Genomic DNA, 72,089 nt, shown 5'->3' with positions numbered 1-72,089 from the left:
CATTTTAAAAGGATCAATGATTCCTTCCTTTTTCTTGTAACTATTAAACTAATAGGAGATACGGGATATCGGATTAGCCCAAAGGCCATGGCTATCATTCGAGAGTGGGCATGTTGGTTTATCCAAAACCCACTCTCCACCTACATAAGGGTTAGTGGATCTATAGAAAACCCAATGTTGTTGCCAAGGTACTGTAATGACCAGATTATTTTCCTAGAATATGTCAGGTAGCTGCTAGGCCTCCAATCTCTCCTGTCATCCAAGCACAAAACAGGGATTGACATTTTAGTATCTATTGGGTATTTCTCTTGCTCAAAGATACAGGTGGAAAATTTGGTGGAGCTAGAGCTCCAAGATTTGAATCTTAAAGAATTTGATTATGCTAGGGAATTCTATGATCCCTAGGATAAGCTCAAGCAAACTATGCCTAAGGCATATGAGGGGCATAAGCCTAGACTAGAGGATTTTTGGGCAAACCTCCAAGACAATTTTGAAGTGAGAGAGAAAAACTACAACAGGTTATCAGTACCCCAAATAAGGGATTTTGAAATTGAAACCAATCTCCCTAAAGACTTGAGGGATGATGGAGACTTGCTTGATGTAGCATATAAAGAGCAAGAAATTGATAAAAGAGCTCTCTCCCAAATAAGATGGTCCACAAATGAGGATGTAAATATAGAAAAAGTCTCCCAAGTGGTTATCCATAGGACCAAGCAGTGGCTAAGTCAAAGGGTCAGGTCGAGTGCCTCAAAGGGGAAGCAAAAAGAGTCTACCTCAGGGGTACCCCAGTCAAGGGGTTATAAGGAGTATGCTTGGAAAACAAGGTCAAGTTCAAGAAGGAATACATCTACTGACCCCGATGAAGAAGTGGGGCCCCAAGATAGCACCAAGGATCTAATGAGAAATCTTAAGGAAAAGATGAGGACGTCTGAGTTGTTGAAGAAGGCTGGAGACCTAGGGATAACAAATGGATTAGGACTGGTTCCACTCGCTGAAGTCCTTCCACCAAGGACAACTATAGTGGAAACTATAGGAGAAGGTGCTCAAGAGAAAGAAGAAGGAATAGAAACAGATGAAGATCTGCCCACTCAACCTCCTCCAATAGCTACAACACAAGTTCTAGTTACCAACGCTCCCATACCACAATCAGTTGATACAACCATAAGGCAACCTGGGATACAAGGATTTAGGTCTACCACTAATGAGGTAATTATCAGGAATGTTGAATCAGACTCAGACCATGAAGAGGAACGACCCAAGGAACAACAATCACTTAGAGGGGAGAAAGAATGAGATGAGACGGAAGATTTTCCAAATGAAAGATTAATCTTAACCCCTCGGGATCAAGAAGACCTCCTTTAGGACATAGCTATCGGGCAAGGTGGGACAAAAGAAGATGAGGAAGAGAGGGCATTCAATGAAGAGGTCAGTGATAAGTTGGGAGAGTTGCACAAGCAATGACAACTAAATGCCAATATTTCTCTCCAAACTAATCTGGCTCGCCCAGTTGCTTCACCTCAAAATCTTAAACAGACAGATACAGAAGAGAGGGATGAGGCAGAGGAATAGGCGGATGTTCATATTATAATTGTTGGCATAGTGTCACATCAAGGTGACAAAGATAAAGATATGCCACAGTGGTTTGAATTTACTTTTGAGAAGAAGAAGAGAAAGGTAGAGCTTCCTAAGGTGACATTGCAATAGGTAATCACAGAGGAGCCCCAAAAGGTCAAGGAACCAAAGATTGTACATCATTTGTCAAGAATGGGTTCTAGTGAAGTAGTTGCAGATGTGGCAGTTCCACTCCAGACTAAAGGTCGGGCCTCTCCCAAATACCAAGTATCCCAAGTAAACTTAGGTAAGCAAACAAAGTGGGGAGAGTTAGAAACTTTAGAACTAGCCACCAGTGTTGTCAAGGGGTGTGTGGAAAAGGAGCATACCTCCAACATAGAGCTTAAATCATAGTTGGGGAAATATAAGCAATTTCTAGTAGAGATGAGTAAACCTCTAGACTCTTGTGGGACTCACAACCTACCTTCAACATCATCACTTCCAGAGGGATAAGTAAAATCATTAATGGAGGTGAGGCAGGTGGCTGCTGCAACTAAATCATGGACTCAGATAAATGTTGCCAAGATTTGGTTATTTTTTGTAGGATATCATGAGAGTATGCCGAGAGGTAGCATTGGCAGGTGGAACATTAGATTCTTGTTCTACGCAATGGGAATGGAAACTAAACATTTTTAATAAAAAGTTTCAAATTTTGAATAAAGTTTTGCATTTAGGAGAAGAGGTAATAATGGAGGAGGACCTCTTAGGAGGAGATAGTTGTAAGAACTTGCAATCTTATGCATACATTTTGGAACTGGAGATTGAAATGCTTCAGTAGTATGTGAAGGATGTGGCAGAGATCTGAGTCCCTCTCCTTAGGAAAATTTTGAAATATGAGAATTTTGTAAAGTATTTGCTTGGAGCTTTTGGGTTGGGGTTAACCAGTACAATGATCATGGAGGAAGAGAAAGTATTGAATCAATGGGATGCATATGAGGCCCAACATTTAGGACCTCCATCTCAGTTCGATGTCACACTAATGGTCAGATACACATACCTGATTACACAATGTCAAGAAGTGGCATAAACAATAGGGGAGTTAGAGAAGGAAAAGAAGCATGCAGAGGAAGTTTCAAAGAAGTATAAATTTAGAATTAAGCATGTAACTGACCCCCCTGTTCAAGAAGTTGCATGCATTATTAATAATTATAAATCTTATATTAAGAAGTGAAGAATAAACACATAGCTGCTAAAAATAGCGGGACTTCTTACATGACTACCAATTTTGTATTTTAGTTGCAGCTCCAACTCACGTTCCAGTTTTGAGCAAAATTTTGCATGAATACGAAAGCTTGGCTCACACAACATGGTCTTTGTAGTGCTCATGCAACTTCCTTTTCATAGTAGTTAACTGGAGTATAAAGGCAGAAACTTGCAAGTTAACTGCGACTCCTAGTTTTGAGTTCTTAACTTAGATTAGATTTATTTCCTAGATAGTAGGGTAGAAAACTCTATAAATTGAGAATTTGGATTCATTTGTAAGGGTCCCCAAATTGATGATTTGTGGCCCACTTAGAGACTTTAGAATATTTTGTAGATTGTTATGAATTTGAGTTATTTTTGTTACACATTCTTTGAAATAAATACAAGAAGCAGCTTGTAGATTGCTTGATCTACGAATATATTCTATGAAGTTATTTTGCGTGATCCAGTAACGTCTATTATTTGGAATTAGCAATGTGATTTGATCTTCTATTTATTGCTTTATGAATCATATTGCGCACGTAAGTGGTGTAAGAGAATTATTGTGATAGACGATATTATTGGTGATTTTATTTCCATAAGTCTATGAAGTTGATGATTTTGCAGGTTTACTGGAGGTCCGTTGTTGAATGCTAATTTGGATGATATCTGATAATTTTTGGATTGCACAAAATTAATTGAGTAGCTTGTTAAGTTGTTATTGAATTGGTTTCATTGTTGTTTTCTTGTTTCCTTTGCTCTTTGCAGTTTATTTTATAGAGAATCTTAAATCATAAAATACAAAAAAAGAGAGGAAGTTAAGCCATTAACAATCAACAAGATTTAGTTTCAACTAGCAAGCCCCTTAATAGGTACAACCACATCAACCATTGGGCTACCCATCACCGTTGTGACCTGACTGTAGAGACCTTGGAGTAGTGAGTTTTCCTAAACTTATTGGTTTTCAGGAGAGGTGGCGATTATTCACATTGGCTACCTAACTGTTGGCAGGTGTGTCAAAACAATCATCAACAAGTAGAAGCTAAGGTATAATGGTTGTTTATGTTATTTGAATTCTTTATTTATGCAACCAACCATTAGGCCTTCAATTTTTTCCCCTCTTCAAGAGATATTGACACCAAAGGTAGAATTGGTACATCTTGTTGTTAGGGTTTTGTTGTTGAGATATAGGCTAAAATCATTGCTAAAAGGAGAGATCTATGCCTTGACCAAGTGAATGTGCCACACATGGCAACCTTGACAGAGACCAAATCAATAAAGAAATTAGTAATATTAGTTTACCATAATCTATAATGTTGTTGTGTGCTATATTTGGATTACGATTATGTGTTTTTATTTGCATCAATGTTTCAGATCATGCTATGTGATCCATCATCAAGATTTTTCTACTCTTGAGCTCTCTATCACCCAAATCACAGAGTTTGATCTAAAATGTTGATGCAAATAATAACACACAATCCTAATCTAGAAATAGCACAGAACAATGAAGAATTTGCCTAAGAAAATTTGAGAGGCTATGTGGAAATGATGTACCATTTTGGAAATGTTAGACATTGTAGTCTATGGAGTGTGTGAAATAGGTTTGTGACCATGTGTGAAAAAAACGGGCAAAGACAATGATATGACAAATTTAAAATGATGACCATTGAAGTTTGCTAGTTCCTTCAGAGTCTATGGCACTATAAACATGTTGAGTACAAATTTAGATGTTGGAGACTTAGAAAATGACCTAGATGATGTGCCAAATAGCTCTAGCTCACCTCTAGAGTATGCCAAATTGTTGAGTTACCAACCAAAGCTTCTCTAAATAAGTAATCTCATAAACCTTGCAAATAGAGATGAAATCACAATGGGACCACATGAATGTTGGAAAAAATACTCATACAATATGTATGCCACAAAAAAATCCTCAGATGTAAACACTGAAGATCATGAACTAGCAACTTTAAACCACAAAATCATCAAAATAGGTCAGATAAATTAGAGAATTAAAAAGATTAACTACAAACCCCACACAAAAATACCACAAACTTTTCCAAGGACAAATAGGCTGAAATTTGGATAATTACCTGAAATGGGCAAATGGATAGAGGGTCAAATGGTCCTCTGCCATTTTTTTCCTTTTTTAACTTTTTCTATATAATAAAAATTACAAAAAACTAAAATAAAAAACACAAAAAAAATTGCACTCTTTTTGATAGGGTTATGTTGAATTCACATTGATACCATGTAGAGAAAGCTAGGAATCTAAAAGTACAAACTAAGTTCTTCACCTAGTGAAATAATGAACACAAAAGCACGTCTATCATATATAAAAATGAGTGTGAAAAATGTACATACTAGCATTGAGTATATGGGAAAGGATGAGAAGGTAGGAAGGTAGGACTCATCTATGACTAATCCTCCAATGATTGAACAATTGTGAGCTAACTAGACAAGTGTGTAAGAAAGTGTCATACAAGAATGGTCTCTCTAGGCGAGGACACATCTTTACCACAAGAAGTGTCAATGTGCTTTCTTCGGATTACACCATGTAGATTTTTGTTGCCAACATTTCAGATCAACACTATGATCCATCATCAAAGCATGAAAGCAAGAGAAGAGAATTGAAAAAATCTTAGCAAACCAAGCATAATAGAGAGATAAATAGAAGAGGCTTAGAAATAAATGCACAAGAACCTAAGAGTTAGGAGTTTGTGCCTTTAATCCTAAGCTTCTTCTATTCATCTGTATATTTTTCTTGGTTTGCTAACATTTTTTCAATTCTCTTCTCTTTCTTTTATGCCCTGATGATGGATCATAGTGTTTGATCCAAAATGTTAGTGACAAAATCTACATGGTCTAATCCATAAGAAAGCACATTCATTATTATGGACTATGGAAACTTCATGAATCTTATAAGAAGTGTGACAAAATAGTGAAACAACCTAAATAAACTTAAGCCAGGTGTGAATAGGTCTATCCTTTATAGGCGACTAGCTAACTAGGTGGATAATGACACTATTTACACTAACAAACAATATTTTAAAAAAGTGGCATTTATGTCATAACGCAAATTTCTTTATATAAAAGATAAAATTCTAATTTTTAAAATATATCTAATTGTAACTATAGTATCTAGTGCTTTCATTTTGTTTCAAACAATTTGTTTTTTATTCTTTTAAATCAAGTTTTGAAGTCAAAAAAATTATAATTTAGATATAGGTGTATGCTATAACACATAACTTGTTTTATATCTATTGAAATTCAATTTTTTCCTTGAAACAATAACATCACTACCTAATGCATAGATATTTCTAAAAAAAATCACTATTTTTCTATTTTTCCACATATGTAAAACATAGAACTTGATGTTTAGTGAAAAACCCATGTTCAATAAAATATAAAAAATAAATATTAAAATTATACTTTTTGGAAAACTGATTTCAAGGGCTACAATCCTACACATTAGTTTGTCAATATCATTCCATTTGTACGTCCAACCTAAGGTTTGAAATAAAATAGCAAGGAAAAATAATACTAGATGGTCATATTCAATGGAAAGGAAATTATGTGAAGAAAGAATGCAAAGATATTATAGACAAAGAGAAGGTATGTATTTTTTTATTTCTATAAAAATGTTTCAAAATATCAATTTGTAAATTCCAATTAATCTGACATAATTAAGCTCAGTAACTTTCTGAGAGATAGTCCTACTCACTATTTACATGTTGGTGTAAATAGTGACTTTATGAAATTGGTTAGCTTATAGCATGTCGAGAGATAGTCCTATTCACATTTCTTAAGTCTCCACTTAGGGAATTTTAGTCTTTTGTCTCACTTCATCTAGTTGAGACATGTGTACTCTGTGAGACGCCTAGTAGATACACATTAGCTACTTGCTCATGCACTTGTCAAGTGTTCTCATGAGTATCCTATGTTTGGAGGGGTTCTCAGTCAGTATTTCCTACCTTTTCACCTCATCATCCTTGCCTATATATGAAAATATCTCTATATGCATGACTCAAACTCTCATTGTAAATGATATATATTGTTATTTGTACTAATTTGGTTTCACTTGTAGAAGGTTTCCATGAATTCTGATTATGGAAAAATTCCATCTAATCTCTCTTAATTAAGTTCACTATCTTTCCTCTTTATATTTTGTGTTTATTTGCCCTCTTTCGTCAATTGTAGGGTTTTTTATTATTTTAGGTTATAGATTTACTTTTAATTTGTGTAATTAGACTCTTATGTATAATGTTCTACATTAACTTCTAACTTGTTTGGGTTAAATTCACTTAGAGATGAACCCTAGGTTATCTTGAGCATTTGTAACTCTTAATTGTACTTCCTCAACTTTAGGGAAATTGAACATAGTTTCTAATTAGATTCATGTACACATAGCATTCTATGTTCAAAAATTTAAATTTTTTTTTTCTATCAACTACCGCATTTATAGATATTTGAATCAAAGCTCGATTTAGTCCTAACTTTTCCAATTAATTGTCATTTAGAAACATTGCATGCTTTGCTTACATACAAATTCAATGTCAAAAATAATTAGCATATAATTTAATTGAACCTAATTTTTCAAATATTCAAATCATCTAAATTATAAAACATATTTTTTTTCAATTAAATCATCTTATATAAGAGACCATGAATAATAAGACCAAATACTTATTGATCCATGTAGTCATACACATGTATGTATTATAATTTGTACAACAAGCTCACCCATCCATATGAAAAGTGGATGAATAGGTCACACACCAAGAGCTCTAAATCAAGTTGATACATGTAGCGTCCTAAATTGTACTTGTCTACAATTTTGTCCTCACTTAGACCCCAATATGGCGCTTTATCTTTCAAGGCCTAATTGAAGTGTCGATTCTGCTCACACCACCTATCAAATCTGATTTTTCACTATCTCCATAGGGTAAAAGCACAAACCCGTGTCACACTTTTATAAAGGAACCAACCAACACAACTAAAATTGTTTAACTTCGACCACATAAAAGTGACATTTCTAAATTGAATTTTAAAATGATGTAAATTGATCAAATGTAGAAATATTAATGAAATTTAGGTTTGTTATTTTCAAAAAAAATGAAAACGGACTTAATTTTTTCTTATGTTTTTTCCAAATAGAGAACATATATATGCAATGTTAAAAAATAAATAAATAAATTTTGGTGTATATTTTTCTCATTATAATATTTTGAAGTCCAACATAGCTAAATTTGACAGTTTTCATTCAGTGTCACCTTTTGACTACTAAATTTATCATTAACCCAAAAAAAAAACCTTTTTGAGAAGATTCTCTCATCAGGTGAAAAATAGTTTTTAAATATTTTTTCTAATATCATTTAATATTTTTTTAAAATTTATAATCAATATCTTTTTTAACTTTAAAAAGCTACTCGCAATGTTTAATTAATAAAAAATATTAAAATTAATCAAAATACTTAAAAAATTATATGTCTAGATTCGTGACTTCGATCTCTACAAAAGGGTATTTTTTGGTTTTTGTAAAAAAATATTCTGTTTGAAGAAAAATTGAGCAGAAGTGAAAAGTTTCATAAATATAGAGTTTTCACCTTTTTTGTGCCACATCACATGACACATAGGCTAGTTCGGCTGAACTATCTGGTTGGACTAACCTTAGTTTTAACAATTAAACAAAAAATGATTTTTTTTTTTTAATGGAAGCATTTGAACTAAGGGAGTCCGACCAAACTAAATTAGGTCAAACTTCGGGTACCATTTCGGCACCACGCAGCCCGAGGGTAGTCTAGTCAGACAACCTCAGTTGGCCCAAAGTGTGATACAACTCCATGCTTTTGCCCCATTGTCTCCCCCCAATCTTGGATCCCTAATTTTCAGGACCATGACGCCCAATGCCATGGTCCTCTTAATTAGGACCCATCTTTGGGCCTCATAATGGTCACATAATTTGAGTGAGAACCTAAATCCTCTGTCAACCTACTCATATTATAAAAGGAGATTTAACCCTCTCATATTAAACCTAATCAATCAATTTATCATCCTACACTCCAGTAAATTCAAGTGAGTAAGTAATCAATCATTCATTTGAGCATTGAAGTAGAATCAAAGTCAAGTTCAAGTATTAAAGATGGCATTCATTATAAATGTTTTATGAAGACATCCTACATAAAACCCTAATTGCTTTATGTGAAGACAAATAAAACTTCATCATGGTAAACATTATGGTTTTTAGCATTACATTCCAGATTCAATCTTTCCCTCAAAAGGGAAGTACTTTACTTCAGTCTTTCATTACATTTATCAATTCAATTTCATTAATTCCAATACTAAGGTTTGACCTAAGGAACACCCCTATTCCTAACATATTTCCCTTTCTTTCTTTGTGCAATAAATAGTTGCAAAATTGTACTTCAAAAATTTGACAAAGTCAATAGTGACTAATAGGTGGACTTTTGACAACGAAAAATTCAGAGGACCAGGGCGAATCTGTGTTGCCTGGTCCTGAAAAATCAAGTCAAACTTTTGGGAGTTTGTAGCTAAACAGGATATTTGTAGCTTATTTTTTATGTCAGACTGCTTCAATAATTCATCTCTTTGCCCTAATTTCACAATCAATACAATTCAACTTAAGAAAGACGTGAAATCACAATCAACCCAATTGAATCCAATCAGAATCTCAGTCTCTTTTCCACTAGGATTGAGCCTAGCTCTATTGGGTTCAAACCTCTTTCAATGTCATTGGATTAATTAGGCTAGTTGATAGTTTTATTATTTTAAACCCTAATTCCTAATTTTCATACATTACATTTTGGTGAACTCGACATCTTGCATGCCTAATTTTGATTTATTGTCTTAGATCTAATTTTGTATGCATTTTAAAATTCAAATTGGCACTCGTAATTGTTATTTTACTTTAAATTTCATAAATTTAGAGGTTAAATTCACAAAAACCCTAATTTAGCATTCTAAAATTAACTTGTGGGTTTCATAATTTTTCAAGTGTATTTTTCAGATTTGATTATTATGACATGTTATGTTATGATCTAAAGGAATTTTCAAAACCACAATTCAAATTACTTAATTAATTAGTTAATCAATCATTATTACAACAACTTGCATTGTTTAATCATAGTTTTTAATTTGTGCATTCAAATTTACCTCCTTTGTGCATGAGTTTTGTTACCATTAGTCCTACATACAATATTCTCGTAGTGTGAGTATCTTGCCTACAAAAGGTAGTGTAAGTATATTGCCTACAAAAGGTACATTTTTCTTTCTTCTCTGCCCAACACTAATGCATAATGACCCATCTTTTCATAGGTGAAGTAGCTAGCGTTCTTTCTTCTCCTACTATTCTAGCCTCTTCCTTAATCTCCTCTATAGTTATATTGGTGGTTATCATCTTGGTAACCCTATTGATTGTTAACATAGCGCAAGCATTTTGGTTACCTTGCCAATGTGGGATCTAGTATCCAACATCATTCTTTTCATTAGCACTATAATTATGAATTTGACAAAATTTCTTTCTTTCATTCTGGACTAGAGATTTATCCTTTAGACAATCTTTTATAAGGTGCAAGTCCCACTCTTGATGGATATCATAATGCATAGAATCAAGTCTTACAAATTTTGTTGTTGTTAGTACCTTTTCTTCTCTATTCTTAAAGCATTCGTTCTAGATGTGGCATTCACTATTACAATATGGGCATTAGATTCTCTTAGGTTGTTTAGGTTCAATGCCTAGATTTATTGCTATACTACAAACTTTTATACTTTCAACTATAAATCTTCCAAAATTTCAATATTTCTATCCTTTTCAGTCTCCTCCATTGTTGAGCTTCAATATGGTAGGCTGTGAAAATAAGATCAACATATTTGTCAAAATATCACCTGCCTAATCCTACTCTAGTAGCCTTGTGTAATCTGGATATGAATCATTCTAATTTCTTCTTTTTAGTCAAAGGTTCCTCCAACTTCCTTCATACCTCCTTAAACTTTTTATTATAACTTTTGACATATTCATTTTCTCCTTGTGTTAAGTTTCTTATACAAGTGACACTCTCTATTGGAATTGTTGGGGTGCCAAAAAAATTTACGAATACTCCTTTTATGTCATCCCATATATTGGAGTGTTGAGGATAGTTCTTTATGTACCACTTCAATTCTTCCTTCCTCAAGGACCCTATGAAGTCCAATAGTTTTTCCTTGTCTACATATTTTCCTGATTTCTCCCATATGGATTCCAAGAGAATACATGTTCAATAGCTTCAGTGGTGTCAATTCTAAATGGAATGATCTTGATTACTATGTCCATGGTGTTTAAATTATGTCCCAAATTATGTATTGGATTAGGTTTGATTACTAGTTGTTTCGCTGATTTTGGTGTTGTTCGTTTTGTCTCATTTTTTTATACTACTATGGAACTTTGTCTCTCTACCCTTATCTCTTTCAATTTATCAAAATAATCTCTCCCTATTATCTCATTCCAAGGGGTGTCCCTATCTTTACTTTTTATCTCTTCTCTTGCTTCTCTTATGTATTCTCTTATTTTTTGCTTTGGTAATCTTTCTAAAACAAATCTCCTGATTTTAGACCTTGTGAGGGATGGGTCATAGTATGGGTGTTGTGACTCTTCATAACTCCTTTTCACCCTTTTGTTAGTAAATAACATTTTTTTATTAGCTATTAGCTACTCGGTTAAGCCCAATTCCAAATTAACTTCCTCTTTCTTATTTTCTTCTTCTTTTAACTTACTTATACTTGTGTAAATTAATCTATCCAAATATTCATCATTTATGGATGGGACTTTATCCTTAACAACTCTTTAAACCAATCATCTAGTTTTAAAATTATATTATTTAGTCCAATTTAGATTTAGGGTTTCTAAAAGGTTCTAGAAGAGTAGGAGCCTCTATGCTACAACTTTCCTTGATGACAAGATTTTGGATTCTTAATTATGTATTATCTTTTCAAAACTGCATGAAAGTCTTTCGATTCCTTTCACTAATAAACTCCTCTTCTCCTATGCCTTCTCATTTTTCTTTTAGCTATCTTTCCCTCTCTTTATGGAGCATGCACATCGATGCAATTGGAAACACCCCTAATGGTGTGCCCTAACCTTGATTTTGATGTCATTTCCATTCTTCTTGTTTTTCTTCTCTCCCTGTCATATGTTTTTGTCTTCTGTCTTCTATTCTAGGGTTGGCTATTCTTTCTTTCCTTTCTAACTCAATTTTCTCCTTAATCTCCCTTGAGTTCCTCTTGTATCCTTTGACCATGGGTGTTTAATATTTGGCATTGTATTACTCATATATTGTGTCCCATGTTGGTTATTTGGTAGTTATATTAATGCTAAAATCCTTTCATTGATCTCACTGGACATTTTACCCCTTTCCATTTCCCATCCCCTTTGCACCTAACCCCCTCATAAAGGGTAGATGACAAGAAGACAAAAATTTGATTGATCATACTCTCTCAATCATCTGTTATTTGTTTTTGGATTCGGTAATAGTTTCAAAATTCAAAAAAATCCCAACAGAACCTAACCAAGGTCCCGAAAATGGAACTGATTTTAACAAGAAATTTGAGGGATGCATACTTGAGTTTGTTGGAATTAAGGAACATTGAGAGGGGGGGTGAATCAGTGCTATACCAGTAAATAAATTTTCAAACTTATTCTCAGACCATCAAAATCAAATGCAGAAAAATTAAAATGCAGGAACACGAGATAATCAACCACAAAATCATAGCACCAAGATTTTTACGTGGAAACCTAGAAAGGGAAAAAATACGGTGGGATTGGAAACCACAATATTCATATACTATGATCAGGAGTACATAAATATTACATAAGGTGAATGCACTTGCATTCAGGCACACTGTCTAGAGCCAAAGGTTCAATTACAATATGTAAGTCACACTGACTTATAGATCATTTACAATGATAACTACAATGATTGAACTCCAAAATAGCATCAAATAATTCTTGCATGAGTTCTGGTTAAGTGCAAAAAGTCTAGTTGTAACTTCTCTAGTGCAACTCTTCCCTATTCTGCTTCTCAGTCAGCTACCAGATCAAGAGTGTGCACGTGAAACTACGCCAAATAGGTTTCTCAATCACTACTCACTTATGTCACACCTCAAAAAGATCTTCCACATCGGTCATATATATCAAGTTGGTCATCCATATTGTGCAATAAAACGTGTAACCAAGTGTCGGCTTAGACAGGATCTCTAAAACATATGCAGATCAACCAAATAATGTCAAAATGATTTCTTCATTTTGGCCCTATCATCCCATCCACGAATCTATCCACCAAAATCACCACAAAGATTTTGAACCAAAAAGTGCTCTACTATCTTGAAATACTGGTGACAGATTACTAGACCACTCACTCTATCTATTACCAAAATCCATAACTACCGGATAGGATTTCCATGGAGAGTTGCCATCAATGAAAACTGTAATCCATTATCCATGCATTGGTATCCACCAAATGAGTGTCAATTACCAACAATATCCCCCTTTGGAATTGATGGCAACACTCGTGAAAAATGACTAAGTGTTGAGTCAACCTATATCAAAATTTCTAAGGCTCCCCCTTAGACCAAAAACTAACTTGTATCATTCTCTATACATTTTTCACTCTACTCTCCCCCTTTGACAGCAATGCCAAAGTTGGGGTGCTGCCCAAAAACTTATATACAAGGGTATATATCAAATATTATATACATACTTGAAGATATCTGCAAAAAGGGTCTTCAAAAATCCTAACTAGGTATCCCACCCACTCTTCAAGTTGTCCAAAACTATAATGAAAGCACTGAAAACAAAAGCATATATCGTCATGCAATCTACTTTGTTGCTCAGCATGGTGTCCATCTGGGGGGCAATAAGGTTCCAGAGTTCACCAACCCACCTCAGTATTCTATCCTTTTCTATATTTAGGCTTGAGTTTTGATCAATTGGAGTCATCACTTATCCTTCTATACTATTGGTAAGGGATACATTAGAGATATACAATCAAACTTTCCCTAGCAAACACTAATTTGCTTGTCTACATCTGATGTGAATTTGGGCAATATGAGGCATGACTTATATATTTTTCTTCCTTCACTCAATGCCTCAGAGATTGTATGTAGTCCTTTGTTCAATCAGACCCTGTCATCTTCAATCATCTTTCGAAATGTCTACATACGCACCACCTTGAATCTACCCAATACTTGCTTGGTGGTTTCCTTTTCCAATGACTCAAAATTGGTACTGATATTATTGATCAAGTGTAATAGCTTGTCGGTGGTTTAAAATTTGGATCCAATTGCAATTCTGGTACCACCTTTTGCAAAACACTTATAGTCATCTCAATCAACTTTTTGTCCTCACTCTCTGACTTAACCAAGTCCTGAGTATCTTGACCCTAAACGGTTGTAGCAACCATTAGTCTTTCAGCCAAAAACATTTGTCCAATGTCAAGAGGTCCATCAAAATTGATGGAGATTTGTGGAAAATCCTTTTCCCTTTGTTTTTCACTGTGTCAATTGCCATGATCATCGAGACGTCATCAATTTTCCGCTTTCCCTTATTCACCTCTTCAGCCTTATCCAGGACCTTGTCCTTCTCTAATTCCTCTTTTCTTGCATCTTTTTCTCAATCCAATTCCTGCTCAGTATGAGCTTCTTCTTTATCCTTTTATTTTTATTTTGTATCTCCTTTTCCTTTATCTTCTTCTTCAACCTTTGCACTGATGTCACCAATTGGTGCAGTATCATCTTTTGGTGTCTCCTTGGCCTCTTCAACTTTCCCTTCCACCATCTCCAGGTTGTCCTTGTCAACCGGAGGATTTTGACTATCCTCTGCACCAAGGGTTATATTGGCCTGATCTTTCGGATTGGCCTCTATCTAAATTTCATCCTACTGATTACCTTGAGCACCTAACTGTACTTTCAGAGGGGAAGTATCTTCCTTATGTGTATCATCATCATACTTGAGGTTGATTGGAAACCGATTGTTCTTTAAGAACTTTTTCCATATCTCTTCGCTTTCTTTTTTGACTTCCTCAACCCTACCAACCATAAGCTTGTTTACTCTATTTTTTCTTTGAAATTCCTTCTTGTTGGCTTGCTCCATGAGTCTATCAACTTCTTCTTGTTATATACAAGCACTGATATCGATCAATTCACGTTCTCTCATTTCCTTACCTTCTCGACTTGCAGTTAGCCTTCTAGCATCAAGAATGTTATATAGATCTTTTAGAATGCTACATTCTAACTCAATTAATGATTTGTTGAAGTTATGAAAATGCAACACAACAACTTCCTCAATTGCCCTCTGATCATTCTCATCAAGATTTTCATAGTATGCACTAATATTCTTGAGATTACCATTATTAACTATTTCACAAATCAGTTATTTTGCAGTCAATGGGGGAATGATGGTATATTTACCTTCCACCTTGCCGAATTCAAGATCTTCATCAAGCTTTGTCCTTAGCTTTCTTCCTCTTTTTGGCCTACCAGTTAGAGTAGGTTCTAATTTTGTCTTCTTGCTTTGTTGGGCATCATAAGACTATGGTTTCCTAACTACTCTAAAAAATTCTCCTTTCTACTTTGCTTTCTTGGCTTCCTCATCTAACTATATCTCAGATGCAATAGGAGATACAATGACATAAGATCCTTTTAGTTTCTGCTTCAGTACTCCTTTGTTGGATGAGCTTTGAGCTATTGATTGAGGAGATGGCTTCATCGGAGTAGGAGAAGACTTAATCTTCTTAGGATTTGTCTTGGAGGGAACCAGTTCAGTCTTAGGCTTCTTTGATTTCTCCTCTACTTCCATTTGAGTCTTCTTCTCCTTGGCTTTATTGATAGCTTCTCTGGTAAAGCCCATCTATTTAGCCATTGCCTCAGCCATTCTTAATACCTTTCTTTTCCTTTCAGGCTGAGTGAGCTTCTTATGCAATTCCATATCTTTTTCTTTGAGTGTGCCAAATTTTGCTTCTTGAGGGTCAACCGGTTTGCTCAAAAGATGTTGAGAATAGCCTTCAAGAGGTTGAGATACCTCATAGCCCATTGGCATTATCCATATTGTCCTTGGCTCTATTGCCTCCATATGGCACTGGTCCTTATCAACCATGAAACAGATAGTATTTGCATATTTGTCCACTACTTCCTTAGAGATCCTTTCCCTATTCTTCATTCTACCTTGGAAAGTTTTAAAGAAAATCCATAGGGAAGTTATTTGATTCTCTTTATTTCCCAATCTTTTTATACCTTATTTGATCTAAGTATCTACCGGTAAGTCAAATGCCCATTGGACCCTGCCTATCTTGGGGATTTCATTCATGAAGTATAGTTATAGACAGATAATCAATGAACCAAATTTGGAAACATGTTTCTTGTCTGATTTGATTTTATTCAAATTGCTCAAGAGCTCTTCAAGAAGAACTATGCACAAGTCATACTACATATCCTCTTTCACCATCTAATAAGCTACATATATTGTAGTACCAAAGACCGAATTCAACCTGCTAGACTGATAAAATTTGTACCCAATAATCATTGATGCAAATTTGACATCATGCTCTAGGATATCATCAATTCTCATTGACCTGTTGTCATATTGAGCATTGGTTAGTTTTGTGACGGTTGGGTTTGTTACCTTCCTCAAATTAGGTTTTCCATCGGTTTCGTGCAGACATGTGACTGTATGAATGATCTGCTTGGTTATCTTAAAAGGTATATCCAACAATATGAATTCATCGTCGACACGACTCAAAATATATCTTACCCATTCATCTTCATCAAACGTCAGAAAATGTACAAACTGCATGGAACCCTTCTTTTGTAACTGTGCATATTCCGAGTTGGGGTTTCCAACTTCATCCATTATGTGCTCAGTATAAAAGGTTAAGATCTCCTTACTTCTAGTTTCCTCAATTGTGCAATGAATGTATGCCCTAACATCATCAACGTGTAGAACTTCGTATGGCACAGACTAAAAAACACCATTGGGATCGTCCTCAACAAATTTAAATGGACGTCTTTTGAATTGTGGCCTTGCTTGTTTAGAAATTTCTACTACCATTTAGGTGTATCAACTTCAAGAAATTTAGGGTTCAAAGGATTAACACGCTTTGGTAAATGCCTTTTTCTTCTATCAGATGCACAAGAACTTCTTGTCGGGTCACCTCAAGCCTTCTAATCGCTTTTAAATCTAGTTCTCCTCACTCTACAGCTTCAACTCTTCACTCGCAATGTGAGAAATGGTTCACACTTTTCCCTTTTAACTTTGCAAACCCTAACTTTAAATTGAAATAAATACAATTGTAAATTTCAAACAGATGTCTTGCTCAGCATAATCCAATCCACCAGATTCCAAGATCAGTATGATGAATTTCAGATAATCATCTCCAAGCATCTACAATAAACCTTGATTGATCACATATCTCTTTAGGGGGTTTTGCATGAAGATTCCACCCCCTAAGGCCAAACGCCTTAGTTACCGGATGAAGATCTTGCACCGAATTCAGGTGCAGATCCATTGGCTGCCTTGGATTCATTTGTCCCGACCCACATCTTCTCATTCTTGTTCTTGATCTCTTCTACCTTCGCCTTGCCTTTTTCATCAACCTTGTTCTTGTCTACCAGAGCATTCTTGTTCATATTCTTGCTTCTGCAATACTTTGCAATGTGATCGATTTTGTTGCATGCATGCCAAACAACATTGTTCTTTTGAATAGCCATGTTATTGCTTTGATTTCCTCTAGATCTACATTAATTAGCCATATGTCCAAATCTACTACAAGCATGGCATCTGACATTTTTGAGACTTCTACATTCAATTGACTTATGACCATACTTATTGCAATTGTAACATTGACCGGAGAATGATGAGTTATTCTGATTGACTCTATTTCTATATTAACTTGCCATATGACCAAATTTATTGCAAACAAAACATTTACCATTGAATTTATAAGCATTAGGTTGTCTTACCGGGGGATTCTTGCTCTTAGGTTTTGCATTGTTCTGTCTAGAACCAGAGGATTCTCCTTTCTCATATCCAAGCCCTCTTGTGTCCTTTCCATGTCTATGCTTTGCTAGCATCTCATCAAGCCTTACTGAGATAGCATTAAATTGGTCTTTGTATTCATTTGTAGTAGCAAGTTCATCTCTTAAGTCAACAATTTGTCTTTCAAGTTCTTGTCCATCATTCCTAGATTGCATCAGATCAAGCTTCAACTGATCATTCTCATAGGTAAGTCCGTAGCATTCATCTGATCTATCTTTCAATGATTGAGTCAAACTTTCTTCATTCTTCTTTCGGTCTTCAATCTCTTTAGTCAGCTTCATTACAATGGATTGCATTTCATTCTTTAGAACAACATTCTCTCTAGCAAGCTTTTCACATTCATCAGTCTTGTCTTGATTTTCCATGCTTTGTTCTTCTTTCTCTTTCAGTTTGTCCATCAGTTATTTCCTCTTGTCTCTTGAAGTGTTGACGTGTTCTCTCAAATCCTTAATGAAGTCTTCAACTGCACTCAAGTTTCTCTTTAGGGAACTTATTTCATTTCTTGTTGCATCAAGATCTTCAAGTGCCACATAAAGCTATCTCTGCAAACTGAAAGCCATTGATTCAATTTCTTGGACCTTCCTCAAGCAGTTAGGCTTCCTCAGAGGAACTAAGATCTAATACCAATTGTTGGAATCAAGGAACATTGAGAGGGGGGTGAATCAGTGTTCTACCAGTAAATAAATTTTCAAACTTATTCTCAAACCAATGGAAGAAAATGGAGGAACATGAGATAATCAACGACAAAATCATAACACCAAGATTTTTACATGGAAATCCGGAAAGGGAAAAAACACGGTGGGATTGGAACCCACAATATTCATATACTGTGATCAAGAATACATAAATATTACATAAGGTGAATGCACTTGCATTCAGGCACACTGCCTAGAACCAAAGGTTCAATTACAATATGGAAGTCACACTAACTTACAGATCATTTACAATGATAACTACAATGATTGAACTCCAAAATAGCATCAAACAATGATTGGATAAGTTTTGGTTAAGTGCAAAAAGTCTAATTGTAACTACTTTGCAACTCTACCATGTTCTGCTTCTCAGTCAGCTAGTGAATCAAGAGTGTGCACGTGAAATTGCGCCAAATAGGTTTCTCAGTCACTACTCATTTATGTCACACCTCAAAAAGATCTTCTACATCGGTTATATATATCCACAATCACAAAATGAAACATTCATCAAGTTGGCCATCCATATTATGCAATGAAATGAAATCACTGCAAAGATTCAAGACCAAAAGTGCTCTACTATCCTGAAATACCGATGACAGATTACCGAACCACTCACTCTGCCGATTACCAAAATCCATAACTACCAAATAGGATTTCCATGGAGAGTTTCCATCAATGACAACCCTAATCCATTATCCATGCATTGGTATCCACCGGATGGGTGTCAATTGCCAACAGTTCTATACCCAAAGGATTTCTTATGTTGTAGTATTCTACTCCAAACTCAGTCCTATTGAGGCAACAAGGAATGGTATTTTGGATCCTATTTGTATTGTCCCCATTTTCAAGTCCTCCAGTAGTGCAATTGTCACTAAATTTCTAGGTTTTGGCGAACTTATTTAGAGGGGTAATTTGATGCTACCGATGAGCTCAAATAGTTCAGAGGAGTCACATGATGCTTTCAAATTTTATTTTTGGCTTGTGGTTTGGGATCCAAGATTCTTGGAGCGAGAATCTATTTTAGTAAGTCGCCCAATTCGGTCCATTTATCATCTTTCAACATCGAGATCACTCCTACACAGTCAGATTTCAATTCCAATGCTTTTCGACCATTATCGCTAATTGGGTGTATTATTGAGTTATATTTAATTAATTTCACTAAGGTTGTCATTTTAATTAGAATAATTTATCGAGCACCTCAGTGAGAACAGAAAGTTTTAAATATTGAGATGCTTAAAAGTGACTTTAAGTGCTAGAAATGTTTTAAAGGTAAATTAAATCACTTTTTGGAGTTAAAAGGGCTTAAAGAATTAACAAAGTAATTTTAAAAGGCAGTTTTTGGAAATTTCCCTAGAAGACTTGTAAAAAGGTGAATTGAGAGCTCATATGGTATGTTGAGTTTGGAATTTGATATTGCTTCTGTAGTCACATAAATTTGTCCAGTTTAATTAAATGAATATGTGTTATTTATTTGATTAAAATCCACTAGCCATCAATTAATTAAATTAACATTTAATTAATTCATCTCCAAACATTCTCCTATTAATTAAATAAATTATTCAATTTATTTTAATTAATTCATTAAACCAAATTCAAATCAATTAAATGAATAAATCATATTTATTTCATTTAAATCCCCTATTCCTCTTTTAAATAAATTAAATAAAACATTTATTTAAATCATTTATCCCCCCCACTTGCATTTTCTTATAAATACACCTTGCACACATTTATTGAAATAAATTAATTTATTTTAATTAAAAATCATATTTTCCCTCACCCACCAAATCCACTTGCAAATCTAAATCCCCTTCTAGATTCTTCTAACCCCTTCCTAATTAACCCAATCCTTCCCCTAATTATTGTCACATTCCTAAGAAACTTGGAGTCACTTCTCAAAGACTTCAAAGTCTTTGAAAAGCATTTAATGCTTTGTGTGTTCAACAATTTAACCTCCAAAGTCTTCCAGAACCACTAATGGCTCTTACATGACCATTAATGGCTCTTACATAACCATTTATGGTTATTTCAACTTGCACTCATGTGTCTCCTCAAGCATTTAATGTTTTGACCATGGTTATCCCTTTTGCCTTTGCACAAGAGTTTATCCATTGGATAAAAGCTTTATTCTTTGAATAAAGAATTTATTCATTCAACTAACCTTGACCCTAACCCCCAAGTTAACTCCCAGGTCATGTCAAGCATTTAATGCTTATTCCCTCTCCTCTCAACCTATCTCACATTGACACTTGTCATCCTGGGATTGAGTTGAAATCCCTCACATGGATCTCAAATCATTCAATCCTGACCCTTGTTGAGATTACTCAATCTCAACCGTCCATTGCTCCATTTTTCCTATAAATAGAGCCCATTTCTTCATAATCCAGATCCTGAAAACTTGTATTCATTTAAGCTATAGTGAATTTTAGAGAGCATTTTAGCATAATCAACTCATATATTGTCATTTTGGTTAAATTAAATCATTTTAGTTTCAATAGCATAGTATTAGCTTTTTATTCGCATTTAGAGAAAATACTTCAATCTCAAACCTCCATAAGCATCCATAGTGCAAAAAGCTGCTGAGAGCTACACTATTTTGGAACTTGGAGAGGAGAGGAACAAAGGAGGAGGAGTCAAGAGTATGGTAGAAGGCATTTGGAGATGTCTTCTTGCATTTATATTCATAGTTAAATGTTTTACTTTGTTCTTGGTGTCTCTTTCGATATGCCTGCTTAGGTTGATCTTTCGATGAATAACACTAACCTTAACACTTGTTTCTTGTTGTTTGTGTGCTATTACATCATAGGTTTTTATCCTAACACTTGCCCATTTTGCAGAGCATCATTTGGTGAACCCGACGTGAATCCAAACACCTAAAAAAACAATTTTTTTTGACAACTAACATGTTTGAATGTTGAACTTGACACACAGGTTACGCTTTAGCGCTTTTGATCACGTTGTAGTTCTATTGCAACTTGTTGTTCTAGCGCTATTGTTCTTACAATAGCGCTATTGTACCAAGTTTAGCGCTATTGACCTTGTTTGAGCGCTTTTGAACTTGTTTTGGCGCTATTGAGCATGTTTTAGCACTATTGCTTTCGCTATCAAATTTTTACTTTTAGCATTGTTGTGTCTGTATTAGTGCGTTTGTGTTAAATAGCGCTTTTGTTTAAACACAGAGTAGCGCTATTGTAACAAAACATTGTAAAAAAGACCCTGTAACCAAAAAAGTGAAAATTCTTAGGCTTGTAGAAGCCCACCATAGGTTCGGTTTTTACTAACTGTTCGTTTCTTGTGCAAGTATAAAGCCAACTTCCTTAAAAATAAAAAAAATCAAACAAAAAACATATTTTTGGTGTTTTAAAATTGAACAAAACAAAATTTGCTTTCTTGCAAGCTTAGGATCAAATTTTGTATTTGGTGCTCTAAAATTGAACAAAACAACTTTGTTTCTTGCAAGTTTAGGCTCAACTTTTCATTTGGTGCTTAAAATCAACAAATCAAATTTATTTCTAGCATCAAACTTAAGCAAGAATTCACAATCCACACTTCTTTTTTTGGTGTAAATAAAACTCACAGTCAACTTGTTTCAATTTTTGCAAAGCAATTTTCCTTCATGCATACGTGCTTCAAATTAAGTTGACTAGGATTTCCAAAGTTCTAGTTTACTCAAACACTTTGCATTTGAAGTTAAAAAGAGCACCATGATTGTTGGAGCAACATCTCCAAATAGTTAAAACACATTGCGATGGCAAGTTAAAAAGAACAAGTGATTTTCGTGATTGGCACACTTGTGCAAAAGAGTCGGTCGAGTGGTCTTACTTCTAACACACACTATCCTCTCCCTTGGCTTTCGTGGTCCTAGGTGCAAGAGAAAAGTGTTAGTAACACTCAAAATTTTATCTTTTTAAGAGAGGCCTGCCAAGAGACACATCACTCTTGGGAACAACCTCGCGCAGTAAATCCTTCGAGCCACTATAGAAATCAAGTGAGAGCGAAAGTTGTAGCCTTGGGTATAGCTATTCCTACAGTGTAACTTGTCGAAAGGAAAAATGGGCCCCACTACAAGTTACAAGGCTCTTAAGTGAGTCACTGCAGAATGAACTTATGTCCAAAAACATCAAACATTACTAAACACCTTTAAGTAGTAGCCTACCCATTCTATTGATTGAAAATATTTGAGATACAATTCAATGCAAGAGCATAGATGGTTTTGCTCCCAAGATACTCACCATACATATTTCCTTGAGTAGAAACATAGCTTTTTGAAAAGTCACTTGTGGCTTGATAAAAGTGACGACTCCCCCATCATAGGGATCATCTATTTGTTATGCTCACGTAAGACTTAGTATATCACATCCTTACCTGCCACAGCAAGATTCATAAGGTATGTAGTACCAAAGTCGAAGAAATATCAAGATGTGGGTTGAATTTATCACAACTGGCCATTTAACCTTAGAGATACAAAATGTTTTAAGTGTTTTCATTTTAGTCAAAGACCAAGTACAAATTGAGCTGACTTCAGGCTTTGGAAAGAAAAACACCTAAAATACACTTAAAGGAAAGGGTCATAAAAAGTCCAAGGATTGGGTTGATCTAGACCCATACTTATTTGTGCCCTTTAAGGCAACATTCTTGTGTTTGTGTGCTTGCTTTGTTTTCTTGTCAAAGAAACATCATAAAATCCAAAAATCAAAACAAGTATTCATCCAACCAAACATTTTTCAAAACAACCAAACAAAGATCAAAAACAAAGAAAAGTATCAAACTTTATGACCATTCTTCACATCTTGAGAAAGAAAAATCTTCATCAAAATATCAACTTGAAAAGAAGACCATTGAGCTCAAAGGCTTTGATCAAAAGGAGGAAATTCTTCTATCTAAATAGACAAATCTTTGTCTCTCATAGAGTTTTTCTACGTCACATGCGTCTCTACCTTTGAGGCAAAACAAATGAATTTGATTCAGAATCATTAAACCGCAGAGCTTTTATGCAATATAGAGCTTTGAGTTATCACAAAAACCAAGGAGGCAAGATTAATCCCAACTTCTTCCCAAACGTTTGTATCACATACAACATAGCTCGAGAAATGCCACCAATGCCTGAAAGGGAAGAGGTAGAGTTTGTTCCATTTGTGACACAAAGCTTTTATTGAAGTAAAAACATTTCATCCATTATCTCATTCATATATCATCACTTCATCATCAATCCATTCCAACTCTCAAAAACATTAAGAGGTTCTTGTCCTAAGTTCTCTTTTGGATATTGCTTGAATCAAACACATCCCATCACTTTTTAGATTGTTTGTACATCTAGGATAAGCTCATCCTAAGAGGCACATCTACGTAGGTTAAAACTAGTTTATGAGTGAATCCTCTCATTAACTAGGTAGTTAAGTCTATAACACATCTCAGATTTCTCTAAACCTTATCACAACAAACCTTATCAAACAAACAAGCAATTCAAAGAAATAATTTTGGTCACGTCTACCTTTAAGTGCTAGAGATCTACATACAACACAATTCGCCCAACATCAATCTTTCATTTCATCAACAACTCATCATCATTTTTCAACTTCAACAAAAACTTGTAAACAAAATGGCTCATACCCGATCATAGTCAAGGCAACGAGAAATAGAAATTGAAGAAGAAGAGGAAAATATCAATGAATTTCAAGAAGCACTCGGAGGAAATGCGAATGACGAAAACCCAAGTACTCCTACTCCTGCCAGAATAGAAAGGGCCCAGCATAACCCTCTCTTTAACAGACTTTTTGATGAAATACTGAGGAGCAATGCGGATGCTCGCTTTTTAAAGCTCGCTTAAGAAGGAACCAAACTCCCCTCTGACTTTGATCTTGCCCAATTAACACAAGCATCAGAACAACAATGTCGCCATGAAGAAGAAAGAGGTAGAGATCCCATCAGATATAACATTCCTCGAGGTAACCCACCACCTCCTCCTCCAAATGAAATAGAGATGTTGTGGCAACAAGTTGAGAATCTCGCCCAACAACTTCATAGTGGTGTAAAGACTAATCAATTCTCACTCAATGACATCTGACCCTATCCCTTTGATAGGAATCTTCATATGCCACCTTTTCCACGAGGATTCAAAACATCCAAATTCGAAAAATATAGAGGAAAGGGAGATCCTCGCGATCATGTCAGAGAATTTCATTCAGCTTGCCTCGAAGTGGCATATGAGGACACATACCTAATGTGACTTTTCCCCCAAAGCTTGGGAGGAACAACCACATCATGGTTTTCCCAACTACCAGGTGGCATTAGGACCTTTGAAGAGCTAGTTCAGAAGTTCTTGGCACATTACTCTCATAACATTGAACGTGATATCACCATGGCCGATCTATGTAACACTAAACAAAAACCAAGTGAACTATTCTCAGTATTCCTGCAACGATGGTGTCAAATGTCTAGCAGACGTTCTCTTCAGTTACCTGAACAAGAACTAGTGGAAATATTTATTTCCAACTTAAACGAAGAAATGGAGTTTCACCTGGATGTCAAAGACACAGACTCTTTCAATGACATGATCACCAAGGGTTTAAAATGTGAGTGAGCTCTTATCAAGAAAGGACTTATCAAAATCTATAATGAACCAAAGGATGGTCCTCGCCCACGCTTCAATAGTGACAAACCAAGCTTTTGGAACAAGAACAAAAATATTGTCAACAATGGGGTTGTGGATGCTAGAACTATCAAAAGTGCACAACCTGTAGTTTGATTTGCAGGACATAATCCCCCACCTCAGACTAACATAGGTGTTCCTTCAAATCAAAGTTGCATCACATCTCACGATGAACCCAGACCTCTTTAACAAAAAAAAAATGAACATACACTCCCTTAGGGGAACCCATCGAAACAATGTTGCGACAACTGGTTTCTCAAAATTTGGTAACTCTACCTAAAACATCAAACTATGAACCTCAAGTCAAACCTGCATGGTGGAGGGATACTGAACATTGTGATTTCCATCAAGGGAGAGAACACAAGACAAGTAATTGTCACAGATTGAAAGATCTTATTCAGGATCTTATTGACCAAGGTGAAATCAAAATCGAAGGGCATGACCCAAAAACAACAAACAATGATCATCTGATGTTCAAAAATCCACTTCCATCACAAGATCAAAGGGGTCCTTCCACTTCTAGGAGAGGCACTGATACCACTGATTATACGCAAGCTGCGTATAATTATACTGTAAATCACCTATATGATGCCAGTGAACAAATTGCAACTATAACTATCAAAAATCCCAGTTCCAATTGCAATGTTGTTACACATCGCGACAAGGTTACCATAAAGGCAGCTCCACAAGGCACCACCTCCATACCAAAGTAGTACAATCTTGTGGAACAATTAGACAAAACGTCTATGCTTATATCCATTTTAGAGCTATTGCGCCTATCTCCATCTTATAGAACAATCTTGGATCAAGCTCTTCAAAAGGTGTCAGTCCCTACTAACTTAAATATAGATCAGTTCCAAGCCATGGTTGGAAGTCTAAAGTCATCACCTTGTCTCACTTTTTCCGAAAGTGACAACTCTTCCTTCCAGCAACCTCATAACGCTTCGCTACACATTGAAGGCTTTATCAACCAACATAGGATCAAGTGAGTCTTGATCGACAATGGAGCAGGCTTAAATATTTGTACACTACAGTTGATCACCGCTTTGGGATATGCAATAGAATCAGTGGATCCCTGTAAGAAGATGACAATCAAATCCTATGACGATGTAGAGCATTCATCCAAAGGAGCTGTGGTACTACCAATCCGAGTGGGCCCTATGGTGAAACACATCATCTGTCAGGTTCTAGACCTCCCTCTACCATACAATCTCTTGTTAGGAAGACCTTGGATACATGCCATGCAAGTCGTTCCATCTACCTACCATCAATGTATCAAGTTCCCACATAACGGTGTAGAGATCATAATCCTGGGCGATGCAAATCCCTTTGCATATTGTCATAACATCAGTCATCAACCAGAGATTACCGTTCCTAACAATAGAGGAGCCATCTCTTCCACCTCATACATAAGTCCAGCCTCTCTTGCCAATTCAAACACCACTATACCCAAGCAAGAAAAGCTTAAGATGAAAATAGTAGAGGAAGGTCCTGGGGAATACAATTTGAGTCAACTCTTTTATGTGGGACAAATGCCCACTTCTCCTAGAACACATGGCAAACCACAACAGTTACTTCAGCAACAACTGATCACACTAGCATGTGCTTTGACGCCTTTCATCCTTGGGAAGAGTCAAGAAGAAGAAACCAAAGATGAGGACTTAGCGGAATGGATCTATAAAGATCCCATCACCACTGATATGCCGCAAGTTACACTTCCCACAGATCAATATGGCAAAGGACTACTCATTATGCAAAGAATGGGTTATGATGGTCAGAGTGCTTTGGGACCTTGCAAACAAGGAAGACATGAACCACTGCTGTCGGAATCAAAGCCCAAGGACAATGCAGGCCTAGGCTTTGAAAAGGAGATCTTTCCTAAGCTCATATTCAAAGGAAAGCCCAGCAAACCACTATATCAGCCTATTGCAAAGAGGACACCTTTCATTATCAAAGCAGCATCAAACACCATCGCAACTACCCCACCGAGGCTCAAAATCTCAACACAACCATCTACAATGCCAATCATCCCACCAATCAAACTAGTAACCCCATCAATAGCAGCAATAACATCAATAGCACCATTAGCAGTAGCAACTGTATCAGAACCCATAGCAATATCTACGACACCAGCGGTTCCAACATAAGCAACAGAGTCAGCACTACCAATACTCCCCATATCAAATTCATTGACCCCCATAATTCTTCATGTAGCATCGATCATTTCATCTACAAAGGTACATCAACCGATCACACCTGCAATGTTTAACACAAAGGACATCCCAGTATGGTATAGTAATCGAATGCTGGAAAGTGATTCAAAGACCGACTCACATGAATGGGAATTTGATTCCATTCAGCTTAATACTTCAGATGAGGAAGACACATCGATACCTCCACCCCGCAAAGACATCCCTGTTTACAGAGAAGCACAGATAAAAACTTCTTAGGTTCCTAAGTTGGAAACTTCTTCCACAGATCCTACGTCACATCCTACGCCTGATTCTGACAGGGAGAGTACCATCAATGACCTTCACCATAACGTCTTAACCCTCACTAATACATCTAACAAACTTAACCTAATCGATGAAGTAATGCCCATTATCCATCCTGAACTCATCGAATGGAACCAACCAAATCCCCCATGTCTTGACCTCTTCCAAAATGATGAGGCCATCATTGACTTTTTGGAATTAAGGGATAACCTACCAAGCGAGGATCACAAAGCTGGATTCGCCATAGAACTTAATAGTGCAGCATACTTCGGGGCAGATGCCAAACCTTTCAACTGCAAAAATATAACAATAAAACATGGATATTCCAGTGAAAACCACACCGTGGCACTGTTTGATTCAACAAAAGTAAAAAGAAAGAGCATATCCAATGGTGAAAACCTCTATGAGGCGCCGGAGGATGAAAGGTTTGACATTCTCCCTGCTAGTACACAACAGGAATGATCAACGATTCTCATCAAGGAAACAAAAGAATACAATGTGGGGACTCCTGAAACTCCTCACCACATACATCTGGCATCTCTTCTAACTCCAGAGGAACAACCTAAGTTTGTAGAGTTCTTTCAAAAGCGTCAGATCAACTTTGCATGGTCATATGCAGACATGCTTGGGCTTGATCCTGATTTAGTCATGCATCACCTCACCATAGCAGAAGGAGCCAAACCTGTCAAGCAGAAGTTTCATAAGATGCATCCTCAGATTGCAGTATTAGTCAAAGCAAAACTCAAGAAACTTCTGGATGTTGGTTTTATTAGACACATTGATTATGCAGATTGGATCTCCAATATTATTCCTGTCGACAAACCAAAAGGGGGCATCCGCATTTGTACTGACTTCAGAGATCTAAACAAAGCATGTTGTAAGGATGACTTTCCTCTCCCAAACATCGACATCATAGTGGACCTAACAGCAGGACATGCCATGCTTTCACTCATGGATGGCTTTTCAGGATACAATCAGATAAAGATCGCATCAAAGGATCAACATAAGACAGCCTTCACATGTCCATGGGGCACATACTGCTAGAATGTAATGCCTTTCAGCCTAAAGAATGTAGGAGCGACCTATCAATGAGCAATGACCACCATCTTCCATGACATGATGCATACTATGATGGAAGATTATGTTGATGACTTACTAGCAAAATCACTCACCAGAGAAGGTCATCTCAACATATTAGATAAAATCTTTGATAGACTGGAACAATACCATGTTTGACTCAACCCAAAAAAATGTGTCTTTGGAGTAACCTCGGGGAAGCTTCTCGGATACATTGTCTCAAGCAAAGGTATTGAGGTCGACCCAGCAAAAGTCAAGGCAATCATGGATATGCCACCACCAAAGAACATCAATCAGCTAAGGACATTACAAGGGTGGCTACAATCCATCCACAGATTCATTGCACAACTGGCAGATAAGTGTCACCCCTTTACACATCTGCGGCACAAAAACATCTGCTTTCAATGGGATGTCAGATGCCAGCAAGCATTCCAGATGCTTAAAGATTATCTCATGAATACGCCATTGTTGATCCCACCAGATCCAAGTAGACCTCTATTACTCTATATATCAGCAACAAGTATAGCATTGGGTGTACTATTGGCACAACATAATAAAGAAGGGAAAGAGTACGTTGTTTACTACATCTCTCGCACACTGGTTGGCTATGAATTCAATTACACCCCTATTGAGAGAGCTTGTCTAGCGGTAATCTTGGCAGCCACTAAACTAAGGCACTATCTGTTAACACACAAGGTACAACTCATTGCAAAGATTGATCCACTCAAGTATTTACTCAACAAAGCAGCATTAACAGGCCGCTTGGCCAAATGGGTGATGATTCTAAGTGAATTTGACATCGAGTATGTGGACCGTAAGGCTATCAAAGGACAAGTTATTGTAGATCAGTTGGCCAATGCACCACTCATAGGCGATCATCCTCTCATTTCCAATTTTCCAGATGAAGAGATATTCATGATCACTACAGCACAACCATGGAAACTATACTTTGATGGTTCGTATACTAGACATGGCTCGGGGGCAGGCATTCTGTTTATCACTCCTCAAGGTGACAGCATCCTGAAGTCTTACAGGGTCACATTTCCATGCACCAACAAGATAGCAGAGTATGAGGCCTTGATCACAGGACTCAGGCTAGCCGTCCAATGGAAATTACAAGAACTACAAGTATATGGTGACTCCCAACTGGTCATTCGACAAGCAACTGATGATAATCAGACCAAGGATGATAAACTCATGCCATACAAAAATAGGTGGACAAATTAAAGGCGTCATCTACTACTATCACCTTTGAGTAGATACCAAGAGATAAGAATCGCGTTGCTGATGCTATGGCTACCATTGCATCTCTCCTTGATCTTCTACAGAATTCAACACGCTACGAGTTCTTGGTAGAACAGCTTTGGATCCCTGCTTATGATATCCCCGAATCTGAGATGATATGTCACCTTGTCGGTTTTGAATCCCTGTGGTACAGTGAATTCTACACCTATCTCCATGATCACACACTTCCTCCTAACCAATCGAATAACCAACGTAAAACCTTCATTCACCAAACTGCTCGATATACCATTATCGTTGAAACCCTATACCGACGCAGTCTTGATGGTACTCTCCTTCGATGTCTAGAACAAGATGAGATAACAAAGGCCTTGGAAGAGGTACATGAAGGAATTTGTGGAACTCATGCAAGCGGTCCGTCACTAGCCAAGTGTAGTGTCGTAAATTGTACGCACTTGCTAGGGTGGTACAATTTCACACCTAGTTTAGCACCCGCCTTGGCGCATTTTGCATTTTGCATTGCATTTCCCCTTTAGCACTTAATTAATCAAATTAATTAGGTCTAAGGTCCTATTTTATCATCTCCCATATCATAAAGTTGGGCCCTTTTCATTAAAGTGTGCCCCTTTCATTTTATTCCTCCAATACATCATTTAATCAAAAACCCTAATTAGGTCCCATTTTGAACTTGGGGGCTTGATTTCGGGGGTCAAAACATCTCGAAATCACTTGTAACTTCGGTATTCTCTCTAAAATCATCATATCCGACGGCCATGAAAATTTGGTGAAAAGTTGTCGGGACCATGGCGCCCGAAGTGCACATGGTCCCGGACATTTTTCCCAAAATTTTAGGAGCGCGATCCAATCATAAAATAAAGCTTAACCCCAAGAAATTGGCGGGAGATTCAATCTCTAGGTCGGCCAAAAGATGAAATTAAGACCTAGGGTTTCATATATAAGAGATCTCTTTCTTCATTTGAAAGGATCCAGATTTTTTGTTTCAAGGACCTTCTATGCAGTGAAAGAGCAGATCTTTGAAGACTTCAACAACATTCAACATCCCTCTATCAAGCATTTATCAATTCCATTCATCCATTTAGGGCTTGGAAGACATTGAAGAGCAATAGGAGATTACCGACTGAAGATTGGCTTGTACCCCTCCCTTGGGGTTGGGTATGATTTCATGTTGTTTTCATGTCTTTGCATAAGCCTCAATATATCATTTATCCATGCTTTAGATCACTTTGCATCTTGATTTAGAGCATTTACATTATCATTTACAAGCAATTAGGGTTTACTTTCTAGGTTGCTCTAGTTTGCTTACTTGCATTTTAGATCTTGCACACACACAAGGTCTGCACACACATTACTTTTACAATACAACTTGGCTATTCGTGGAGGTGGAAATCACTGAAGCGGGGGTTTGACTAAGGCAAAACCCTATATACCCGCCCACCATACCTTTTCAGATATAAGTGCAGGTTTCGGGATTCGAACGACGCCGCAAGTTGCAGATCCGACGGAAGCGGATTGAGACAGAACAACACACCAAATTTCAGAGCAAAAGACCAGGACAGGGGCGTGGGGTGCCCTGGTCCTGCCAGGACAGGGGCGCTGGGCGCCCTGGTCCTTCTGTCAGACAGCAGTTTTCAGCATTTTTGACAGCTTTCCAGGTTGCAAAACAGTAGTTTCCAGAGCAGTTTCAGGGGCAGAATCAGGACAGTGGCGCCCGCGCCCTCATCCCGAACATTTTCAGTCAGATTTCAACTCTGGGTACACATTTTCATTCTTGCCTAGTCCTTGTGTTTACAGCTTTCCATTGTTTAAGTTCAATTCTGCAATCTTGTTATTAGTTCATACTTGCACTTTGGGGTTAGGAATTGAACTTGCATCACTTTATCTTTCAATTACAACAAAGGAATAGAAATCCTAATAGGTAGCCCGTGGCTCTCTCTTCCACAAAAAGAAGTAGCCAATTGTGTGATACCTCTAGGCTCTTTCATATTCCACAAATGTGTGATTGAAAGTGAGATTAGGGCATGTTTGCTTAGTGTCACTTTTTCCCCCACACATTTTGGTGAACCTGACGTGAATTCCAATCCTCTCTAATTCTGATTTATGTTTTCAAATTTGAGTGTTTATGCTATTTCAAATTCAAATTTGTATTTACAAGTTTTAATTTCTTGCAAGATTCAAAAATCTAGAGGAAATTTTTGCTAAAACCCTAATTTTTCAATTCAAAGTTGAACTTGTGGATAGTTTAATTGGGATCAATAATTTCAAATCTGATTTAGGAACTCATTTGAATCATAAATTTCATTTTCTAAATCTACATTCTAAGTGCTTGCATTGGTTAAAATTAAGCATTTCCTTCTATTTTGCATGTGTTATCATTTGAAAGAGGAAAATTGTTGTCATGATGCATTCATTTCATAGATGTGATAATGGGTTAGCTTCCCTTGTTTCAATTTTTCCTTCTCCTAAAGAACCTCCCCCCATCTATAACAACATTTTAGTGCCTAAAAGAGTTGCTACCAATCCCTTTGAGACTCTCCCATGCTCTAAGGATGAAGACTTTAAGAGTGATCTTGACAATTCTCCTAAAATGTGCCCTTCCTATTTAGCTATCCTAGAGGAAGAGAATGGTATCATAAACACCTTTCTTAATGTTACTTTACCTTCCCTACATGATGCCTCTCTAAGTGAAAAGGCATTGATGGATATTGACTTATTTTCTCCTAAATTTGGTCCTTCCAATGGGGGCATGTTAGTGCAACAAGAGGTTATGAACACTTCTTTCAAAGATCTCCTTCCTAAGCATGAATCTTTGGAGAAATATGTTCATGTTCCTCCTAAAAAACACTCCCTTCATGAGGATCCTTTTGTGCAAGAAGATGACATTATCCCTACATTTCCTAGTGATGGCATTTCCTTTTCCAACAAAATTCCCACTAGAGATGATGAATTAATGATAAATGCTTACTCTTCTCCTAAAGTTTGTCTTACCCATAAGCATCCCTTAGAGAAAGAAGATGAAATAATAAGAAATTTCCTTAATTCTCTCTCCCCTAAAGATCATATTGAATATATTTTGAGGAAAGAGGATGAGTTTAACACATCTATTGATGCTCTCCCTCCTAAGGATGAGGAATTAATAAACAATGTTATCTCCTCTCCCGAAATTGACAATACTTCAAACATTCCTTTCAACAACCTCACTATTTGGGATGAACCATTAGAAGAAGGTGTAGATTATTCTCTACCCCTAGCCAAAGGGGATGAAATCAAGATTGAAAACTCCCTTGATAGTTTCTCACCTTCCTTGAATCTCAATTATTCTCCCTCTCCTCAACTTGGTTCTACTCATACGGATACCCTAGTTCAAAGCCAGATGGTTAACATCTCTTTCAAAGATCTCCCTCTCAAAAGTGAGACTTTAGAGAGTAATGTTGATCCTTCTCCTAGAGAGTTTATTCCCCATGTAGATCCTTTGATGATAGAGGATGATATGACCTTTCCTAGTATTACTCTTCCTACTGGAACATCAATGCCTGCCCCTTGTCTCTCTCCTAAAATTGATTTAATCTGTGATGAGATTTTGGTGCAAGAGAAGACTATCAATAATTCTTCCAACACTTTTGTTCATTCCTCTAAACCATCCTCAATAAATTTGATACATGTGAATGAAACACCTAACAAACCTCTCTTCACTATCCAAGGTGCTTATCCTTCTCAAAATTCTCAACCTTTAAATAGGCCTATCTTAGTGGTTCAAGGTGGTTATGCTAATGATTCCTTTTGCACTCCTAAGAAACCTATTATTACTGTGCAAGGAGGTTATTCTACTAAGAGCCCTTATGAGTATGCTAAGCAACTGAATAGAGAGAGTTATAATGCGGTTGCTCATACCTATAACACAAGAAACAATAAGCAACCTAATCCTCCTCTATTTATCCCAACTTCACTTCCTCCTTCCCAACCTATTCTTCCTCAAGCTCCTCGTATTTCACAAATTCTTGGTAAGGAATATGATCTCATAGAACAACTTAAAACTACTCCTGCTAAGATATCCCTTTGGGATTTGATCCAAACTTCTTCCGCTCATCATGGAATGTTACAAGATGCCTTGAAAGATTTGAATGTTCCTCCACCTAATACATCTAGTAATATAGTGTCTATGGTTAACTCTGTGATGAATCCTAAAGCTCAAATTGTGTTTACTCAAGATGAGTTGCCTACTAGTGAAATTCAACATCAATATGATCCCTTGATGATTGTGGTTATCATAAATGACACTGCTATAAGATGAACACTGGTAGATAATGGTTCTGGCCTTAATGTGTGTAGCATTAATCTATTGCATAAGATGAATGTGGATACATCCCTTATTGAGCCTGACTCTCATCCCATTCGAGGCTTTGATAATGTGGCTAAGTCTTCATTAGGTATTATCACTTTACCCATCATAGTGGGACCTGTTACTTTGCCTACTCCTATCCATGTTATGTCGGGAAATCTAACATACAACTTGTTATTAGGGAGACCTTGGATTCACAGTATGCAAGTTGTCCCATCTACATTGCATAGACAAGTTAAATTTATTTATAATAATAAGACATATACCTTGATAGGTGATACTAATTTTCAAACTTGTTTGCAAACATCTACTTCCAAAGGGAGTTCTTCTAAGCCTTCCTCTTCTAGTGATGACTCGTTAAACAAGATACCTATGGATGAATCATCACCCTCTGATAATCAAAATTCTTTGGATGAGTCTGAAGTTCCTGAAGAAGATTCTTCTCAACTTGAATCTACACATGAAAAGGCTTTTGATCCTGAGAAGGTTCTCGTAGAAGACGATTGGGGATCTCTTGATTTCAATCCCACCTTTGTAGGTGAGTATAGGGTTCCTCCTAGAGAGCTTAAAGTTAAAAAGAAGGAAGAAACTAGAGATCAATCAGTCTTACCTGAACCTATGAGCAATAATTTTGTGGCCGCTTCTCAAACTTCTTCTCCTCACACCTTTAATTCTGAAGAATTTGATTCTTTGTCTTATGAAAAACCACCTTTTCTTTCTGAAATGGCTAATCGTTATGGTCATGGTTTTCATATTTTGGCTAAGAGTGGCTATAGTGGAAATGGTTGTGGCGCAAATGAACAAGGAATTAAAGTTCCTTTAGAACATAACATGCATGAATATTCATTTGGACTTGGATATAATCTTTCTAAGCCCACCAAAGCATCTAAAAGACCATCTCTCAATGTGAATGCTATATTTAGTAGTAATGATGATCTCATTTCAACTAAAACATCGTCTACTTCTATCAACTCTCATTCCCCTCATAAGGAAATCTTGGCGATGAACAAATCTCTTTATGACTCCCCTCAAATTTCTAAATCCACTTATGAATCTTTATCTCCTATTTATCATAAAGTCCTTTCCTCCAAGGACAAGGCTCTAATAAATTACACTCATCCTTCTTCTAAGATTTCTTGTGACTTTTCTTCCTCAATTTTTATCATTTTATACATGTTTTTGATCTCACTTATAGTTGAGCATGTAGCATGTCATATTCAAATACCTCATTAAATCTATCATGTCTTTAAATAACATTAATGGCTATTATGTTGCTCATCATTATGTGACATTGGTAGCTCATTTACTGGGGGCTCATTGTCATTCATGATGGTGCAATTTCAAGTGCAATCATATTTTTGAAGAAACATAATAGCCTAATTTTTCTATGTTATCTCTTGTTCCTAAGGGGTAATAGTGTGGAAATATTGATCATCTTTTCTTTAGAATCCTCTTTTCCTAGATATGGGAGAAGATGTGTATTCTCTTTCTTATCCTACCCACTTCTTGTGAGGAGCATTTTACATACACTAATGTCTTGCTTGCATGTAGTACATTTTGCTTATGTCTAAATCTCTCCCTAGAAGATTGTGTAAGTCCTTCTCATTGTCCTTATCCTTGGGAGGCAATGATCTTTCCTTATTTTTATCTAAGGATCCACTTTTTCCTATTTCGTGGATGGTGTGAACTTTATTACTTGATGCTATTCCTTGTATGCATTTGTTGTTGTTTGTTCAAGGATTCTCTCTTACAAGAGGTGTAAGTCCTTGATTACAACCTCTTTTGCACTTGGTAAAAATACATCCATAATGAATTCACTCTCCCAATTGGGTTAGAAAGAGCGTCATCCTTCATTAAGAATCACTTTCACCTCGCAAAAGAATGGAATTATTGCATTCTTATTCTCTTCTTTGTCTTATTCTAGAAGATGTTATATTTGTCTAAGACAATTCCTCTCGGGGATAGGTGTCTTTTGTACAAAGATCTCTTCTCCTCTAAGGATCTCCTTTACACATACTACAAGATATCCCTTTTCAACTATCTTATCCTTGCTTAAAGAGTGCAAAACCCTCTTGCTTGGATCTATGACATTGTTGCATTTTTGGGGTATCTTCTTTTGTGATGAAGGTAGGTATCCTTGTTCTACTTTTCTTATGATGTAAACATTACACTTTTTGAGCAATGGGTCATTTTCGGAACCAGAGCACAGACTCTTAGAGCGAGATGTCTCCATTTTTCTTTTATGCAAGGTGATTATTCTTGGAACCAGAGCACAGACTCTTAGAGCGAGATGTCACGCTTTTGTACTATACATATACAGGTTGTAGCATACTCGGGCATAGACTCCTATGAGGTGCTTCTAACCTCACTTACACACACATGCACGAGGATGAGTGGAACTAGCGGCATAAGGCTAGACTTTCTCACTCTCCTCCCTTACATGGATCACCTAGACAGACTCTAGGGGCTAGTTTTCCATGTCCTTTTTCCCATGGATCACCTAGACAAGATCTAGGGGCGAGAGGTCCATGTTTTCTCTCTCACTATTCTTCTCATGGATCACCAATGTGTGTATTCATGGTTTTTTTCCTTTCTTTTTGCATCCTTCATCTTGTGATAGAGAACTCTCAAATCCTCACACTCTTTGTTGTGTTGGAATTGAGATTTAGTCCTCTTTCTTACCAAATGATTCTCCATTAGTTTCTGATCTCATATCAAATCTTCTTGTGAGCATTTGTCATCAATATTCTTTAACAATTCGAAGTGGTAAACATGATACCCTGTTTCAACTCACTAAAATTAGCAAGCCGAAACAGGGGGGGGCATATAGCTACCCTCGAATTTTCATCACCTTCCTTAGTAAGCATTAGGTGATTTTGTGATCTAACGTGTGTTTTGTAGGGTGCGGTTCCTAACTGTGTACTGCAGATGCCGCTGGGGGCTTCGTCCGACAACTTATGGATATATCCTTTTTCAAATAATGTTTACTTTTCTGTACTTTAGCTTGCATATGCACGTAGTGTTCATATGACCACTAAAGTGGGGGCTAAATGTAGTGTCGTAAATTGTACGCACTTGCTAGGGTGGTACAATTTCACACCTAGTTTAGCACCCGCCTTGGCGCATTTTGCATTTTGCATTGCATTTCCCCTTTAGCACTTAATTAATCAAATTAATTAGGTCTAAGGTCCTATTTTATCATCTCCCATATCATAAAGTTGGGCCATTTTCATTAAAGTGTGCCCCTTTCATTTTATTCCTCCAATACATCATTTAATCAAAAACCCTAATTAGGTCCCATTTTGAACTTGGGGGCTTGATTTCGGGGGTCAAAACATCTCAAAATCACTTGTAACTTCGGGATTCTCTCTAAAATCATCATGCCCGACGGCCCTGAAAATTTGGTGAAAAGTTGTTGGGACCATGGCGCCCGAAGTGCACATGGTCCCGGACATTTTTCCCGAAATTTTAGGAGCGCGATCCAATCATAAAATAAAGCTTAACCCCAAGAAATTGGCGGGAGATTCAATCTCTAGGTCGGCCAAAAGCTGAAATTATAAGAGCTCTCTTTCTTCATTTGAAAGGATCCAGACTTTTGGTTTCAAGGACCTTCTATGCAGTGAAAGAGCAGATCTTTGAAAACTTCAACAACATTCAACATCCCTCTATCAAGCATTTATCAATTCCATTCATCCATTTAGGGCTTGGAAGACATTGAAGAGCAATAGGAGATTACCGACTGAAGATTGGCTTGTACCCCTCCCTTGGGGTTGGGTATGATTTCATGTTGTTTTCATGTCTTTGCATAAGCCTCAATATATCATTTATCCATGCTTTAGATCACTTTGCATCTTGATTTAGAGCATTTACATTATCATTTACAAGCAATTAGGGTTTACTTTCTAGGTTGCTCTAGTTTGCTTACTTGCATTTTAGATCTTGCACACACACAAGGTCTGCACACACATTACTTTTACAATACAACTTGGCTATTCGTGGAGGTGGAAATCACCGAAGCGGGGGTTTGACTAAGGCAAAACCCTATATAGCCGCCCACCATACCTTTTCAGATATAAGTGCAGGTTTCGGGATTCGGACGACGCCGCAAGTTGCAGATCCGACGGAAGCTGACTGAGACAGAACAACAAACCAAATTTCAGAGCAAAAGACCAAGACAGGGGCGTGGGGCACCCTGGTCCTGCCAGGACAGGGGCGCTGGGCGCCCTAGTCCTTCTGTCAGACAGCAGTTTTCAGCATTTTTTACAGCTTTCCAGGTTGCAAAACAGTAGTTTTCGGAGCAGTTTCAGGGGTAGAATCAGGACAGTGGTGCCCGCGCCCCCATCCTGAACATTTTCAGTCAGATTTCAACTTCGGGTACGCATTTTCATTCTTTCCTAGTCCTTGTGTTTACAGCTTTCCATTGTTTAAGTTCAATTCTGCAATCTTGTTATTAGTTCATACTTGCACTTTGGGGTTAGGAATTGAACTTGCATCACTTTATCTTTCAATTACAACAAAGGAATAGAAATCCTAATAGGTAGCTTGTGGCTCTCTCTTCCACAAAAAGAAGTAGCCAATTGTGTGATACCTCTAGGCTCTTTCGTATTCCACAAATGTGTGATTGAAAGTGAGATTAGGGCATGTTTGCTTAGTGTCACTTTTTCCCCCACACACTAAGAAACTCCTGCGCACTGGATACTATTGGCCATCTATGGAAAAAGATTCCTACAACTTTATCAGAAAGTGCAAGAAATACCAAGTTCATGGAGACCTAATACATGCACCAACACAGGAACTGCAACCAATCACAACACCATGGCCTTTTTGTCAATGGGGCCTTGACCTTGTGGGTAAAATTCATCCATCTTCATCCAACGGCCATAAATTCATCATTACCATCACCGAATACTTCACAAAGTGGATCGAAGTTGTTCCACTTACCCAAGTTATCAGCAAGCAGATCGCCTCATTTATCCTTAATTACATCATCTGTCGGTATGGTGTACCCATGTCCATCATCATAGATAACGGTCTTCCTTTCAAAAATCAAGATGTCTGTGAACTCTGTGAGAAGTTTCACATCCAACGCCGCTTTTCCAACCCCTATTACCCACAAGGCAATGGCTAGGCTGAAGCATCGAATAAAAACATATTGAGAATCCTCAAGAAGATAGTCAATGATGCTGGTCATGAATGGCATGTTCAATTGAATCTAGCACTATGGGCATATCGAACTAGTATTCGAACCCCTACAGGAGCAACTCCTTACTCACTGGTCTATGGTGCAAAAGCTATTTTACCTATTGAGGTCTAGATACCATCACTATGGGTTTCCTTGCATAATCTGATAGATGATGAAGCATACAGAGTATCACGTCTTCAGGACTTAGAACTACTTGATGAAAAACGACAAGCTACATACAACCACCTCAAATCCTATCAGCAGTGCATAAGTAGAAGCTATAATCATCGAGTTCGACCTCTTACATTTGAGGTAGGTGATCTTGTTCTTCGAGAAAATCCTTGTAACCAACCCAACCGAGAGCATCAAGGAAAGTTTGAATCAAATTGGTTGGGTCCATATATTGTCACTGTTGTATTTAGGTCCGGGGCATATCAGTTGGCTACATCAAAAGGAGAACCACTAGCAGATCTGATCAACAGCATGCACCTCAAACGGTTTTATACATAAGCTGCACAGAGCATCAGGCTCCCATATATACTGGCAAAAATACCAAAAACATCCAGATAAAATGTCCTAAAGAAAATACAAAAACACCAAAAAGAGTAAAAGAAAAATCATGCATCCAAACGATGAACAACCACTCTGGTGGCACCTTGGGTAAGTGCGATGGTGAAAACCTGGCAAATAGGTGCCACTCGTAAAAGCTATGGCTCCATTGTCTTTCAAACTTGTTGCGATCACATTCATTTCATCTACTCATCCATCTGTTCAAAGCCATGCCTTGGTATTGGTCTGCAATCAAGAAAGTACTTCATGCATCTTGCATCCCGCCTTTTCATAGTCATGTCTAAACTGGGGGCAATGCCCTTAACCTAGTTTGATGGAAGTGGATTCTGCATTACTCATGATTCATTGGTTCTTCATTCAAAACAATCATCAAAATACCAAAAACATTCAAAACTATCTCACAAAATCCAAAAACATCAGAAAACATCAAAAATCAACTCAAAAACATGGCAACACATTGAGCATGCTCATCCAAGCAGATACCAAACAAACATTGCAAAATACTCGCACGAGGATCACTTCTCAAAACATCGACCAAACAATCAACATCAACACTTGAAAAACTGTCTTCAACAAGGATGCATCCTTCCTTACCAAAACAAAGACAAAATGACGTTTTCTTTGACAAAAAAATTGTGTTAAGCTATCAAATACTTGGTTGATTTATGAGTACAGTCATTCATTTATCTGTATCAGAATCTTGTAGCATTGTTTGTGTATCTTCGATGCTTTATTCTGATGAAGTTCTGGGGCATGTACTAATGGTGTCTACGTGGGAAGTTCACTAAGCTACATGATCTTAGGCAAAATGTAGTCATAGATCACTACGGCTTATTGACTACACCGTATACCTCGACCATATGAGCATGGACCATTACCAAGGATCCATATTCTTTATTCTTTATGTACATACTGTTTGCTTACAAGAACAATGCTCCTTCTTTGGTTCCTCCTCATCCAATCTAGATAAAGGTTTTATCTCTTATTACGGTATGAACTTGTCTCAGGATATGATCAATTCAAGATCAAGGAGGATGATCCAAGTCATGCACAAACGGAGATGATCCTTGTTTGTTCCGCAAGAAATACTCAGGTCAACTTGACCCATTATATCAAGTTGTTTGTATTAATTTGCTATATCAAAACCATGTAAGAAATACTCTGGTCATCTTGAATCATTATGTCAAGATGCTTGTATTCTCTTCCAACATTTTAAAAGCTCAATGATGAAAATAAGAGCACTATGGATCGTCATTTCATCTCATCTGTTTCTATATTACATTCTATTGCATATCACCCATCCATTCACTTATTCATATGTATGATTTGTATGCAAATATAAACAAGGTTAATATGGACAGTTATGTAAGAATTGAGTTGGTCTTGGATACAATCGCGACCGAGTACTCTGATACATCATCAATGCATCATGCAAAGTCTCAAAAACCTTGCATTCATCATGGTCATATCATCATCATTACATTTAGTTGCATTTTTTTTTTTCATCAAGTACATTTCATATCATTTTAGTTGGTTAAAATACATATAGTTCGTTATCATTCATTTTATATCATTTGCATCATTGCATGATCATTGGATTCATTCATATGATCAACTTGTCCTTGATTGTATTAACCATTTATTATACATTCATCTGGTGTCAGTTATCCATTATCATGTTACCATCCTTTATTATCCTTTATCATGTATCATTGCATACATTCATTTATCTATTCATTAGTTAAGTGCATTCATTCATCCATTATTAAGTGTCTTATTAGGCTTCATTTAAAAATTGTATTTCAGTATCCTTTTTAATTGCATTAAGGTGCAGTTATTAAACCATAAGTTGCATTATCATCACATTATCATTTTTTTTTTACTTAATCATATTTAGGCATTTAAAATCATAAAACCATTTTTCTCAAACATTGGTTCATACCATTTTATATCCATTATACGTATCCATTCATTTAGACATCATCATATAAACATTTGTACTTTACATTTATTTATCCATCTTGCATTCATCTAAAAAACATTTAGATGCATATCCATACATAAATCATTCATTCTTTGCATTAACATCATTGCATATCATTATCTAACCATTCATTCAAAATATTGCATTCATCATTATATCAAAAATGAAAGTACCAAAATCCTGTACATCATCATCATGGCATTACATACATAAATCATCATAAGCATACATCATCATCAGGGCATTACATACATAAAGCATTACATCAAACAAAACATGCACACATGTATAAACCTGCATTCATATGTTAGTATCCAACATCATAAATCATCATAAGAACATGCATATAGGAATCATCTCATAAATGCATACATATACGCGTATCCATCTAAGCAATAAACTCATAAAAACATCATCCTGCATAGCATCCATACATAACAAAATGCATATCATCAAAATATGGGATCTCCTCATATATATCATCTCATGTATCAGAGTACAATGAAGTCTACAAAATCGGCTACCAAGAGCCATCCAAGATACAGTCCAAAAATAAAAATACATATATGCAAAATGCTCTCTCAGATGCCACTTTGACCAGATGCTGCACCACCATCACCACCTGCTCCCCCACTAGTCCCTGTACCATCTGATCTATCTCTCCGTGGAGGCCCCATCAAACCCTCACTAGCTCCTGCACCCCCCTGACCTATCTCTCCATAGAAGACCCATCACACCCCCACTGCTCTGCATCCTCTGGGATCGCTCTTATCTGGCCTGTCGCATCTGCAAATAGCTTAGTGCTCGCTGACTAGATGGTACCACTTGCTCATATAGGCCTTGCCAATAATCAACCTCTCCACCTGTTATTCGTACCTCCCTCGCCAATGCCTCTACAGATGGCCCCTGTCCCTGTACTCCCTCCAAAACCCTCACTCTCTCCTACAATTGAACCACCCTGTCAACAGCCTGATCTCTCTCCTGCAACACTACAGTCAACTCCGACTCTCATGCAAATAGTTGCACATCTCTTACTGCAACCTCTGCCTCCAGATCCTCCACCTGTGTCTCAGCTGCTATCAGTCGAGTATGCAAATGAGCTAGCATATGCTCCCGAGGATCACCACTCCCTGTCGCTCCCTCCCCTATCTCCATGTGTGCCTCTCCAGTATCTCCCTCCCCTCTATACATCGAGATCTCCCTCCATACCACGGCCACCTAATCTGACTCCTCCCGGCACCAACGACCCCTATGATATCCGCAGTGGCAATCCGCCTCTCCCTCTCTGCTGGACCCGACCACCCAAACCGCCACCTCCACCACCTCCACCATCTCCTCCTCCTCCTCCCCCACCTCCACCGTCTCCTCCTCCCCTCCTCCGTCTTCGTCCCCTCTCATCCTCAAAAGCAAGAACCGGCTCTACTGGATCAGATATCCGTAGAATCGGATGAGCTTCCATATACTGTGTATACTCATCTAAAACCCCGGCATCCACCACCCTCAGCCGTATATCCCATGGCCTCGCCTGAAGCGTCTAGAACTCCACCAATGCCTAATCATATGGAAGTACTAGCCCCCATGCATACCTCTCTCGGACCACTCTCGCATACTCCCCCGATCCCCTAGGCAAACCCTGCTGCCGTCCAAACTGCCTTAGAACCCTGCCTGGCACTTGTCTTTCTACATGATAAGATGTCCTCCCAATGAGGAATCGGGTCATGAAAACATACGGCAGTGCCTCCACATCATCCTCCCAGGGATCGCACTCCAGATAAGGTCTCCAAATCATGGCATCTAGATCATCCAATGTCCGTCGCCACCACTCTAACTTCCCCAGGTGGGGCTGACTCATCATACCACTATACATAAACATATAGGGCTGGTCGACTGCCCGGAATCTCAAACTCACTGGTCAGGTCATTGGTAAGTGCTCCCATGCCCAAATGTGCAGCAGCGTCACTCCCACTGCCAATGAGCCCCTCCCGCGGTATGCCACCTCATGCAGCTCCTGATATAAGTGCGCCAGCACGCACGATCCCCGGGCAAATCAGGTCCCCTTTGTCATCATCATCTCGATCACCTGCCCCCAACCAACGGCCAGACCATGTGATCGTCTATCTGGGCACAGTATTCCTCCCATAATGCCTGACAAAACTGCTGGTAGAGGCTCGTATAATGCAGCAATATCCTCCCACACTATCGAGCCATCAATAATAAACACATCGTCATCAAAAACTCACTGAACTACTACAGTCCCCCATGATCTGTCGTAAATGACTAGCTCACCCCAAATGGGAATATGAAGGATCCGCCACACATTCTCCAAAGTCACTATCATCTCCCCCTGCATAAGGTGAAATGTGCATGTCTCACTGTGCTAGCGCTCTGCTAAAGTTGTAATCAACCCGTGATTCATCTGAATCACGGGCATGTGCATCACATTGTACAACTCAGTCGCTGCAATACAATCAATCTCGACCTCTATTAGCCGATCCTGCAACCCCTGTGTCGTTGGATGTCTCTCGCGTAACTGCAACACGCGTAGATCCTCCTACACACAGACATCAATCAATCATCATCAGTTGTTTTGTTTTCAAACTTTCTTAAGTTTAAACTTAGACTATCAACAGATACTTTGATCAAGTATCTTCGGGTCTCAACAGATAAGTAATCATGGCACACCTAGACTTCAACAGGCATTTATCCTAATGACCTAAGTCTCATCAGGCTGCTATGGTTCAAAACAACTCTCACTTCACATCCCTATCCATCCATCATTGGCATCGGGAGATTTTTTTCACACACACTGGGGCATCTATTACCTTGCAAACAAAAGCGCTATTTTGCAAACAAAAGCGCTACTTCTAGACAAAAGCACTAAACCCCTAACAAAAGCGCTTAATCAGCTATGCAAAAGCGCTAAAACTACAAACATGCTACAAAAACTATGCAATAGCGCTGCTTAAAGACAAAAGCGCTCAATTGACCCCTCAATAGCGCTCAAAAAACAAAAGTGCCTAAACATGCCTACAAAAGCGCTAGTATTTGCAAAAATGCCCAAACAGCCCCACAATAGCGCCATTGCGGCACAATAGCACTAATTCACTGGACAAAAGCGCCAAAACATATTTTTAGCACTATTGTCCTAACTCAACTTGGACTCAGCGAAAAACATATCAAAAATGCATGAAATCCAAAATTTTAAATTTGCGTACCGCTGGTCTGTAGTCGTCTGGCCACTGGAACCGACGGACTCGCTCGAAATGGTGCTCTGCAATAGGTATCGGCATCCTGATTGCTGCTCGCTCCTCTCACAAGTCACTATCAGAGCTCTGGTTTCACACTGGTCGCAGTAACAAATGATCATGTCTTCACCCCTTTCTCCCCATTTAAACCCTTCACAGTCACCATAACTTTCCCTCGCTCACCGTCGTGGTCCCCGTGAACTTATTGAGCCTCCCATTTCTCCATTTTACCTCCGATTTCTTCTTTTTTTTTACCCACGTTGCTAACTTCCTCTTTTCTACCACCCTGCCAATTTTCACTCTTTTTCGAGAGATCGCCCGATTTTTCAAAAAAAATTGGCCCATCTCTCGAGGGGGCATACCACCCATTAAATTTACATTTTATGGGGCATTCCTTCACACCTATTTTTCTTTCTTTGAAACAACGCGATAAATCGCATCGTCTCAAAGAGGGGCAAATGTAGTCACATAAATCTGTCTAGTTTAATTAAATGAATATTTGTTATTTATTTGATTAAAAATCCACTAGCCATCAGTTAATTAAATTAACATTTAATTAATTCATCTCCAAACATTCTCCTATTAATTAAATAAATTATTCAATTTATTTTAATTAATTCATTAAACCAAATTCAAATCAATTAAATGAATAAATCATATTTATTTCATTTAAATCCCCTATTCATCTTTTAAATAAATTAAATAAAATATTTATTTAAATCATTTATCCCCCCCACTTGCATTTTCCTACAAATGCAACTTGCACACATTTATTGAAATAAATTAATTTATTTTAATTAAAAATCCTATTTTCCCTCACCCACCAAACCCACTTGCAAGTCTAAATCCCCTTCTAGATTCTTCTAACCCCTTCCCAATTAACCTAATCCTTCCCCTAATTATTGTCACATTCTTAAGCAACTTGGAGTCACTTCTCAAAGACTTCAAAGTCTTTGAAAAGCATTTAATGCTTTGTGTGTTCAACAATTTAACCTCCAAAGTCTTCCAAAACCACTAATGGTTCTTACATGACCATTAATGGCTCTTACATAACCATTTATGGTTATTTCAACTTGCACTCATGTGTCTCCTCAAGCATTTATTGCTTTGACCATGGTTATCCCTTTTGCCTTTGCACAAGAGTTTATCCATTGGATAAAAGCTTTATTCTTTGAATAAAGAATTTATTCATTCAACTAACATTGACCCTAACCCCCAAGTTAACTCCCAAGTCATGTCAAGCATTTAATGCTTATTCCCTCTCCTCTCAACCTATCTCACATTGACACTTGTCATCCTAGGATTGGGTTGAAAACCCTCACATGGATCTCAAATCATTCAATCCTGACCCTTGTTGAGATTACTCAATCTCAACCATCCATTGCTCCATTTTTCCTATAAATAGAGCCCATTTCTTCATAATCCAGATCCTGAAAACTTGTATGCATTTAAGCTATAGTGAATTTTAGAGAGCATTTTAGCATAATCAACTCATATATTGTCATTTTGGTTAAAATAAATCATTTTAGTATCAATAGCATAGTATTAGCTTTTTATTCACATTTAGAGCAAATACTTCAATCTCAAACCTCCATAAGCATCCATAGTGCAAAAAGCTGCTGAGAGCTACACTATTTTGGAACTTGGAGAGGAGATGACCAAAGGAGAAGGAGCCAAGAGTATGGTAGAAGGCATTAGGAGATGTCTTCTTGCATTTATATTCGTAGTAAAATGTTTTACTTTGTTCTTGGTGTCTCTTTTGATATGCCTACTTAGGTTGATCTTTGGTTGAATAACACTAACCTTAACACTTGTTTCTTGTTGTTTGTGTGCTATTACATCACAGGTTTTTATCCTAACACTTGCCCATTTTGCAGAGCATCAACTTCTATTTGGAGGAGATTACTTCTTTAGTTTTGATTTGTGAAGATGAAAACCCTTGCAGGCAACATTCTCTACATTGTTGAGAGATACAATCTAGAGATACTTCGGGATTTCATTCAGAGCTCACAATTGTGCTCATTGGAGATCTACTTTTCATATTTTGAGAGTTTATTGAATATTTGGTTGATAGGGATTGATTTGGAAGGTGATTTGGAGGGTTTTGTTGTTGTTCATTACTAGTTATATTTTCTAATGTTAGCTGCGCCATTTCAAGAGCTTGGATGTGAGGGTTTTATGACAGAAGATTGGTATTTAAGGATTTAAATCTGCATTATTGGTGTTCATTATTTGTTGCTAATCAACTCGACAACCATTCGTACCATTTTGGAGTCACTTGGTGAAATACATGGGGTTTCCGATCATTGTATTTGTTGGTCATTGTTGTGGTCGACCTTTATTTCATCAAAAGAGCAAATGGATATGTCGGACATGGATATGTAATATCATCTTATTTTTTCAGCTACTTGTATTTTTAGTTTCTTTTAATTTTTTAGTTCTTCATTTATTATAAAGTACTTTGTTATCTGCACTTTATTTGGCAACTCAAATCCATCGCAAAAACACTCAAAAAAATAAAAAAACAAACAAATAATCAAAGTACAAATAAGGCTGCATATTACACTATTTTACTTGTAAATCAAAATAAAATATCATATGCACATAATAGGTTAGAAACCATAATTGCCTATATTCATATATCAAAATATAATTATTGCATTCCTTATATCTCCTTAATATATCATTCTTCTACTTGTGAGGGATGGACTTTGGCCCTTTTAGTGTTGGTTTTGTTTGTGTTTGTTGTCAAGTTTTTGGTCTTGCAATATTTTGGCCCAAATTTTTTGGTGCGGCCAAAAAGCATACATACGGGCATTTGTAAATGGCATACAAGCTCTATGAAAGAAATAGTTGTAAATTGTAATCAAGGTAGTTTTGGTGGGTGTTTGTAGGTTTGGACGGGTTTTGGCGTTGATGGGGGTTGTTTTTGTCCTCTCTTCCCACAGTAGGATTGGTGTTCTTTTTTGTTAAAGCCAATTGTTACAAATGGTTTCAATTTCTTTATGGGTGCTTGGGTGATAGGTATAGTCAGATGCAAGGTAAAGTAGTAGAGTATGGTTTGAATTGGTGGATTTTCTTGAAATCTCTTGGAAATTTTTTATATAGCTATGTAAATTTCTTTTTATGTATTAATAAAAATAATCATTATTACCGATCAAAAAAATATATATCATTCTTCTATATTATCTTCTATATGCTCTCTATATCTCTATTCCGATGAATAGATCTCCTTATCTACTTATATTTACAATAAGGGTTGTGGCCCTTATATAATATCCCTAGAGTACATTCTATCTTCCTAAGCTCATATTTTACACCCTTCTTTCTAGTTAGATATTACATAATTTTAGAACGGTGCCTATATTATTTTTTCTAGTCAATAACACTTTCAGATAAGTAGGCCTTTAATAAAGGTGATTTGAAGAAGAAAGCAAAAATTGATTCAGCTTAGACATGGTATTCAATAGTCGCCCGACCAACATCACTGCCAAAATTGAGAGCTTTCATGGCAAAAAGGCCCTTTGGAAGCTTAGAACTAAAAATGTGAATATTTCACAATACATTAAAATTCCAACTATCACCCAAGTGTTGGAGAACTACAAGGCACATATTATAGCCACTCAACAAGCCCCTATGGGTGGAGCTAATGTGGGCTCACAAGAACCACCACCTCAACAATAACCACATGTTTTATTTTAAACTTTAAAAGTTTGTAATGTTTTAAATGTATTAAACTTTTGATCATGATTCTTTTAAAGAATTAGTTTCAAGACTTTGGCAATACACAATTTTGAAGTCTCTAAATATGTATTCAAAGGGCATTTGAAGGGTTTGAAATTTTAATCCCCATTTTATAGTGTGTTAGTGAGACAACCAATGAAATGAAAAAAAAAAATAGTGTTAGTGAGACAACCAATAAAAGGGAGAAAAAAAATAGTGTTAGTGAGACAACCAATAAAAGGAGAAAAAAAATTGCCTATTTATGAGAAGATTCACTTTGTGGGTGTGAACTCGAATGTTATGCTTTGATATTTATCTATACATTTTTTGGTGTGAATATAATATCCATTTGTTTAACATTCATTTCCTTTCATGGTGTGGTGAAATTTCAAGCTAAAGTTATATGCCATTCACTTATATTTCAATCTTTGCATTGGGACGCTTTGTGAAATCCATTTTATTGAAAAAAAAAAAAAGTTTCCAAACCTTTGCATTGAATAGCTTTTTGAAATCTTTTAATTGTATTAAATCCTATAATCACATTTATGTTATGGCTATGCACATATGTTAGTGTTCATTTTCTACTTTTTTGGTTAAAAGTATACCCCATCGTTAAAAATCTAAAAATTTAATCATTAGAGTTGTATCTCACTAAATCTCAAATGAAAATTACTTAATAACTTATCCAATTGTTTGTTAATAATTTGTCTTCACTTTGGGCAAAATAGAGTAGTAAGAATTAATTGTTTAAGAAGACAAATATGTTAAACAACAATTATCCCATTTTTATTAGTCAGAATTCTATTTTATGTTTGATGATGGAGTTAATTTTTAAAAATTCACATTCTCTAGCATATTCTTCTCATAAGTATCTCTTTTTTATTTATAAAATACATTTTGGTTTCAAAACTATTTTTTAGACAAAATTAATTCTACAATGGTGACATAACATCATTTCCTTAAATCAAAAGTTACACTTTTCAAATGGTTAATAAAAATTCTACGTATACACATTAAAAAGTCACTAAACAATTATCCTATTTTTATTAGTCAAATTTTACTTTTGATCATTAAATTAAGCTGTAAAAATAGCATATTTTCCAATATCTTAGTTTTGTCCACTCTAAGAAGAATGATTTTATTTTATTTTTTCATGAACTTTCACTCCACATGGCCCTTTTCCAAATATAAAGAAACATTGTTGTTGATTATTTAATGCTACTTAAGTATCACGCTCTTCAATAATCCAATAATTATTAGTAATTTTTACATCTTACTCACAATCCTATTTTTATTAGTAAAATTTTTCTTGACAATTAAAATAAGTAATATTTAAGAATAACATATTTTTCTATATCTTAATTTTATGTAATTAAAAAAAACTTATTTATTTGATAGAGTTAAAGAAATATATGTATGTATGTATAGCATGACATATTTTAATATATAAAAAACTTTTTTAAAATGGTATGTATGTATATAATAAATGATAACATCCATTAAAGAAAGTGGTTATCACTATTTTTACCTATACCATTGTCTTCTCTTATATATATATATGGCATCACATATATATGTCACTTATATACATGTATATATAAATGCCCTCTTTTATATATTTATATAATGACATCACACACATATATCAATGACATCACATATATGACACATGTATCTGACACACACATGGTGTCACTTATATATAAATATATAAAAGATGTCACTTATATATAACATCTTATATATATAAAAGATGCCACTTATATATACATAAAAGATGCTACTTATATAGCATCTTATATAAAAGAGACTACTTATATATATATAAAAGATACTACTGTGTATACTTTACTAACTCATAGCAACATTTAGTATATAAATTAAATAAAATAGATTATGAAGATTTAAAAAGATTATACATATAATCATTTTACTTTCTTTTATATATATTCCACTCCTAATAGACCACTTGCTTTAGATTATATATATAATCATTTTATTGTCTTTCATATATATTCCACTCCAAATAGACCAATTACTTTAAAATTATATACTAAATGATGATATCACTTAATAAAGTATAAACGGTAACATATCACTTTCTTTAATTAATATATGTTAAAGGATGTTATCATTTGGTCAAAAAGACGTGTGTATTCTTTTCCATTCCTCATAAACCACTTTCTTTATAAACATGTGGTAACTATTGTTGCTTTGGAATGCAACTTTACTTCTTGTATTCTTCCATCTTAGAGCTGGACCTAATGAGGAAGGCCTACTACCAGCAATAGAGAGAAAACAGGAGATTCAGCCCTAAATTTGAGATCTTGAATTCCTAATGACAGATAGAGCGTGTCCACTTTTCGTAATGTAACTTTTATTCCATTCCGCCTTAACTGGCATAGGCGCCCTCTTTTATTATTTTCTTCGTGCCCCACTGTTATTCTTTCCTTGTTTCCCACTCTTATGTCTTCATATGGTGTACAAGGTTATGTAGATAGTGTGTTGTCAATGCACATATGTTCATTTAGTTAAAAGGTTTCCCACTCTTATGTCTTCATATGGTGTACAAGGTTATGTAGATAGTGTGTTGTCAATGCACATATGTTCATTTAGTTAAAAGGTTTCCCACTCTTATGTCTTCATATGGTGTACAAGGTTATGTAGATAGTGTGTTGCCAATGCACATATGTTCATTTAGTTAAAAGGATATATATATATATATAGTCTTGAGAAAAGGGAATCATATTTGAATATATATGTTTATATGTACATGCATATGTTTATATGTTTATGTATATTGCATGTAATAGGTATGAGTTTTTTACAATCGATGTAGTATGAGTAAGATTTGTTTTTGAAAATAACTGTGTATGTTTTTAAATCAACGTTTTGGATTGCACTCAGCAATCAATCATCAGAATGAAGAACAATGAAGAAATGATCTATTTTATTTATTATCTGACATTTTCTTTCATTTTCTCTTCCCCACCTCACTCTTATTCCTCGTGTTAGGTGTCCTATTAAACTCCTTTTTTAGTCTTTGTCTGCAATCCATTTCTTCATTGTTCTTCATCCATCATCCTGATGATGGATTGCTGAAAGCAATCGAAAACATCAATTCAAAAGCATACACAGTTTTTTTCAAAAACAAATCTTGTTCATAATATGTATTTTTTCATTCAACAATTTCTTAAAACAAATTTTGTAAATACAAATATTGACTACGGATAATTTATGTCAACGAAAACAACTTTGAATGAATAACAAGTAGAGTCAGCTGTCAAATTTATAGCTTGCCTGAAACGAGTACTGGATTTTGATTTAATTGTATATATAAGTCAACTGAAATGGAAAGAAGATGGTAGCACTTCCCACAATGAATATGCTGCGCGCTATTACCGTGCCTGCTGGTCTCCTCCAAAAATGCCCCAACCCACATAAACGACATATAACAAAATTCAATTACAGGCGCTCCAAGTCGATGTCAACAATGGCAAGTGCAGATAGCTTGCCAGAGCACGTCATGAAGGTGGCAGCCATTTCTGGATCTCTCAGAAAATCCTCCTTTAATCGGGGTTTACTCCGTTCTGGTAAGTCTACAAAAGCTTAAATTACAAAATCCTGGGTGCCATTGTTATGTATTGACTGAATGTTGTTTTCATGCGTAAAGCTGTTGAGATTGCGAAGGAAAGCATACCACATATGGAGATTGACATCTTGGAAATTGCACATCTTCCATTTGTAAATACCGATCTGGAAGTAAACAACAGATTTCCTCCATCAGTGGAGGAGCTCAGGGCCAAGGTTCTGCAGGCTGACTGCATACTCTTTGCATCTCCAGAGTACAATTATTCTGTAACTAGTAAGCTTTCTCGATCACTTCTTCATGCAAATACAACCCATTTTTAAATAGTGTTTATGGGATAAGAATGTTAACATTTTAAGGAACTGAAGTTGTTGTTCTGTAATTGAAGATTCAAGCATTCGTAATAGTGCCCAACACGAAACTTGTTCCCTTTAAACGTTTCCAGTAGTTTGTATTCCTAGCTGTGTCTCCAAAACCATTTTCCATGTCAGAAACTCCTGGTGAGGGGCTGGAAACTTTGCAAAATCATCTCCCCCAGTTTTCATTCATTTTCTAGGAGCTTTTGGAAGCTTTCTATGCTAGAACTCATCGTTTTAAATAAATCCATCATCATTTCTATGAGTTTTTGAATGTTGCACAAAAGTTTTCCAAGAGTTTTTGCAAGTGTCTTTTGTTTATGGTACTAGTTCCTGTGGATGATCTGCTTCCTGTCATTCCATATTACCAGAAACGAGAAACAAAACTGTAGCAGCAGAGGGGAGTAACGGGATTAATTTTTAGACTTACAATAATAAAATTAATAAAATTCTATATTATAGAAATATATTTAAAATTAAAATAAAATAATTTTAATCTTCAGAATTAAAATTTATAGTGATACCCACTTTAAAGGTATCTATTAATCCATTTTCATGATGTTTTTATCCATCCAGCCCTATGATATTAGCACATTTGCCATCCAGACTTTCCTTAATGCTTGTCTCAGCTTTTTAATCTTCACTTTTGACCATGGCTCTGTTGAATCAAGTCTTCTGAAAGTGAGTTTATTTTAAATAGTTGTATTTTCATTATTGGTATTATTGGCATGCTCTTGTTAAGGTAACATATTAAGGCTTCCTCCCCTTTTCCTTGAGGAAATAGCTCTGATCTATTATTTATGACATGCTTATTAGCTGCTTTGGGTACTTTGCTATCTTCTCTATTTGATAATATTGGTCATCAAGAGTCCATGGCTTCTCGGAACCATCCTGCAACAAATATCTTGATCATAAGGCAGACCTGGGATCTTGTCTGTCACCCTTCCCTGCACAAGCTGATTCTGCTTTAATTATGGAATTGGCTACATCTATGCGTTCCCTTAAAATAAAAGGAGCTTTGAATTAATACTAACTAGTACCTACCTCAATCTATAGGACTTAATAAGAGTTGAACCCCAAGACATGATATGTAACAAAGGGCATGTATGTAACAAAGGGCATGGCTCCTTCGATGCCCCTCTTTGCATCCTTACCATCTATGATTTTCCATTATTCATTGCCCATAGAAAGTGGGATCATCCTTTTGTACAGGCTTTTGTACCATAAATCTCCAGTTCTTTCCTCCAAGTGCATTCTCTCAACCCTCTAATTTTATAGACGTACCATACAGACTGATCCCTTTACTAAAATTCTAACTGCTACTGGAAGTCTAGGAAATATTCAGCAAAAGTATCTGTGGAAACTTGAAAGGTAAATTTCAATTTCAACTCATTGTCTTTAGGTTAGAGATAAAAAAATAGTGTGCGCACGTTTCTACATTTTGAAATGCAGTGGGATATATCCCACAATGCACATGCATGTATGTGGGAAAATGATACCACAACTGTTTATATATGTCCCTTTTCACCACTCAAATTAGTTGGTAGTATGTAAACCAGCTTGTGCCGGTTGCTAACAGGGAACTGGGTTTTTGTGCAAAATCCTAGATGCCAATTAGGGATTTTGAATTTAAAAATAAAACAAAAAAGATACATAAATTGCGCTGGTCCTAATTTCTAAACATCAAACCCTGTTCAAGATGGACAATCAGCCAAGTCACTGGATAAGCAGTTTGAAATTTAAGATTTGGAGTGACGAATGGTGGGAAATGGTAGTCAATGAGAATAGTATGATGTCAATTTGAAAATCCAAATCCTAAACAAAGCAGTGAAACTAGTTAAGTCCAAATGAGGGCTTAGAGTTCATAAGTAGGGCGGATGAGCTACAGAGATGCAGGTTTTCAGGCAAAAATCCTTATACCTGAAATCTGGTGAGGAAGAGGAATTCACAAAAATCCTAGTTTGGAGATTGGAAATTGGGAAAATGTGGATGCAATGAATACAAAATCTTGAAAGCTGGAGCATATAGAATATTTTAAGGCTTATTTGGAAATTGGAAACTGGGAAATGCCAATGATGAAACTGGCGTAATACAATCCTGAAATGTGAAATCTGATGAATGCAAATTCGAAGAGGGGGATGCCATTCCTCATAATGGCATTGCAGTTCCCCTTCCTGATGCCATTAATCTCTGACTGTAAGTGGTTGACACAGTGGTTAACATGGGTAATTTGATAGAACCAAAGCCAACATGCATGTGCCTTGGATAGCTTTCTGTATCATCATTCAGGTGAATTAGGTATCTTCATAGTCCCTACTTTATTCAAGCCTCTTCCATTATTAATTCTTAACTGAGGCCAAGTTTACTTGAATGCTGACACCTTTGATGAACGCTCACACAGGCTGCTAACTATCTCTCTGGTTTTTACCCTCAATACCAAGAGGTAATGTTTTCTCCAGGAATCTGCATCCCTCTTCTCAGCACCCAGCTTTTGTATTGCAGTATGACCATTACTTCATTTCATTATGTTCAAGTCCACACAACCTTTACCAGAATCCATCTCTAAAGCTTTATTAGAGGAGGAAAATGCCTAAACAAGGCAACAGACTGAATCTTCTGAGGAACCATCCATATCTTTTCATTAAGTTTTCCTGAATTTCATCTTAATGCTCAAAATATGATTCAAGCCACTAACACTATTTAACACACTGTACCTTGTGGTTGCTCTCTGACCACCTTCTGGCTTTCTGCCTTCTCTCTTCTGTGCTCTGTACAAGGGTGGGTCCCTTTCAAAATCCCTTATTCCAATTCATAGCTCCAGTCAAAAGTGTTTACGTTAATCAAAAACAACTTGTCCCTTGTTGTCCCACCACCAGTCCACCAAATTTCAGCCATAGCAGCAAAAATCTTTTGGGTAAAAAATTGGCAAACCAGAAGATTCAATTTTTTTTTTTAAAATGGAATTGATTGGGAAAAGTTTGGATTTTCAAAAGAATGTGGAAAAACACACAAAAGAGAGGGAAGATGCCTTCTGTTTTTTAAATTTAAAGACATTTTAATAGACTAGAGATACAGAGAGTAAATAAAAATGAGAGTTTAACCCATGAATTGTGGTTATTATTTTTTCTCATTTATGTTCATATTGCTAATTGTATTGCATTGCAAAATGCATATTGCATGGTGCATAAATGAAAACTAGATGTTAATATTTTTCAAATTTTCAATGACAATCTACTTTGTATAAAATCAACCTACAAACTAAGAACAAAGTTCCAAAAATTCAGACAGACAATGACTCTTTCTGCTGTGAAGAGAGCTACACTAGAGGGCTTTAGGTCACGATGATGAAGCTCTTGGATTAGAACCTCTCTAGAGTCACGTTCAAGCACATCACTATATTGGTTGCACTCTTTAAAGAGATCATAATTATCACCATCGTCAAGGGCATCTTTGTTTGCAATCCACTTAGAATTTGGACTGATCTTGTTGAGGTCTATTGGCTGGTCTTTCTTGATGCTACCTGATTTTTTCCATATAGAAATTAAATATGGAATTGAAAGTGAAACAAAAACAACAATTACAACTTATAATTACAATTACAAGTATTTTAAAACACTTAACTGAGCTTTCCTTAGCTTTTGTGGATGTTGTGGTAAACAAAAACCAAATCATTCATTTGTTGTATCAAACAATTGTGTTTCTTCAAATGCATATGTTAAAAAATACTTCAAGTACGCTCACAAGTAGAAGAATTATATGGCCCGATGGAAATGTGTAAGGAAAGCAACGTGCGGAAAACGCTCTCCTAACGTCAATTCAATAGGAGAGTAAAGCAAGTATGTGTTTTAAAATTCTTTTGCAACACATCAAGATGACTCAAACAGATGATTTTAATATCCAAACACACAGAGAGTAAACACCAGATTTACGTGGGAAAACCTTTACAGTTAAAAAACCCACCACCAAAGAGAAATCACTTTATTCACAGTAAACAGATGATTATAATAAAGTTTCCAGATTCTCTTCTAAGATATTTGTTCTCAGAATGTACAGTTTGGATTACAGTCATCACCAATGCAGAACACTCAGGATTACAGAACTCCAGACATACATCACACAGTAGCCTCTCACACTCCTCACACATCGAGCAAGACAAAACATCTCGGAATTCTTGTCATTCTTTAATGACATTCCATGCCTTCTACTCTGTGCAACTCTGAGCCTCTCACTCTGTTATGCTCAACCACACTTCAACCTCTGTCACATCTCGGTTACATTTCTGGCAACATATATACCAGCCAAGATTACAATGTATCGGTTAAGCATAACTGTTATGGAATCCAACAGTCTTCCATCCATCCAACTGCGTTTCGGTTTCGTCTGGCTACTCTGACAGTTAGTCGCTCCAACCACCAGGAAGTCTAACCGTCGGGCGACTGCCAGTCGGTTCATGAACTCGTGTGAACCAAATATCCCACATTCATCCGGAAGTCGGGTTGGTTCGTATTCATATACACCGACAGTCTCATCCTTAGTGTCCGAGTGTTCACCTTTTTGGATCCCGGTTCGATCTCACATCCGTAGTCGGTCTCCGCTCCATCGGCCATCGGTATAGCTTTCAACTGGTAGAACCGATCACCCGATGATACCCGATCGCCGAAGGCGACTCCATCGGGTCATCGGCAAAACACATGAAATGTTACCGCGATCTCCGATAACCAAGAGTGGACCTCATCAACTCATTGGAACCAACACTGCGATGTTACCCCGATCTGCATTGTTATCCTGATAACCTAAGGTGGTCTCATCGGGTCATCGGCTCACGCCCAAAACTGCTATCCCAATAAGCAAAGCACTCCGAGACAAAATAGAGCAGACTCATCGGGACTTCAGCGTAGCCTTCATCACATCGACCCGATTGCTGATATCAACCCAATTGCCGAAGGCGACTTCATCGAGTATCGACGTAACTCCAGACCGGAACCTCCGATAGCCGATGACAACCCAAAGCGCCTAAGATAGGTCCATCGGATCATCGGCACAACTCTGATGCAGTCTTCCCAAAAGCCGAGGTTATCCCGATGACCGAAGTCGACTTCGTCGGGTCATCAGGATGACTTCAAACCTGCTATGCCGACATGCGAAGCGTTCCAACCGGAAGACAGCCAAACCATCGAGATTTCGGTGTAGCAAATAACCACTTCTCCCGATAGCCGATACCAAACCCGAGAAGTCGAGTTCATCGGCCAGAGTTGTCCCGATAGAAAGAAAAACATCGGCCTAAGTCACATCGATCATAAAGTGTTCAACAACCAAGAAGGTAACAAGGTAACACTCTACTGCTCCATCAAAGTAGGCTACTCCGATCAACCCGAACATGGTCAGGAGAATTCATATTCCCAACAAAATGTGCATTGCCATCCATTAAATATTTTTGGCATCTTGGCCACAAAATTCCCAATTCCAAGATGATATCATGTAAGACCTACAGAACGATTAACACCACCAAATATCTCCTATATCGAGAGATTATGAAAATTTTATGGAATCCAACTGGTTTGAAGTCTTCCTAGCTTCCACAAACATACTTGAAAAACAAAATTCTTGCTTGTATATTGGTAGCTTTACCATAAGTCATCCAACACAACAAGGGTAAGGAACATTTTCTTCATGCACTTAATTAGGCCCTATGTGACTTCATCGTCATCATCATTGAATTAGGGACTATAAACCAATGTTGTCTTCATACAATATCTAGGTGAGTGCATATGTTAATCCCATCTCCTATTGCTTATGTCCAGCAATGGCATGTACTTGTCCTTGTTATTTTCCATCCCACCTTTCATCACCTTCTTTGTCCATGGCCTTATGCAAATAGCCATGGGGGATTTCTCCCCATCCACTAATCTCAAAAATATTTACTAATGGCTCTCAAAATCTGATAGCCTTCTCAATTTCATTTAAAAAACTAACAGGAAAAATGTACTTTGCCACTATCTTGCCATCCAATTGATTTGTGAAGATTAACTCATCTAGTTATTTCAAATGAACATTCAATTCAAATTCATTTTCTGTTGGTAAAGATTCCGCAATCCAAGGAAGTACATAGTAAATCTTGTCACCCTTGGTTGAACTAGCTTCTTGCCCTCTATGAAGGAGCACATCATACACAACACTTTTATGTGATTGTAGATGAACTTAGTAATAGCGTGAGTCATTTGCATTACCTTCTTCACCCATTCAAGTTTTGAAATGTTCTCTAAGGCTAGATCAAGGTAGTGTGTCACACATGGACTAAAAATTATGGAGAGATATTTATTCATCAAGAGTTTTTCAACAACGTTGTCTATAATAAATTGAACCACATCTAGCAGCTCTACATCCATGACCGTCTCATCAAACAATTCAAACAGTGCATCCACAAATTTTGATTCTATTTGATGCAGCTGTAGATTTCAAAAACTATATCAATTTCACAAAAGAAAAGGAAGTTGATGAGAGTTTGGTTCCTTTGATTTGTCCACCCATCTAACATTATAGTGCATTTAGTCTTTGCCCGCTCTAATCAATGTTTGTTAACATCTTATATCGTGTAATTAAGCATACCAACCTTGAATGTCTCATATGATGGATTGAACCTAGGAGCTATAGCTGCAATAGCATCCACCATGCCTTGCTAGTATGAAGACCTAGCAACATGGAAGGACAACTTAGAGTAGACCCAAAAATTTGCAATTTTCTTCTTTGCCTATTCATGGATGTTCTTCCTCCACCTTGTACTCTCTGAAGTGATTTTTGAATTTGGTATACTACAAGGTGCAAAGAAGGAATTAATGTTCCTCCACTTATGTTTGGGCTACCTTTTGTAAAAGTAGGTGTTGATTGAGACTCCTACAAAGACTCTTGTGCACCAACTACCTCATCTAAAGGATTGCCCCTATCATTTGTAGAATTATAAGCCATTTCCATCTCAATTCTTGCCTTTATAGCTCAAAAATTGCCTAAAGAGCTTATTTTATCTAATATATGACATTTGTGAGGCACTTTCTACAAGCAATGGTGTCCTATTTGGCCTCTTTTGCCAAATGCCATTTGAAGCGATATGTGTCTCCATTGACATCATTTAAACAAAATTTGCATTTGACCTTAGTTGTACTTGAGTCTAATGTGCAAAGTGCCCACACAAAATCACTCTAAAAGGCATGATGGCCAAATTTGAAAAAAAAAAAATTCAATTCAATTGTTCATTTACAAGTTAAATAAGAATTGGTTTGGCAACAAAAATCCTAACCCTCTTAACCAAATTAAACTAGGAGTGTTTGTTCCAACACGGGTCATTAAGATTCATTCAATTTAAATTTGTATATTGTTGAGCAAAGGACTTTATGCGCATCAAATATTAAAGGATTTTGTTGGAGACTTATCACATAAATCAACATTCATCATTGATTTTTGGATCCATCATATGTGAGATCTTGCAAAATTCCCAATTAGTGACTGTTGCATGGGTACACGAACCCAACCCCCTAGAACGCGAACCCGAGATTGGTACGCGTCTCCCGCACCAGAGACCCGTCGGGAGACGTCTCTGCACATAGGAGAGTCCACGTCAACGAACCCTCCTGTCTCCACCCTAAAAAACACAGGCAAAAGTCAAAAAGTTTGATGCGACTCACGGGCAGAAGCAAAAACCGCCGACGTGAGCTCCATTTTCAGACATTTGTATGACATTTTGATTTGACTCATTTCACATTTGTGTACTTAAACTTCAAAGTTAATGTTAATTCTTGTTTTGAAAGTTCATTGTCATTATATTTTCAGATTTTCTATAAATAATTAAATTATATTTAAAAAAAATTGGCGTCTCAAAGTACCCCCCGTCTCCTATTTTGAAAAAATAGCCGTACCGGTACCAGCCTCCGGCATCTCCGAGTACCCCCGTACCCATGCAACTCTGGTAATAAATAATAGTTAAAGGGAATAATAATTGAATATAACAGTTCTTAATAGAACATTAACAAACAATAGTCTCTAAGTAAACATAGATGGCAAAGAATAGCTAGTAATAAGTGAAATGGAACTGTTTTTAGGACAAAAACAAAAACTACTTTCTCTAAGCAAATAGAGAGTCAAGAACAATTAGTAATAACTGAATATAATAGTTCTTAAAAGGACAATAACAAACTACAGTCTCTAAGTAAATAGAGATGGCCAAGAACAACAACCAACATTAACTGAACTATTTCTATTCAAAATTCTTGTCGATGAAATATACATACATACATACATATATATATTCTTTATCTCATGTTAATTATCAATCAATCAATGATCCTCATTAAATTATTCCCACAAAAAGGTAACCACACGATAACTCCTTGATGGAAACCATAATTGTATGCTTAATGGTCAACACTATAAGGGTTGTAACTCAAAGTTTTGTGGTAGTCTACTCTCGTGAACATGTTGAACACTCAAATCATGTATTGACAATTACGAGCAATCATGGAACCATTTAGACTTCACTAAATACTACTGTAGGTTGTTTGATGAATACTTATATTTGAATTGTGTTGGAGTATATGAGATAAAGAAAACCAAAACTAAATGGGACCGTTGCATTATTTACTTCAGTCTAATAGCAAAAGTGTCGGCAATAGCTGTAGTTGCAAGAATATGAAGCAAGAATTTGATGCCACCAATGTATGCCCTAACCTGCTTCTTAATGTGTAAAAAACTTTCAAAACACAAAACAAACAAACCCGAAAATGCATCTTGACAAATATATAGGAATTTCAAAACCCGTAAACCCCACCAAAAAACATGAAACAGTAAAAAAAAAATCATGGAGAATTGGTCAAATTTGTAATAAATGTGATTCGTAAGATTTAAATGTGTTTTAATCACAATTTCATTGGAAAATATGGGTCAAAACATGTTGACCACAATGTTTTCAAAAAATGGTGATTTATTTGGGAAAAAAATTGCATCCACTGGCATTCTATGACTAATCACAATATTTTACCATCTTCTGCTTCTTTGGACTCACTTTCAGTATTTGCCCCCTACCTCTTTTCAAATCTCTTAGTTGGCAGATAAAATGGAACTTTTATAAAGGTGACAATGCACAATATTACTGCCCTCCTTACAACTCATAACTTAGCAAGCTCAGCTGATGCATCAAGCCGCCCAACATCATGACCAGCTCATTAGGCAACATCAGCAGCTAATTGAGCTGCTCCAACTTTAGCTCCATTGTGCTCAAGCTAGCTTAACCCCACTAACAAAAAAGGCAAACACATCTTCCAGGAAATTGACATGGACTTAAATCTTACTCCAAGTAAAAAGCACTAGCTACTTGCCTGTCTTAGTGTTAGGCATCACCACCAACAATCTTCTGGTGCTTTCTATTGGTATTAAATGAGAACCTGCTAGTACTCTGATTCACAATGCAGAGAACATTCATGAAGTAGATGGAATGTGTGCTTGCACAAACTTCACCATCCAGCATGACAAATAGTTTTTGCTTCGTTGTTTTTACCCTCTTGTACAGCTAATAATTGTAGTTTGCACTTGTTTATTTAGTATGCAGTAATCCTAGAGTTTTACACTTCACATAGGGTTTATTATACACTGTATGCTAATACCTTTTGTTTCACTGCTTCTTAGCACTGTTATGCTGATTCTTTAAATTCCTCTAAATCGGTATAATAACTTTTGCACTTATGAAAAATGAAATGAATCAGGCATTCAATATTGGAAATGTGTCAAGAATAACAAAGAATGCACACAAGAGATGTATTCCATATACTCGAGAATAATTTGAAACCCTTAAGTTATAGATACAAAAACTCGTAAGGATACTTTCCAAAGTATCTCCAAATATGAGAGCTAAGACAAATTTAGTATCTCAGTATTTCACATCATTGTCAATGAAATGATTTGAGTCTCTTGTATTGATTTTAATAATACTGAAGAAAGATAAACTATTAACCCACAAGTTACCCATTTGACCTGCTATGCCTAACGTAATTTAATCCACAACTCACATTTTTAAACTAATATAACTAAACAACAATTATGCACATCGCATGTCAACCACTAAGCATGATTCACCATTAAAGTGTGTGAAAAAACTAAATAATGGCAGTTTTATTGAATTGTTGACAATTGTTATCATGCTTGATTGTCTAGCCATCATATGAGATCTTCCTACACAATGGTCTCCAATTTTGCTGCACAAGCCATAATTGTGCTCTTCCAATGTCGTGAATGTCTATTTTTGTTGCTTACTTGATATTGTGTATACCCATAGTTGTTCCTTTGATATCAGGTATCTATTCATGATTGCTGCTTCTTTGTTGCTCTGTGACATGCTCTTTAATTGTTGTCATTCATGGTGATGTGGATATTGATATGTTGCAGCCTTCATAAACTCTTCAACCTTATTGTACACATGTTCTTTTGTCATTTGATTCAGTGAAGGGTTTGAGATTCCTTACAAGCAACCAAGACCTGCTTAAGCTTTGCTTTTGATCCTATATTCTGCTCTTCTTCTGATTCGTCATCATGCTCTTCTTCATTTTTTTAATGTGGTAGGGGATTTGTGTCCAAATCACATACAGTGCATTTCTTGACCTTAACTGTTTGCTCATTTTTTGCAGTACTAAAAGGTTACTTTCATTGCTCTTCTAATACTGTGCATGTCAATTGCTGTTGCTTATTTCATATTATGTATACCCATCCTTGTTCCTTTGATATCAAGTATATATGATGATGGTTGCTTCTTTGTTGCTCCATGACATGCTTCTCTACTTGTTGTCATTCATGGTGATGTGGATATTGATATGCGGTAGCCTTTGTGAAGGGTTTGAGATTCCTTCACAAGCAACCAAGTCCTGCTTACGCTTTGCTTTTGATTATTTCTTCTGCCCTTTTTTTGATTCTTTTTCATGCTTTTCTTCATTTTTTTATATGGTAGGGAACTTTTGTCCAACTTGTGTACAATGCCTTTCTTGACCTTGATTGCTTGTTTATGTTATGCAATACCCTACAAGGTTACTTTCTTCTTCCTATACCAAGCCTCGTGAACTTTTGCACATCAAAATTGATGGTTCTCAATTATTTTAAGTTAAACCAAGGATATCCAAGAATAATATATGTGCTGTCCATTGCCACATCATAATAATTGAAATACAAAACATATTTGTCAATAGTAAGTTTCAAATCTTCAAATACTTGAACATTCTCACCATATGCCTGTGCCGTTGATAATTCTTGCTTAATTTTTAAATTATCTTGCAAAGTTAGTTTCTTTTTCTTCTACCGTTTCCTCCTGACATCTTTTCGTTCTCTTCTACCATTTCCTCCTGACATCTTTTGGACATTGAGATTGACTACTTTCCCAAAGTTTCTAACCATATTTAGGAACAATGCCTAAACCATCCGTAGCTGTGGCCTGAAAATTGGAATGCAAAACATAGTTGTCTATGGTAAGCTTTAAATATTCAAACATTTGAGACTTCTTTTTAATTACCCATATCTGCTTGATATTCCTTGCTTGAAATGTCAGTTGTCTTGAGTACTCATTGGTGATGAAGTTATACCACCTGCTAGGTTATTGAGATAATGAAATTCTCTTTTTGAATGAATACATAAATCTCTAACGTTGAAGCTTTTTTGTTTGCAAACCAAGTACCTGGACCTATTTCATGGTCTTTTGGTCCAAGGGTAGCGTTTCCTCATCTTTTTCGGCTTCATGAATCTCATTTTAAGCTTCATTTTGCTCAAGACTATACTCCATTTTATTTCTTTTCACATCTATTTATAATTGCTTCCGTCTCAGCTTTGTCGAAGTCAAGTGATGTGTAAGCAATCTTTTACTTAATACCAAATCCATGTGTTTAGATAGATGATAGATTCATAAATTGAAGATTTGTAAAATGTTATTCTTAAAAGTAGAATACCGTTCTCTTGCATCATAATTTTTCTTTACATCAAACGCATGCATTCAAATGAATCACACTTCAGTTAGAAGCTATAGTTAATTGCAAAAGATAATGTAATTGACATATGATCCAAACTGGTCTTACAATGATGAAAAATAACACCACAAATTCATTTTACTCATCAAAAAAGGCAATTTGAATTTCTCACATGGTTTTACTTTTACTATTATTAAATACGAGAGGTATCAAGAAAGGTTCAAATTCTAGAGGATTCGAATTAAAGCTCTTAATTTGATGTTTTTACCTGCAAACCCAAGTTTCAAAAGGTAATCTCTAACATTGCTTGTGAATTTTTGTTTGTCCACCGATTTAATTGCATTAATCTGAGTCTTATAAATTCTCTCCTTTGTCACTAAGCTTAATGACACACTCAATTATCCTGTGACTTGGATGCAAGATTTTATGACAAAGATATGTTTATAGAGGTCAACAAAGTTCTGTAAAACTCATTTCAAGATTGCATGCATGATTAGCATGCCATGTACCATAACAGTCCTCAGATGATGCTTACAAGTTGCAATTTCCTTGGGAAAAGTAATTGGCATATAGAATTGCAATCTTCTTGGGGACAGTATGTGAGATTTCATCACTTACCCTCTTCTAATCCCATTCACTCCTTGCGAGTTTTCATTGTCTTTTAATTGATCAGACCTTTGCCAATATCCCTATGTATATAATTGATTGAGCAGCATTTATCAGCTCTTTGCAGAGCCCTATGTTGCAATAAACGTGAGGGGCCGAGAGGTATTTCACATCCTTGGGTTTGCAAAACCTCTGCAAAAAAATATATATATTTTTCACTGTCCAGAAATCTCTAGAACCACGACTACAACCCCCACATTTTGAGCCCATTATCTTGCGACTACAAACAATAGTGATGGGAATTTGGAGAATCAACTTTTTTACAAGGCAATATCGAATGCGAAGTGAAAATTTGAGCAGACTGTGAGTAGTTTAAAGTAACATAGTTGGTCTCTGAATTTTCCTTATTCAGAAAAAACCTAACATTTGAAGGGCAGTGACTAAGAGATAGCAGCGTTAAAAAAATTTACTTGACAGGCAGGGGGTTGACCATCAAATTTAACCACTGCCTGCAATCCACGATTCAGGGGGATGCTAGAACCAACCCACTTAGCATTTTCATTTCCCATCTCTGTGTTTTTTAATCCCCATTTCTTTCACATTTCAACATTATTTACTATATGTATCATGTCTGCATTGTAATACACAATCATATTTTAATACATTGCTAAAAAACTATGAAACATGCATTACCTAAAACAGTTCCTAATTTTTTTCTTATACTCAACCTCGTCCAGCTCCATTTTCTGTTGGGCAGCCATTGTCGTCTGCTCACTCCCCTTTGTGCAATTGCTTTATACAAATCTAATGTTTATTGTAAATGGCTCCATATTTGCAGGTCCTTTGAAGAATACCCTTGACTGGGCATCCAGACATCCCAATGCTTGGTCCGACAAGCCTGCAGCTATAATGAGTGCTGGGGGAGGATATGGCGGCGGACTGTCCCAATACCATTTGAGACAAATTGGGGTTTACCTAAATTTGCATTTTATCAATAAACCTGAGCTTCGCATCAGAGCATTTGAACCTCCTGCGAAATTTGATGGTGATGGGAATCTTATTGATGATAAAATAAGGGAGCTGATGAAAGAACTTCTGCTCTCGTTGTCTGCATATACTCGCAGACTTCAAAATAAGTAGTACTGAGTTAACAGTGAAGAAAAGAAGAGGCGTGGAAAGTTTCCCCCATATTTAATGGGGTGTGGCCTAAATTTGACGGTCGACTCTGCCTGTCAAAGCATATTATTTATGATTGGTATTTTTAAAGACGAGTAAAATTATATATATATTAAATATATATCTCAAAATAATTTTATATAAATTTTAACTCTTTATTTGAAATCTATCTTTTCATATGATATATGATATTGTTCTTTATATGAAATATATTAAGACATATCTTATTATAAATAATATTTTATGTAAATTAAATATATGTATCAAAATAATTTTATATAAATTATGATAGTTTATTTGAAATTTCTTCATTATATGATATAGTCTTCTTAAAAGTTTGATAGTGTTTTATAGAAATTATCTAAATATAATCATCAAATTTAAATCTTGAATGTACCAAACAATTGAAAGATTGTTTATTAATTATAATAGTAATTATATATAACTTTCAAATAAATATTTATGTCTCTCATTTACCATGTTTAATTATAAAATAATGTTTATATTTAACTTCCCTTTTTATTACAATATGTCTTTTTATTACCACATTCGGTGATAAATATTTGTTTTTCGATTTTTTAATTAAAAAATTCCTTTGGTTTATTTGAAAGGGTAAAGTAACAAATTCAACATGCATAATTAATCAATTTTAGATGAATTAGTTGAGAGGGGTTTGGTTAGGACATAGTCTCATGTGTAATTTTAAGACATTTTATTATATATGAGAGATAACAATTTCATCATTATTTTAGATCAAATTCGATGAATCGCTATTAGAATGAGGAAAGATAATATAGGTCATAGACCTTGCTCCTAAAGAAGATGAGAAAGAGGGAAAAAAAACGTAATAACCACATTTGGTTACTACCAATATTTTTTTGTGTGTCAAATTCATTAGACCTTTAATATGCTTATGCTTAACCAAGCAACATCTTTCCAATTATTAGAGCTAGTTTCATACCCTTACTCAACCATAACAAGGGTAGTAGGTCTACACTATAGATGTATAATATTGCATTGAATAAGATAAGCTCAAATAACATGGCAAATACTTAAACATAGAACTAATCCTCGAGGGTTCATTCAAGATGGTGTTGCCTGCATATCTCTTTTTGGGAATCAGTGGCATCATAGTTTACATACCAAAATAACAAGATTTCATCCACACAATCCATATAGAGACCAACTTATATGTACATCACATGTACATTTAGCTAACAAAAAGGGAAATGGTGGCAATTCTAATACAATGATCTTTCCCTTTACCTAATTCACTAATATGAAATCTTTAAGTACATTTGAGTTGGAAAGAGGAATGTTGATACATCTCATACTACATTGTGGCTTCAATCCTTTTTTGAGATCAATGTCGATTGTGACAATGAAACAAGAATCTCATAGTTACTTGTTATTACTGACAACTTCACAAACGTGACAACACACACATGAGTAGTTAGTAATAATATTTTAAGCCCCTTTAATCTATGAGATTTTTCAAAGAAACTTGAGCAAATAGTTACAACAATTCAAATACAAATTGTTGGCAAATGAATAGATAAGTAGTGAATTCAATGAAAATACATTAGAAGGATGTACATATATAGGAGAAATATATGGCATTTCCCAACATATAAAGTTGATCCTTATGATCCTTTCAAACTTCAAACTTATGATGAGAATGGTGTTCGACTTGGTCAAAATGGAGCTATGCAAGTGCTTTTTAAAAGATCTAGTATAAGTGTTTAATTTTATGCCAAAAATTAGAGAATGAATTGCAACTCTCTATTATGTTAGATTTTACTAGCCAAATAATTCTAGGTTTTTTTGTTCAAGGGAAAGAAATAACTTAAAAATTATAGTGTTGGTTGTAAACTAGTTCATGCATGACAACTTAAGCTCATGCTTGGATGACAAAATATTTATAATTTTAAATTGGTTGCATTGTTTTATAAGATCGACTCTATGTGGTGTTTCACCAACTAACAAATATATTTTTTGTATGCTCATGAAATCCATGTTACTTTGATAATGATTCAAGAGGCAAGGTCATGGCATTGACTTGCTACAATTGCTAGTCCACACATCTCACAAATTGCACCAACTTGATGTGACATTGTTTCATCATTCAAGTCACATTTTAAGAGTGAAAGAGCCTCATGCATAGCTGAATATCCAAATTTAGATATTAATAGAAAATAATTGACACAACTTGGCAACAAAGAATTTATAAATTTGTTAAATAATAAAAATATATATTTAATAGGACAAGAACATTGCCCCTTAATCTAAATGTTGTCATATGGGAGATTCATCCCAATAAGATATTTCAATTTATTAGACTTGATGAGATTTCTTTTTTTCTAGAGAATATTATTTTTCTTTTAGATTTAGATGTTTCATAAAGAGAGGTAACCAACCAACAATAAAATTCTCCAAGGGAAGAATGTCTACAATCCAATGTAATCAATAAATTGATTTTCCTATAGTAGGTCAAACATAATTGACAAGAAGAGGGACTTAGTCTTCTCTACAAGCTAACCTAACCATCATGACTAGTAGAGGCTATGAACCATGGAATTCCTTTGTATTTTTATGAAGAAAATAATTTTTCATTGGAACTAAAAATAATGAATTTATCTCCACCATTATTCTTTTAAGTTGATTATGGAGATTGGGAAGCAACCAGGAGAATGTTATAGAATCGGGATGAGCTAAGGATTTGGAGCCAAACATTAGTGAAAAGTAAGATGAAACTAAAATAAAATCCAACCAACCAATGGATGGCTAGAGCGATTCCAAAATTAGATAATTCCTTAAACTTAATATTTCATTAAGAATATATAAATTATTTGAGTTGATAATAAAATTTGACTCAATTGACAATATTAACTTATCATTAAAAATGATTGCATGAGAGCTTGAACAAGTAGATGAGTTGGCTTGGGCGATGGGTTTTCTCCTTATCGGTCTTGGGTTTGACTCCCTTCCTAGATTTAAAAGGGAGGACTTCTTGCGGGTTGTGGATCCTATTACCGAGGACTAGTCTCATCTCAGCTCACCTTGTTCATTGGGTTGGGTCATGAGGATGCCCTTGGTATCAAAAAAAAGATTGCATAAAGCTATTAATAGAAAAAGAGGAAATAAATTAATTAATTAATTAATTTCAATGAAAGAAATAAATAATCAATTCCAATAAAAGAAAGAAATAAATCAACTCTTAAAGAAAGAAATAAAGAAATCAACTCTTAAAGAAAGAAATAAATAAATCAACTCTTAAAGAAAGATAGAAAGAAAGAAATAAGGCAACTCTTAAAATAAAATATTAAGGAGAGAAAGGTGAGAAGAATTACCACTAAATAAATGAAGGAACAAGTAAAATAAGAAACACAAAATTCAACAAGGAGAGAGAAGGAACAAAAAAAAAAAAAGCAACAAAGGATACAAGGAGAACAAATAAAAAAGAAAAAAAAGATCTTGATAGGATAAATAGGGAAGTGGAAAGGCAAAGACAATTGAACAATCCATTTTTAAACAACATAATCTATTTAGGGACATAGAAAGTATACTACAATTGCTTTTGTAAGTGTTATCCAAGGGAATACCAATATTATTTCGACTATTCACAAAATAACCAATGGAGGAGCATATGGGTGGGAAAGCTACACCAAGCACCAGAAAACACTAAACTTTGTTGCATCATCAACTTTTTCCTTTCTCCCATGGTTTGAGTTGATTAGAACTTATTCATATAAGATTTAGTTTATACTTCTAAATTCAATTAAGTATTCAAGTGTTAAGCAAGTAGAAATAAATATGTTGGCTACATTTTTAGGAGGCACTATAATAGTTGGTATAGAATGCTTTATACCATGTAATATTTGGTTGAAGATGTAGCCACCCAAGATCAAGGTATTTCGATGAAATCACAAGAGAGATCAAATATGAGAGAATAATATCATTCTATTAAAGGATACAAATGATAGAAAGAGAACCCCTTAGTTGCATAGACCAAAGTGAGACATAGGATTACATAATATTATGGTGTGTTTCTTAATCTTGTAGATAGAGACACAAAGTGATAAGTATCCTACATGTACCATAAGTAAACTTAAGTAACTAATATGAATAAGACCCAGGTGATGAATCAATTAAGTATAACACATGTCATTTACATCAACAAGTATGTGCATCATTTTATGTAGCAAATAAATAGATAAATTGTCCTTTTTAGCTAAATCAACTTTCTTTGTAATTATTTTTTTGATATTAATATCATATTACTTAGCAAAAAAAAATTATAGCCTCTATTATGGCTCATTGTGCTTAGACTTAATCAAATTATTACAGAATTGTCAAGCTTCTAAATGAAAAAAAATAACACCATGAAATATACATCTCAGTCTACAAGAATCAAATGAAATAAAAGATTTAAACTTCAAGAATGATGGCTTGTCCATGCAAATAAAATATCTTCTCAAACAAATTGAGTTCAACACTTGAACATATAACAAAATGCTATGATCAACAACAAACACCAAATAAATAAGAAACACAAATTAAAATTTAATTGGATCATTGCCTAACCAAGTTTGAAAGACACCTCACCTTCCTTGAATAGCCAAAAGTTGTATATGTTGGCCAATCATACTTTAAAAAAACATCTAAAATTGTCAATCAAAACTAAAAGATAAAATATGTCATCAAATTATATATTCATAAATAGCATAAAAGTTTATAAGTTACTAAAATATTTAGAAATGCTAGTTAATGTCATTGGGTTTAATGTCATATTTATATAAGGGATCAAATACATGTTTGAAATAGGAAGACTCGCTTAATTTGTATTTATAGCAATAGTTACAAATTCAATTGAATTCAACAAAATAGACTATCTTTTCTAAAACTCTACTTTTTTAAATCATTAATAGAATTTTGTTTTCCATATGCATACATGTGTGCTAAATACCTTTTTCCCCACCCAAGAAAAAATAAAGCTAAAAAATAAAAGTCCATGCTATAAGCTCTTGTGTATATGATTTACCATGATAAATCGTGAACAAAATTGCATTTAGAATGGAAACCTTAGAGGCAACACAAAGTACACATTAAAGAGTCACAAATACTCTTTCCTCAAATTATCAAACTATTACTTAAGATATACTTCACTATTAATTCAAATGTTATCTACAACTAAAAATCCCAACAATGATTTATTGTACAAAAATCTATAATGTATTCTATCTTCTACTCTAGAATACTATTATTTTTTAAACAAATACAATCAATTATA

General features: G+C 35.9%; 1 protein-coding gene and 1 long non-coding RNA gene across 2 annotated transcripts; one reads left to right on the top strand and one right to left on the bottom strand.

Annotated features, from left to right (window-relative positions):
• The first annotated feature begins 52,017 nt into the window (after positions 1-52,017).
• On the top strand, positions 52,018-67,007 carry LOC131073506 (NADPH:quinone oxidoreductase). The gene is made up of 3 exons (XM_058009948.2): positions 52,018-52,681; positions 52,762-52,953; positions 66,462-67,007. The coding sequence occupies exons 1-3, from the start codon at positions 52,450-52,452 to the stop codon at positions 66,761-66,763; spliced, it is 726 nt and encodes a 241-aa protein (XP_057865931.2). The 5' UTR covers positions 52,018-52,449; the 3' UTR covers positions 66,764-67,007.
• On the bottom strand, positions 56,113-66,468 carry LOC131073507 (uncharacterized). The gene is made up of 2 exons (XR_009112887.2): positions 66,317-66,468; positions 56,113-56,553 (listed from the first exon to the last, which is right to left on the bottom strand). It is a non-coding gene; the product is annotated as an uncharacterized LOC131073507 (long non-coding RNA).
• Positions 67,008-72,089: the final 5,082 nt, after the last annotated feature.

This window comes from Cryptomeria japonica, chromosome 1, assembly GCF_030272615.1.
Source record: "Cryptomeria japonica chromosome 1, Sugi_1.0, whole genome shotgun sequence".
Classification (NCBI taxonomy): domain Eukaryota; kingdom Viridiplantae; phylum Streptophyta; class Pinopsida; order Cupressales; family Cupressaceae; genus Cryptomeria; species Cryptomeria japonica.
The sequence above is the reverse complement of the archived record's forward strand: the minus strand, read 5'-3'. Positions and strand labels throughout refer to the sequence as shown.

Excerpts from the sequence above, each read along its gene's own strand:
- LOC131073506 (XM_058009948.2), top strand. The coding sequence starts at position 52,450 with ATGGTAGCACTTCCCACAATGAATATGCTGCGCGCTATTACCGTGCCT. Across the intron at positions 52,682-52,761 it reads TCGGGGTTTACTCCGTTCTG|CTGTTGAGATTGCGAAGGAA; the intron begins GTAAGTCTACAA and ends TCATGCGTAAAG. Across the intron at positions 52,954-66,461 it reads GTACAATTATTCTGTAACTA|GTCCTTTGAAGAATACCCTT; the intron begins GTAAGCTTTCTC and ends CCATATTTGCAG.